The following is a 72089-nucleotide window of genomic DNA, read 5'->3' on the forward strand; positions in this document are numbered from 1 at the left end:
ACTGAATTTTTTGAAGAGGTTACGAGGAAAGTTGACGAGGGTAAAGCAGTGGATGTTGTCTATATGGACTTCAGTAAGGTCTTTGACAAGGTTCCACACAGAAGGTTAGTTAGAAAGGTTCAATCGTTAGGTATTAATATTGAACTAGTAAAATGGATTCAACAGTGGCTGGATGGGAGATGCCAGAGAGTAGTGGTGGATAACTGTTTGTCAGGTTGGAGGCCAGTGACTAGTGTTGTGCCTCAGGGATCTGTACTGGGTCCAATGTTGTTTGTCATATACATTAATGATCTGGATAATGGGGTGGTAAATTGGATTAGTAAGTATGCAGATGATACTAAGGTAAGTGGCGTTGTGGTTAATGAAGTAGGTTTTCAAAGTTTGCAGAGAGATTTAGGCCAGTTAGAAGAGTGGGCTGAGTGATGGCCGATGGAGTTTAATGCTGATAAGTGTGAGGTGCTACATTTTGGTAGGAATAATCCAAATAGGACATACACGGTAAATGGTAGGGCATTGAAGAATGCAGTAGAACAGAGTGATCTAGGAATAATGGTGCATAGTTCCCTGAAGGTGGAATCTCATGTGGATAGGATGGTGAAGAAAGCTTTTGGTATGTTGGCCTTTATAAATCAGAGCATTGAATATAGGAGTTGGGATGTAATGTTAAAATTGTACACGGCTTTGGTAAGGCCGAATTTGAAGTATTGTGTACAGTTCTGGTCACTGAATTATAGGAAAGATGTCAACAAAATACAGAGAAGATTTACTAGAATATTACCTGGGTCTCAGCACCTAAGTTACAGGGAACGGTTGAACAAGTTAGGTCTTTATTCGTTGGAGCGTAGAAGGTTGAGGGGGGACTTGATAGGGGTATTTAAAATTATGAGTGGGATAGATAGAGTTGACGTGGATAGGCTTTTTCCATTGAGAGTAGGGGAGATTCAAGCAAGAAGACATGAGTTGAGACTTGGGGGCAAAAGTTTAAGGGTAACATGAGGGGGAATTTCTTTACTCAGAGAGTGGTAGCTGTGTGGAATGAGCTTCCCGTAGAAGTGGTAGAGGCAGGTTTGGTATTGTCACTTAAAGCAAAATTGGATAGGTATATTGGCAGGAAAGGAATGGAGGGTTATGGGCTGAGTGCGGATCAGTGGGATTAGGTGAGAGTAAGCGTTCGGCACAGACTAGAAGGGCCGAGGTGGCCTGTTTCTGTGCTGTAATTGTTATATGGTTATATGGTAATGTTTTGCCCATAGCAAAGTGCTCCCCAAACTGGGATACACGGACCCCTCGGTTGATTGTAGGGGTCCATGTCATGAAAAAGGTCGGGAACTCCTATCAGTCCAGTATCTTTCTGCAGATCACACTTCAAAGGAAAGTTTTATAGGTGAGCATGACTTAACTTGTTTAGCAAGTACAGTAAAAGCGAAATTTCTGCCACTTTAGATAGACAATGCTTAGCTACTCAGAGACATGCACACATTTGTTATGGCTTGCAATTAAAATAATTGAAATGCTGTACTCCCCAGACATGATCAGCCCACCTGATCTCTTTCTTTCACAACTGATGACAACATGAAGATTAAAATTTTGTTGTTCCAGTATTTTCCTCCCCAGGCATTAGATCATTTGTACGCTCGCCTCAGGCTCCAGCTGTGTTTGAAAGTTGATAGGGTTTTAAGTAGCTAGTTTTGAGGAATGCAAAGTTAATATCCTTAGACCTTGTAGTTTTTATGCAGTCTCTATAATTATAGTGGAGAATGGAGGATGCAGAATAAAGTAAGCCTCTCAAAATTGGCCCAACTAATCTTATAATAGATTGTGATAATTCTGCTCTTTATTACATAAGTTAAAAATATGAAGACCATGCTGACACATAGAATAAAAAGGCATGGTATCATAGTGGTTAGCACACAGTAGAGGTGACTCAGGTTTATACGTTCTCCCATGTGCTCTGGTTTCCTCCCACTGGTAAGTTAATTAGTCATTATAAATTGTTGAGTTGTCGTCATGGCAACCCTACGGAATTGTCATGGCAAGGTACAGAAGTAGATGTAGATTGCTGCCTTTCTTTGTGGACCTTTCTTTGCTGCTGCCCAGTTTGGAACTCAGGACCATCTGCCTTGAAATCCAGTGCTGATGCCATTATATCACTGGCCATCCCATGATTAGACTCCTTTCTTGTTTATTCTATGAACTCAGACTGTAGATACAACACTGAGTCATGTCACCTGCAGAAATTTTCTGATGACTCAGAAATAGTTGGGTGTATAAAGGGAGGGTGGGAGGATGAATACAGGGCCCTGGTGGTGCAAGCTGAATCATCTGCAGCTCAACATCAGTAAGACAAAGGAGATGGTGATGGATTTTAGGAAGACTGAGCCTGCAGTGCTCCCTGTTACTATTGATGGTCAGGATGTGGATGTGGTGAGGACCTACAAGCACCTGAGGTGCACCTAGATGACAAACTTGAGTGGAGCACCAACACAGAGGCTGTGCAAGAAGGGCTATTGGAGGCTGTGGTAGAACAAAGGACCCTATGGAAAATCCTGGCAGGTCTGGATAATGTTTCTCAACGTCTTGCATTTCATCTTGGCTGAACAGAGGAGTACATTCAGCAATAGACCAAAACAACTGCACCACTCCAAAGAGCACAACATGAGGTCATTCTTACCCTCGGCCATTAGGCTCTATAATGAGTCAACCTATAGCTGGGGAAATGATGACCCCTCCTGTTAGGCTGATATTAACCTCTGTTTATCGTGGACTCCCCGTGCATTACTACCATCACTTCTTAACTGGACAGTGTGAATGTACACCCATTACTATATAATATTATAGTAATTCTTGCACTACCATCTTATCAGTGTGAACTTGGAAGTCTTGTAAATCTTGTCATCTTTGACTTGTATGTCTTATTTTTAAGGTAACTTTTTTTAACTGTTCCTTACTTCACTTCTAATATTTGTATATCTGTGCCTTTGTAATGCTACTGTGATACTGTAATTTCCTTTGGGATCAATAAAGATCTACCTGTCTTAAAGCAGGACATTGCTGGAAGGGGTGGCCCAAAGAGCCAGAGGGCCTATTCTAGACTGTATTTCAATAAATAAATTTTAAAAAAGAAAAACAGATTGTTGGAAGTACTCAGTGGATCAAGTAGTATCTATGGACACAATCTTAGTCCTGATGATGAGTCTCAACCCAATACATCGTCTGTTTGCTCTTTTCCGTAGATGCTGCCTAAATTCCTCCAGCATTTTGTGTGCTCACTTTAGATTTCCAGCATTTTCTGATTCTCTGGATGGGCACAAAACATGTTTTGGGTCAACCCCTACATTCAGGAGATTAAGGATTACTAGCATATAGATACATGAAGGTGGTGGGGGGGATTAATGCTGGTAAGCAATATGAGGAACCAGATAGGAAGGACATGATGATCAGATGAAAGGATCAACAAAGACAGAAGAAAACTAGGTGGATAAGTGAGCACATCTGGGAGGAGAACACTAGATATATGAGTTATTTGGCATTGGAAAATATCCAGTTTATAGCACTGGATTGTAAGCAGACCAAGCAAAGTATGAAATGCTCTTCATCCAATTTGCATTTGTCATCTCTGAGTTTCCAGTAGCCTGTCATTTGCAATTTCCTTCCCACTCTCACACTCCCTTGTGCTACTCATTACACCACACCTTCACTGCTACTTAGAACTAACTTGTTCCCTCACTTTGCCAGTTCTGACAACATGCTGACCTCCAATCTCCTGCCGTAGATTGGGTGGCAGGGTGTTGATACGTCTCTACCAAAGATGGAAGGCGCTCCTTCTCTCCACTAGGCTGCAGGTCACCCTTGGGCAAGGAGTCGCACCTGCGTATCCCCCCACCCCACCCAATCGGGATCACATGTAGCCATGGGAGCAGGTGGTGGATGGTCGTATGAGCAGCTGGTGCAGATCACAAATCCTGGTTGTCCAACAACTGACACCAGCAAATAATCGCTAAAGACTATTGATCATGGCCTGGGTTACACATCTTGTAAAGACAGTGGCAAACCACTTCTACAGAATAAACCGCCAAGAACTATCACGGTCAAGAGATCATGATCACATTCATCATACAAGACATAGCAAACAAACAGAAGCTCTCTGATTCATTGAGAGTTTCCCATTTTCATTTTTAATTCTGAATATTGCTTGAGCTTTCAATACCGAAAGTTATAATTTTAATTGTTTATGCATAAACATTACGAACGTGCAAATTATTATCCAAACAATTTTGAGAGGTCAACTGGAATGGTCTCCTATTGTGGGAGAGTCTAAGACCAGAGGACACAGCCTCGGAATCGAGGGACGTCCTTTTAGGATGGAGATGAGGAAAATTTTCTTTAGCCGGAGAGTGGTGAATCTGTGGAATTCATTACTACAGACAGCTGTGAAGTCCAAGCCAATGAGTATATTTAAGACAGAAGTTGATTGATTAGACAGAGTATGAAGGGATATGGGGAAAAGGCAAGAGATTGGAGCTGAGAGGGAAAATGGATCAACAATGAAATGATGGGGCAAACTCAGTTGGCCAATTGGCCTAATTCTGCTCCTATGTTTAATGATCTTTTGGAACCTCAAAGTGTCAGGGACAATTAGCCCATCAGTACTATCTTCCTTGAAAATTCCTAACTGGATACATTTTGTGTTTTCTATGCCAGGACTCTTCCTCAAGGTAAGTAGTGAAAGATGAAAACAATAGAACGTACAAGTATAAAGCAGAAGCAGATATGGAACACCCTGATGATAATACATTATGGAACAGACATGTTGAGAACTGTACAGATGAAGGGAAGTTTTGAAGGTCTTTTACATCAATGAAAGAACAAAACCCAGTGTATTGGCAGTCAGCAAAGCATTGTTCATTAGTAATGGAGTGTGCAGAATGTTTCTGATTGCCTTGCATGCTTTCAACTGATTATTTGTGGTTAGTAAACATTTTTATTACTGCTACACTTAATTCTGTTCCTGACCTGTGAATATGTCATTAATTCTAACCATGCAGGAGATGTATTTTATCTCTCAGTGGAAGTCTAGAATCTTTTTGTAACCAAAAGAGAAGCAATTCAACATTGTTTTTCACCATATAATTATTTAAGACTGGCTAATTTCTCCAGTATGTGAAAAAAGATTAATGGAAGACTGGCAGAAAAAGCTACACAAGATGTTGAGCCTAGGAATCCAGTCTAGTGGTATGTGCTTCTTTATGCGTTACACAATTGGATTGAAATATAAAATGGACCATTAAATATGATCATCACATCCTAGCTTTTGCAGGAGATGATGAAAAGCTGAATTGCCCAGAGGCACACAGCAAAGCGCATTTGATATTATCGCTACAATTTTGAACTGGGGAACAGTGTGGTTTGTCTGTGAAAGCAGGACACTCCTGCACACCCTGATGGATAACTCCGTACTTAGGCCACTGCTGGGAAACTCACTGCATGGAAATCAGTCATTGATTTTTCTCAAAGTTCAAAGCTCCAAGTAAATTTATTATCAAAGTACATATATGTCACCATATACAACCCTGAGATTCATTTTCTTTCAGACAATCACAGAAAATACATGAAACACAATAGAATCAATGAAAGACTACACCCTGCAAGATAGACAACAGCCAATGTTCAATCAAAAAGAAATGATAATAATAATAAACAATAAATATTGGGACATGAGACGAAGAGACCTTGGAGGTGAGTCCATAGGTTATGGATAGTTCGGTAATAAGGCAAGTGAAGTTGCCTGTAGTTGTTCCCTTTGGTTCAAGAGCTTTCTGGTTGAGGGGTAATAACTGTTCCTGAATCTGGTAGTGTAGATCTTGACGCTCCTGTGCCTTCTTCCTGATGACAGCAGCAAGAAAAGAACATGGCCTGGGTGGTGTGGGTCCTTGGTGCTTTCCTGCGACATTGCTCTGTATAGAAGTGCTTACTGGTGAAGAGGGCTTTACCCATGATGGGTTGGGACTGTCATCTACTGTACTCCTATCGACCAAATCATTTAAGAACTGGATGAGCCAGGCTTTCTGAATTTGTGGGACATGTGGTAAAGTTAGATCACTCTGCTTCTGGTTCAAGATGCCCCCATCTGCCACCCACTGTCCATAGAGCATAAAATAAGTAGGGTTCTAATTCCATGTCTGTTCCCCACTCTTACCAAAAGGTGCTTTGAATCCACCTCACCATGTTTCCCTGCAAGACAGCATTTTAGTGCAAATAACTATAGGCACTAATCAAGAACCAACCAACTTCCGCTTTAAATAGACCAAATGGCTTGGCCTCCACAGCTGTCTGTATCAATGAATTCCACAGATTCACCATCCTCCAGCTAATGAAATTCCTCCTCACCTCTGTTCTGTTCTGAGGCGATTCCCTCTGGTCCTAGACTCCATCACTAGAGGAAACACCCTCTTCACATTCACTCTCTCTAGGACTTTCAATATCTGATAAGTTTCAGTGAGACGCATTTAATTTGACATTAACAATGCATTTCACTGTATGTTTCAATGTGCCTGTGAAAAGAGGAAGAAGGAGATAGAATCCAGTGCAGTCCGAACAACAGAAATTGGCATTTGTCTCATTGTTCTGGCAAAGACGAAACAATCTGAATGGACTGAAGTAAGTGAAACAGAAATAAAGAACATACTCATAACATGTCTGATCACCTGACCTGGAAGAGAAAAAGATGAGGGGGGTTGGGGTTTGATGTTTTTGTTGCTGTCTGCATGATTTGTTTTTTGTGTGTGGAGGGGGAGTTTAATGGTCTTGTTGCTATTTGTGCGATTAGTTTTTTTTGGTGCTTGAGAGGGTGTTGATGTTTTTCTTTGAATGGCCCCATGGTGTTACTTTGTTTTGTGACAAGCTGGAGAAGACAAATGTCAGAGCTGTATATTGCACACATTCTGTACTTTGATAATAATGTACTTTGTATCTTGAACCTTAATATGCATGGAAAGATAGAAAAATTATTAGTGTAATGGAGAGGATTGTAATGATGTTGGCACCATGCTTACAGCTCATGTCACGAAAAAATTTTGTAAAATTTGCACTACACTTTCATCTCAACCAAAAATTACAACATGTGTGGAGATATAAGCATCTTAAGAAATTTTTTCTCTTAATTAAGTCCCTTGGACTGTAGACATGAAATATCACATTTTCACTCCTTGAATTTCCTTCGTGACAATACAAGTTTAATGTGTTAATTTCCACCCAATAAACTGTGGTGTCCAGACTGACAAACTACTGTGGCTTATTTATGTACCCAATCAAAATACAATCTGCTCTTGAACTACTAAAGTTCATTTCTGCGAAGAATGAATCTGCGTTGGTAACTGAAGACAGATAACTGTAGTGCAATTCATAAAAGCGACCTTTAACTTGGCATCACGTTAATTTTGTCATTGTAGTCAAAGAAAAGAGAAGAATCTTTTAGATTCTCTGAAACTTTCTAACATTCACCTTCTGTAAAGTACTGTTTTACTCGAATTTATTTCATTTAGAGATACAGTGCAGAATAGGCCCTCCAGGCCCAATGAGCTGCACAGCCCAGCGACCCACAGTCCAATCACGGGACAATTTACAATGACCAATTAACCTACCAACTGGTACGTCTTTGGACTGTGGGTGGAAACTGGAGCACCCGGAGGAAACTCACACGGTCACAGGAAGAACGTACTACAAACTCCTTACAGACAGCACCGAAATTGAATTCCAAACACCCTGAGCTGTAATAATCTTGCACTAATCGCTATGCTACAGGGGCATCCTAGTGCTGGTAATGAAATTGACAAATTTGGTAATTAAGAAATAAAAATAATATTTAGCAATGTACAAATGATGTCTTCTTAAGCATTCCCTGTAGATTTAGGATGGTTTTTTCTACTTCAGTTCTCTGGACTCTGAGGTGATGGATGAGAACAATTTATAGAGTCATGGAGTTATAAACACTACAGCAGTGATGCAGGCCCTTCAGCCCGTCCAGTCCATACTAATCTGCCTCATCCCATTGACCAGCACCCGGATCATAGCTGTCCGTAACCCTATCCTAATTTCTCCTAAATGTTAAAATAGATCCTGCATCCACCGCTTGCACTGGCACCGTGTTCCATATTCTCACAACTCTCTCAGGTTTATTTTATTTGCTTATTTATTTACTGACATGCTGCATGGAACAGGCCCTTCCTGCACTTTGAGCCACGCTGCTCAGCAATCCACCAATTTAATCCAACCCCTATCACAGGACAATCTACAATGCCCAGTTCACCACCAACCAGTAGGTCTTTGGACTGTAGGAGGAACCGGAGCTCCCGGAGGAAATCCACGCAGTTACAGGGAGAACCTACAAACTCCTTGCAGACAGCAGCCCTTAAACAGTTCACCTTTTCCACCCTTAACCCACGCTCTCTCGTTGCAGTCTCAACCAAACTCAGTGGCATTTCACAAGTAAAATTATTTCCCAATTTTATTTTTGTAGTTTTCACTCATCGTTCTGTAGTAATGTTGTGATTAACCTTGTCCCTATTCATCATTTTTCTTCTGGGCTGTATCTATTTTGAATGTTTGACAATTCTTGTATGCCTGATCTCTCACTTTAACATAGAGCAAACACGAGGAAATCTGCAGATGCTGGAAATTCAAGCAACACACACAAAATGCTGGAGGAACACAGCAGGCCAGAGAGCATCTATAGAAAGAAGTACAGTCGACGTTTTGGGTCGAGACCCTTCGTCAGGACTAACTGAAAGAAAAGGTTCCACCAGCATTTTGTGTGTGTTGCTTAACGTATAGCACCTTGTGTGTTAACCCTTTAATTTGCCTGTGTGATTTCAGCCTCCAGATAAATAATGAAGAAAAATTGGCTACTTATGCAGTTTGAATCTGCAACTTCTTTTGAATAGTTCGCCTTGAGCTTGTCAATTAAATTCTTTTAACCTTGCAATTTTCCCTGCCAGATGTATGCCAAGAGCACTTTACATTACATTCAATTGCAGAGCGTTACATCTCTTGAGTGCACATACAATAGATCAGCCATGTATTTTCTCCACTCTCGCAATTGTAATAAGTATTTTCCTGCATCATTTGCCTTTCTTGTCACACATTATGATATACCTGTGACTTGTCTCACAAATGCAGTTTAATGAGCCTAAACACATACCTTTCAATTCTAAGTAATCAAGTATTATTTCTTTAGTGCAAAAATGTGACGGTGACTTTTCCAGTAGCTCACAATTTATGCCACTATAATCAAAAGTTAAAATAAGCACTGTGTTGTTAATTACTGAAATTAACAGTTGTTCTGTCATGGGCAGCAATTATTGATCTTCGCCTTATAAACTTGGACATCTCATAGATGTGTTAGGAATTCACAGATTTCTGCTTAAATTTGTTTAGATTCATGTTTAATATCACTGACATATGTATGTAATGAAATTTGTTGTTTTGCAGCAGCATTACAGTGTACTACATAAAATATACTGTAGAACCATAGAACCATAGAACACTACAGCACAGTAGAGGCCCTTCAGCCCTCCATGTTGTGCCGACCCATATAATCCTTAAAAAAAAGTACTAAACCCACACTACCCCATAACCTTCCATTTTTCTTTCATCCATGTGCCTGTCCAAGAGGCTCTTAAATACTCCTAATGTTTTAGCCTCCACCACCATCCCTGGCAAGTCATTCCAGGCACTCACAACCCTCTGTGTAAAAAACTTACCCCTGATGTCTCCTCTAAACTTCCCTCCCTTAATTTTGTACATATGCCCTCTGGTGTTTGCTGTTGTTGCCCTGGGAAACAGGTACTGACTATCCACCCTATCTATGCCTCTCATAATCTTGTAGACCTCTATCAAGTCCCCTCTCATTCTTCTACGCTCCAAAGAGGAAAGTCCCAGCTCTGCTAACCTTGCTTCATATGACTTGTTCTCCAAACCAGGCAACATCTTGGTAAATTTCCTCTACACCCTCTCCATAGCTTCCACATCTTTCCTATAATGAGGTGACCAGAATTGAACACAATACTCTACGTGCGGTCTCACCAGAGATTTGTAGAGTTGTAACATGACCTCTCTACTCTTGAACTCAATCCCCCTATTAATGAAGCTTAGCATCCCATAGGCCTTCTTAACTACCCTATCAACCTGTGCAGCAACCTTGAGGGATGTATGGATTTGAAACCCAAGGTCTCTTTGTTCATCCACACTCTTAAGTAACTGACCATTAATCCTGTACTCAGTCTTCTAGTTTGTCCTTCCAAAATGCATCACCTCAGACTTGTCTGGATTGAACTCCATCTGCCATTTTTCTGCCCAACTCTGCAGCCTGTCTATATCCTCTTGTAACCTTCGACAACTTAAAGCTCCATCCACAACTCCTCCAATCTTCGTGTCATCCGCAAACTTACTTACCCATCCTTCTGCCTCAACATCCAGGTCATTTACAAAAATCACAAATAGCAGGGGTCCCAGGACAGATCCCTGTGGCACTCCACTAGTCACCGACCTCCAGGCAGAATACTTTCCTTCCACAACTACCCTCTGCTTTCTTCCTTTAAGCCAAGTTTTTATTCAAACAACCAAGGTTCCATTTATCCCATGCCTCATGACTTTCTGGATGAGTCTCTCATGAGGGACCTTGTCAAATGCTTTGCTAAAGTCCATGTAGACCACATCCACTGCCCTACCCTCATTAATTTCTTCTGTTACCTCTTCAAAAAACTCAATCAGGCTCGTGAGGCACAATCTTCCCTTCACAAAGCCATGTTGACTATTCATGAGTAGACTGTACTTCTCCAAATGCTTGTAGATCCTATCCTTAAGATATCCTTTCCAGTAGTTTGCATACCACCGACATAAGACTCACTGGTCTATAATTCCCAGGTTTCTCCCTATTACCTATTTTAAACAAGGAAACTGCATTTGCCATTCTCCAGTCCTCCAACACTTCCCCTGCAGCCAAAGAAGATTCAAAGATCATAGCTAATGCTCCTGCGATCTCTTCTCTCAATTCCCACAACAACCTGGGGTGTATAATATCCAGCCCTGGGGATTTATCAATCTTAATGTTTTTAAGAAGATCCAGCACTTCTTCTTCCTTAATCTCCACATTGTCCAGCGCACAGTTCTGCTCTACTTTGACCTCACCCTGATCAAGATCCTTTTCACTTGTGAATACTGAAGCGAAGTATTCATTTAGGACCTCCCCAACCTCCTCCACTTCCAGGCACATGTTGCCCTCTTTATCGTTTAGCGGTCCCACCTTCGTTCTCATCATCCTCCTATTCTTCACATATGCATAGAATGCCTTGGGGTTCTCCTTAATCCTACCTGCCAAGGCCTTCTCATGCCCCTTTCAAGCTCTGCTAAGTCCTTTCTTTAGCTCCTTCCTGGCTACCCTATATTTCTCATAAGCCCCTCCTACTTCCTGCTTCTTATATCTAACATATGCTTCCTTTTTCCTCTTGACGAGTTGCCTGACATGTTTCGCCAGCCACGGTTCCCTTTTCCTACCATTTTTTCATTACCTCAGTGGGACAAACCTATCCTGCACCTAAACTGCTCCCACATTACTTCTGTGTTTTCCCCTTTGAACATCTGTTTCCAATTTACTCTCACTAGTTCCTGCCTCATCCCTTCAAAGTTAGACCTTCCCCAGTTAAGCACTTTACCATTTCGTCTGACTTTATCCCTTTCCATAGCTATGCTGAAGCTAAGGGAGTTGTGGTCACTCTCACCAAAATGGTCCCCCACCAAGAGGTCTGTCACCTGACCAGGTTCATTACCCAGAACTAGATCCAGTATGGCCTCTCCTCTCATCGGCCGGTCCACATACTGTGTCAGAAATCCTTCTTGAACACACCTGACAAATTCAGCCCCATCTATCCTCCTTTCACTCAGGAGGTGCCAGTCAATATGAGGGAAGTTGAAATCACCTATAACTACTACCCTGTATTTCCTGCACCATTCTAAAATCTGCCTGCTTATCTGCTCCTCAGTGTCCCGAGGGCTATTTGGGAGCCTACAGACTACTCCCAGCACAGTGATTGATCCCTTCCTATTTCTGACTTCCACCCAGACTGACTCTGTGGACACTCCGTCTGCAGTGTCCTCCCTTTCTATAGCCGTGATACTATCCCTGACCAGCAATGCCACTCCCCCCCCCCCTTTTCTACCTCCCATCCTATTCCTTTTAAAACACCTAAACCCCCGGGACCTGCATCGTCCAATCCTGCCCTTCCTCCAACCAAGTTTCCGTAAGGGCCACAACATCGTAGTTTCACGTACTAATCCATGCTCTAAGTTCATCCTCCTTGTTCCTAATACTCCTAGCATTGAAATAGACACACTTCAACCCCTTTAACTGGCTACAATTATGATCTGTCCCCTGCCTGTCCTTCTTCATCAACTCAGAACTCTTAGCATCATGCCCTTGTCCTTCTACCTTAATCCCTGCACTCACATTCTGATTCCCACCCCCCTGCCAAACTAGTTTAAACCCTCCCCAATAGCTCTATCAAACCTGCCCATCAGGATATTGGTCCCCCTGGGATACAAGTGCAACCCATCTTTTTTGTACAGGTCACACCCGCCCCAAAAGAGATCCCAATGATCCAGAAATCTGAATCCCTGCCCCCTGCTCCAATCCCTCAGCCACACATTTATCCTCCATCTCATTCCATTCCTACTCTCACTGTATTTCTATTCCTGTGTTCCTGTATTCCTATTCTCACTGTACTATAAAATGCAATAAGAAATATATATAGAGTCATAGAAAAGTACAACACAGAGGGCCATTTAATCCATGGAGAACCATTGAAACTGCCTATAGTGCGAGCATAGTCATCCATACCCCAAATATCCATGTACCTATCCAAACTTCTCTTAAATATGAAATCGAGCTCGATGCACTACTGATGCTGGCAGCTCTTTCCACACTCCCATAACCCTCTGCGGGAAGAAGTTTCCACTCATATTCTAATAAGCCTTTCACCTTTCACTTTTAACCCATGACCTCTAGTTGTAGTCCCACCCAACTTCAGTGGAAAAAGCCTGCTTGCATTTACCCATCTCATAATTTTGTATACATCTATCAAATCTCCCCTCAGTCTTCTATGTTCCAAGGATAGGGTAAATGCAAGCAGGTTAGGGTCTCTTTAGAGACTCCTGGACAGGTAACGGAGATCAGAAAAATAGAGGTAACCCGGGGTAATATCTCAGGTAAGGATGTGTTCAGCGCAGCTTTGTGGGCCAAAGAGCCTGTATTGTGCTGTAGGTTTTCTATGAATTAAGTCCTAGCCTATTCAATCTTTCATTATAACCCAGGTCCTCCAGTCCCGGCAATATCCTCTGTACTCTTTCAACGTTATTTACATTTTTCCTGTAAGTAGGTGACCAAAGCTGCACACCATACTCCAAATTAGGCCTCACCATCTTATACAACTTTAATATTACATTCTGTACTCAATACATTGATTTATGAAAGTCAACAAGCCAAAAATTGAAGTAAATAAATAGTGCAAACAAAGAGCAAAAACAGTGAGGCAGTTTTCATGGGTTCTTTTGAGTTGGCCATCCCGCTGTGAAGTTGTGTTTAAAATTTTACGTAGGCTCTAATGTGGAGTTGCATTTTCTTATTTGCTGAGCTGATCTTTGTAACTTTGAAGGTTTATGTGCTTTTGATTCATTTTTATATTCATCTCCAAAAGTAAAGAATATGCAAGCACATTCGATTTCTGGAGATTAGATTTTATTTTGAAATTTCTTCAGAATTAATGTTACAATTACTTTTATCTCCCTCAGAAGTGTAGTTCATGAAAATATGCTTTTCATTTGCCGATTCTGTTACCTTTTTCCATTTTTATTGGTCTTTGATCCAATCAGTATCAAAGACCAGACTCCGCATGGAAACAGGCCCTTTGGCCCATCTAGTTCATGTCAAACCATTTAAACTACATCAGCAAAACTAAAATCTTTGTGAATGATACGTTGTTGATTAGTAGAGCAGATTAGATTTCTACTGGCCAATACGGCGCCATCACGTTTCTTGAAGAACGCAGTGTTCATATGAGCTTTCGATAATGCCAAGGGTATTATGGTGTGCATCTGGGGAGCGTTATGATGAAAACCTTAGCATAGAACTTGTCCCAAATGTATATTCTAATGAGAGCAAAGTTAAGAATGCCAATTAGTCCAGAATAATTTGATTTTAATAGCCTTAGATTGCATTGAGTGCACGTTTCCCCTGCAGCTTGCGAAACCAATGACAGTTCTCTATCACTGGAGAATATAGCGTTTGTAAAATACAGAAGATGCTTACAGCAATATTTATACTCACTTTTCCATTAGCTTATGTCATCTCTTTGATGTCCCAACTTTATTCTTTGTGTAACTGTAATGTGGAAGTTGTTTGATCAGCACGAGTTCAAGTAAAAGCTCTGCAAAAAAAAAAAATGTTAAAAGCATTTGAATCCACTGATTGTCTGTCATTTGTAAGTCTATTAGAGGGCAATGACGGATATAATGGGGCAGTGCAATACTATACTGGCTATCATTACACCAAAACAGTGCCATTGTACATCCTTACTGCCTGTTATGCTACTGGCATTTAGGGCAGCAATGAAGGTCTTCCATCTCTGGCAGTGTTCAGGGCTTCCTTCATCATGTCAATTGCTTCCTCTTCATTTTCCTTACTGTCAATCACACAAGTCCCAGGTGGAGACTCTGGAATACCGTCACATTCAGATGTAGAACCATAGAACATTACAGCACAGGAACAGGCTTTTTGGCCTTTCTTGGCTGTGCCAAACCATTTTTCTGCCTGGTCCCACTGACCTGTACCTGGACCATATCCCTCCATACACCTCTCATACATGTACCTGTCCAAGTTTTTCTTAAATGTTAAAAGTGAGCCCGCATTTACCACTTCATCTGGCAGCTCATTCCACACTCCCACCATTCTCTGTGTGAAGAAGCATCCCCTAATGTTCCCTTTAAACTTTCCCCCTCTGGTTTTTTTCTCCCCTAACCTCAGTGGAAAAAGCCTGCTTCCATTCACTCTTTCATTAATTCAGTCTTTTTGATTCATTCATTCATTTGCATTCATTCAGTCTTTCTGAAGAAGGACTGTGTAACAATTTTGTTTGACCAGTCAGGGTTGTTAGCCCTGAGCTGAACCCCCAAACCTGAACCACTCTTAGTCTGGCCTCTACCCTTTGACCTATTTGGCATGGTGACCATACTTAGAGCCAAAGTATAAAGCCCTGACTCCAGCCGCCATTGTTCTCTGGGTCGTTGAGGCATTCAGGCCTCCAAACCCAACAACCAGGCTCAGCACCATAGATCTGGGTTCAATTTCTGCCACTGCCCGTAAGGAATTTTGTGCACCATTTCCCTGACCATGTGACTTTCCTCCCACATTAAATACATGTACAGGATAGTAGCAACCATGAGAATGTCTGAAGATACTGGAAATCCAAAGCAACACACACAAAAAATGCTGGAGGGAATCAACAGTGAAGGCAGTATCTATGGAAAGGAATAAACAGTTAGCATTTCGGGCTGAGATCCCTCCTTCAGGACTGAGAAGCCAGAATAAAAGGGGTGGGGGGAGGGGAAAGAGACTAGCTGGAAAATGATAGGTGAAGCCAGGTGGGTGGGAAAGGTCAAGGGATGGAGAAGAAAGAACCTGAACGGAGAGGAGAGTGGATGATAGGAGAAAGGGAAGGAAGAAGAAATCTAGGGTGAAGTAATAAGAAGTTGAGAAGAAGTAAAAAGACAGAGAGGGAAATACAGGAAGAAATGGGCTGAGGAATTTGTTTACCGAAAGGAGAAATCGATATTCATGCTATCATGCTATGTGGCCTTCAGGTTAAGTTGGTGCTCTTGAATGTGTGCATCAGTTTTCTGGTTGTCAAAAGCTAAGAAAAATAACTAAAAACATAACTAAAAATATTTTTCTGAGGTAAATTATGTTAAATTATCGCTGCAAAGAGTGAAGGGATGGGTGATGGTGAGGCGTTTTGGGGATGAGCCATAATCGTTGCAGATGGAGTTCTAATCCTTGTACAGATGGCCCAGGAGTGCCATTAGATATCTCTGGACTCCAAAAGGAGAAGTTGGGGCCTGGGTGGAGGAGATTTGATGCCTGGACAAATGGCCCTGTGCAAGGTTGGATTGTTCTGGGCACCGAGCTGATTTGAAGAATTTTAGAGAGGCTTCAGGCTGGGCAGCAAGATCTGGGGATGGAGCGAGTAATTGGCCATTGTGGTCTAGGACTCGAGCCTTTCACAGCAGTGGTGCCTGGGTTCTAGCGCGTGGTACAATATGCTGTTCAGACAATTTAAACGTTGGCCCAGATCAGAGGCGAGGGCCAATTTCGCTCTCTCTCTACAATGTTCTCTTGTCTCTCCTGGGTGCTGGGCCATCTCACTGTTCCATCGTTGGTTTGGTCAATTTAAACGCGGGCCAGCTGAACTGAAAAGACAGGGTGTTGGGAACTTGGAGAAAAGCTGATCTCGCTTTCTGTCCGTGATGGTCACTCCTCACTCCATGGCACTGAGGCTATGAAGACTGCCCCAGCTGCTGTATTCCACGCCCGCTAAAATGATGAAATGATAAGCAAAGCTTTGAGCTTACTCCGGGCTGCTCCGGGGTTCATATATGAAGACTCAATTTGGTTTGAAATGTTGTTCGCTTCAAATACTTGTATGACTTGTGTTTTTTTTTCTTTCTCTTGCATATCAACTATTGGTCTTTTATTTCTTATTTGGGTTCTCTCAGGTTTCTTGCTTTGTGGCTGCCTGTGAGCAAACAGATCTCAAGGTTGTTGTTGTTGCACCAAGGACGACACCTCTGACACTGCAACCAGAAATGTTGGAAACTAAATTCTTAAACTTTACCACACATAATGCTCATGAAGCAATGGTACCAACACTCCAGCAGCAGATAGAAAATCTATATCGCACTGATTGTTTGCTTTTTTACCTAGTGCCATTTTAGAAAAGGCGTGTGGTGGGGTGGGCTAAATTTGGGGCCACAATATTATAATATTAGTTCTTCAACCTACCCCCCTTTCTTCCAATTCTGAGACATCAGATTCCGATTCCTTTACTTAACAATCTATAAAGAAACGTACCATGAAATGTGTTGTTTGCATTAACAAGCAACACAACGAAAGGATGTGCTGGAGGAATTGTTACGGTTGGGAACCAAGGAAAAGGTGAGTTGTGGTAATGAATTAGGAATGTGTCTTTGATCATTGATGGAACATTCAGTGATAAACTTTTTCAATAAACAGCCTGACCAGAACAAGTCTGTTTACGTTCCACTCCTCCCATTTTCCTTCCTGCTTTATGGTTGCTAGTGATCTATAGTCATTTTATGTATTGTACTGTACTGCTGCCACAAAAAAACATGTTCTGTGACATATGTGAGTGATGATAAACCTGATTCTGATATGGGTCTCTGTTGTGGACTGAGAGTGGGAAGGGGGCAGGGAGAGGGGAATCATGGTTGGGAAAAGGGGAAAGAGGAAGGAAAGGGAGCAGGAAGCACCAAAGAGACTTTCTGTAATGATCCATAAACTGATTGTTTGTAATCAAATGACTTTGCCTGGTGCCTCAGGGCTGGGCGTGCCTGCACTTGTGCCACCCCTCCCTGGCCCCTGGCACTCCTTCCTACACCAGACCCTCACCCCTCCCGCAGCACTCCAACTTCGCCATTCCCAACGTCCATTGCTCCTGCCAGATTTACAAACTCGCTCCCTGCTCCACGTTGACAAATACAGTGCTGTGCAAAAGTCCCTTTGTGCCTAAGACTCTTGCACTATAACGTACTCTGGCACCAACTCAGTATGCCCACCACATTCAGCCGAACAACTCAAGCAACAGCAGCAACAATACCACAACAAAACAAAACAACAATGTCAGCAAAACAAGCCCATTTCTCACCCTTCCACCAGCCCAATCATCAGGCATTAGTGAGAACAGTGAACTTAGCTGGAACAGCACTGAACGCCACTGCAGCTGTTGAGCTCTGATCAATGTCATTATTATCTCTGAAGTCAGGCACTGGCCTTGGTAATTACTGGGATGCTGTGAGGAGTGAAACCAATGATTTTCAGAGATGCACGATCAGTGAGCAATATTAGTAAATGATAATAATTTCAATAAATGTCTGGAGTATTTGAAATGAAAGGAGATGGAAATGTTATTTTAAAAAGAATTATTTTAAAAAACTGCTGGGAAGACACATTTGTGACAGCCGCTCTATAAAGTAAGCAAGAACAACAAAAAAAGCTGTAAGTGATAATGATACTGTCATTCGAGGTGACTGAAGTCATGAATATCTAGAAACTCAGGCTTTAACTCCATAATGCCCTTCCCTTTGTGGACTATGTAAAGCAAACCGAGTAAGTTCATGGACGGACGTCGCTCTGGACAAAGTTTTTGATCAGAAATCAATCCTGGAAATTCAAATGGTTATGTCATATCATGAATTACATTTTCCCCTCGGTCCTCTCCTCCTTCTCCTTCTCCCATGATCCACTCTCCTCTCCTATCAGATTCCTCCTTCAAAAGCTCTTTACCTTTCCTACCAACCTGGCTTCACCTACCTCTTTCTAACTACCTTCATTCCACCTCCCCCACACCACATCTTTTCACTCTGGCATCTTCCCTTTTCCATTTCAGTCCTGATGAAAAGTCTCGGCCCAAAGTCACCGGTTTATTCCTCTCCATAGATGCCGCCTGACCTGCTGAGTTCCTGCAGCATTTTGTGTGTGTCGCTCCATATTTCCAGCACCTATAGGCTATCTCGTGTTTACACTTCCCCTGCTGGATGCAGAATCAAGTTTATTGTCACAGAAATAAGGCATGAAAAGTGTTGTTTTGTGGCAGCAGAACAGCACAGGCATAACAAATTACTGTAAATTATAATTTTAAAAGAAAGTAACTAGTGTAAAAGCGGAATTGTGAGGTAGGGTTCCTGGACCATTTAGAAATCTCAATGCAGATGGGAAGAAGCTACTCCTAAAATGCTGAGTGTGAGGATGCTGCTGAATTGCTGCTGTGTGTCCAGGAGCACGATAGCATAGTGGTCAGCATAATGCTTTCCATTACAGTTGACTTTCAATTCTCATTGCTCCCTATAAGGGATGTGTACCTTCTCCTTGTGACCATGAGGGTTTCCTTCAGGTGCTCCAGTTTTCTCCTACAGTCCAAAGGCCTGCTGGTTGGTAGGTTAATTGGACATTGTAAACTGTCCCACGATTAGTTTAGGGGATCAGGGGGTTTCTGCGTGACGCAGTTTGATAGTGCTGGAAGGGCATATTCTGCATTGTAAAAATAAATAAATAAATCTCAACTTCCCTCGTTAGTAGTCAGTGTTAACAGAAGTCAGACCAATCAACAGAATACTTCTTAAAGTGCCCTGAAAGTTCAAGTTACTGTGTGACGTTACACACGCATCATTCAACTCAAAGCTTGTATCCTAGTGACATCATTTTACTTCTATTGTCAAGCCATCCATTGTACCTCTTTGTTTGACCCCTCAAAATGGCCTCTGAATGACAAGGGTGAGTTGTCAACCACATGGTTCTTGATTCCAAACTGCAATAGAACAGGGGACAGCAACATGCAAAGGTGAACAAGCAAAGGACAGCAACAAAGGTGAACAATCCACCATGGAAAAGTTAACCAAGAATTCTGCCCCCAGGTCTCAAATTTGAGCTGATCTGTGACCTGCTACAGTACTCCTTTGTTCAGCCCTTGGCCCCAACTACAGTCCTGTACACATGTCCTAGGCATGTATGTATAGCTAGGGTGCCTTACAGTTCTGTATTTGTCAACGTGGACTGGAGAGCAAGGTTGTGAATCTGGCGGGAGCAAATAACATTGGGAATTAGATTAGATTAGATTCAACTTTATTGTCATTGAGCCGAGTACAGACACAATGCCAAATGAAATGCAGTTAGCATCAAACCAGAAATGCAAAGAATAGTGTTATTTACAAAATAACTGCAAATAACAAGTAAGTGCTACAACCCAACTCATCTTCCCTTGGTTCCCAAACATAACAATTCCTAGCTGACCACAATGACACATGCTATGTTTCTGGTTATTGATAATTTTAGGATTGTTGATGGCAGGGAACTTGATGATGGTAGCATCACTAACGGTGGAAGCTCTATAGCATAGCATCAGCAATCTGCATTTCAATTCCACTGTTGTCTGCAAGAAATTTGTACATTCTCCCTATTGGTTTCCTCCAGGTGCCCTGGTTCCCTCCCACTTTCCAAAGACGTATGGGTTAGGGTTAGTAAGTTGTGGGATGCTATGTTGTCACCAGAAGCATGGTGACATTTGCAAGGTGTGTCAGCACTTCCTCAAATGGTGTTGGTCATCACAAACAATGCACGTCAGTGTATTTTTCAATGTTTTAATTACACGTCTTGACTCTGGCACACTGGCCTTCCACAATTACCATTCCTTTGTGCTGACCATGACTCCAAGAAATGGAGTGTTTTCACGTTGATTCCCATTAATTCCTCCCCTTGACCACTTGGGTTTCCTCCAGACCCTCTGGTTTCTTCCCACCTTCCAAAGATGAATGGGTTAGCCTAACCTGAGCACGTGAGTGTTACGCAGTGCTGTGCAAAAGTATGTATATATATATAGATATAGATGGATATAGCTAGGGTGCCTAAGACTTTAGCTCAGTACTGTGTTTGTCAACATAGAGCAGAGAGTGGATTTGTAAATCTGGCATGAGCAAAGGATGTTCTGGTATCTGGTACTTTCTATTCCCTCCCCTCTCCCTTCTGTTTTTCCCAAATACGATTCCCTGCCCCCTTCCCACTCTCCGTCCACAATAGAGACCCATATCAGAATCAGATTTATCATCTTCCACATGTCATGAAATTTGTCTTTTTTTTGTGGCAGCAGTATAGCGCAATAGATAAAATTACTGCAAAACTCTGCAAGAATCTGAGGCAACCTCTGTATATATACAGTGTGTGCCAAAGACTTTTGCACACTACTGTAAATCTACAGCATAGTTTCCTGAATCTTGAACTAAATTCTTTGATTAGTAAAGGCAATCGTGCTGTTTGCTTTCTTTCTCAACCTAACAACTTGGACCCCAATATCTCTCCACACATCACACTGTAAAGAGTCTTGCCATTAAGATTGTGCTATCCCTTTACATTTGCCAGCACTTCACATTTAGAACATAGAACAATACAGCACAGTACAGGCCCTTTGGCCCACAATGTTGTGCCGACCCTTAAACCCTGCCTCCCATATAAACCCCCCACATTAAATTCCTCCATATACCTGTCTATACTCTCTTAAACTTCACTAGTGTATCTGCCTCCACCACTGACTCAGGCAGTGCATTCCACGCACCGACCACTCTCTGAGTAAAAAACCTTCCTCTAATATCCCCCTTGAACTTCCCTCCCCTTACTTTAAAGCCATGTCCTCTTGTACTGAGCAGTGGTGCCCTGGGGAAGAGGCGCTGGCTGTCCACTCTGTCTATTCCTCTTAATATCTTGTTTATCTCTATCATGTTTCCTCTCCCTTAATCTCTGATCATAATGCATACTCTCTAAACCAGGCAGCATCCTGGTAAATCTCCTCTGTACCCTTTCCAATGCTTCCACAACCTTCCTATAGTGAGGCAACCAGAACTGGACACAGTACTCCAAGTGTGGCCGAACCAGAGTTTTATAGAGTTGAATAGAGCTGGCCAGGTTAAACTCCATCTCTCATGTCTCTGCCCGTATCTGCAAATGAACTATAACCCACTGTATTCTTTGTCAGTCTCCTATGGTATCTACAGCACCACCAACCTTTGTATCAGTTGCAAACATATTAACCCACCCATCTGTTTATGTCCAGGCTACTTATATGTATATTTCTCAGTGTGACAGAAGAGAGCCTTGGTACAAATATTGACAAGCAAAGTGCATTTAAAAATTGAGGTGACAGTAACTCAATCCTTCAGGGAGACATGGAGAAAACGGAGTCTATGTTCACTGGAGATGAGTACTTGTCACAAACCTGCAGCCAGTATAAAAGCTGTCAACCACTAACCTCGACCTTTTTACAGGCAGCCCAGTTCTGAATCCAAACGGCCCCATGAATCCCATGAACTTTATATCACTTAGCTACACCAATCCCACGTGCTTTCTTTATTTTCAGAAGCTACCAATCATTGCCTTCAATACTCAGCAATGCGCCACCACTGCACTCTGTGGCAAGCTGTTTCAGTGATCCCCTAACCTCTGAGTATGGAAGTCGCTTCTCACCTGCTGCTTTGGCTGAACTCTTATTCTGAGTTTGTGACTCCTGGCTCTGCATGCCTCAGCCAAGGAGAAGCATTATACTTGTATCTACCCCTTCAAGTTCTTAGTAGGTTTCAATCTCCTCTCACTCTTCTCGTCTCCACTGAACATGAACTTAACTTTCGCCACGTCTCCCTGAAATATTGAATAACTGTCACCTCAACTTTTAAATGCACTTTGCTTGTACGCATTTAGACCAAGGCTCTCTTCTGCCAATCCTAAATGGTTTAAGAAAATATTAGATTTTAAATTGTGCATTATATCATTGTGAGAACATTAACATCATTTTGCAAAATGTCCATCTTTAAGTACCAAATTATAAGAGCTGAGTCAGATATTAGATTTATATTTGAAAAATGTTTTTGTTTTAGTTATCTTTTAATGCCATAAGTGCATATTTGAAGGAAAACATGAATTTAGCAATAAATTATACATTCGAAAGACAAAGATAATTAAGTTTGTCAAAGTATGGCAGCCCAGACAATATAAGGTTCATTAATTATCCCTGTGCAGACAGCTGCAAATCCCATGCATGTTCGAGGGACTTCTTGTTTGCAGACAGGTTTGAAAAGCTTGAGAAAATTATTTCCTTATAGCAACCAATTCATTCACACAGGATACTTTGGAGCAATATATTGATTCACCTTCTTGTATTAGGTGCTCTTTGTGACCTGGTATGAATGAAGTGGTCCTGCGTTGAAAATATATTTTTCTCCTGAAAGAAATGTTTAAATCTGGTTCAGTGCACACGTGGATAGAAGGGATTGAAGGAAAGCAATACTCCAATTCAGCTCTTGTACTGAATGGCCTTGGAGATATAAAGGAAGAAAAGAAATATAATGCTTCATCCAAATTCCCCAAAGCACTTTAAAGACCACGCTGATTAGAAACAGAAGATGGACATCTTTGCAGGTAAAAATGTGTGGTCACAGAGTAAAAGGTTACAAGACAAGAGAGCTTCTGCTGGTGATCTGTCATGAAGTTGCCAAAAACGTGAGATCAGACTGTGAACCCGAGAATTTAAGCACCAAGGTAACATAAACACCATTTCCCTGTGCAGTGATATAATACCAAGCAAAGACTGAACATAATAGTGTTGTTTGAACTACACTATATTGCTATTATGACTTTAAAATCTAACAAGACTCAGCCAGAGATATTGATTAAGCAATTTATTTACTTCATTGAAACAGTAAATTTTCTACGGTCGCCAATTCCTTTCTGAACTAAGGGGGGGTAGGTTCCACATCTAATTAACTAAATTGTCTGCTTTCATGATTCACTGACTGTCAAAAACTTGTGTGGATTTTCTGAAACATCTCTTTGTGAAGTGGAAAAGAAATTGAACCGTGATCAGTGTAAAGAATAGGTTATATGTCCCAGCTTCCTGCTGCAGGGAGGTGATAGAGTCATAAAATAGGATCATATTTAGGGCTTATATTACAGTGGACTATATTATATAGTGGACGTCTATTACAGGTGACTATGTCATCTTTCTGGTAGTTTTCTTAAATATTTGCACGGATTTTTCAAAACCCTCGTTGGTCTTTCAGATTGTTACAGGTGGTGTATAGTTCTGTTTTTATTTTTGACTAAAATATTTTTCTAGTATTGTCATAGAAAAGAACAGCACAGGAACAGGCCCCTCGGCCCATCTAGTCCATGCTAAAACTGCTTAAGCTGCCTAATCCCATCAACCTGCACCAGGTCCATAACCCTCCAAAGCCCTCCATCAATGTACCTCTCCAAACTTTGCGTAATCATTAAAATTGACCTCGCATGCACCTCTTGTGCTGGCAGCTCATTCCGCACTCTCACAGCCCTCTGTGTGAAGAACTTTCCTCTCATGTTCCCCTTAAACTTATCGACTCCTGTTTATTAGTTAATGCAAACTGCTTTTCATGATTAAAAAAATGTATTTATTTAATTACTGATCATCCAACTGGCAGCTCAAAAACTAAGTAAATGACTGTTTTAAAATAAAATTTAAAAAAATGTAATTCACTGCACTTTTTCCACCATTGTGTCAGCCTCATCAAAATTAACAAATTTAAAATGCCGCAGGATGACACCCCAGTAGCTTTGCAATCAATTTGTCATCAATCAGACATGTGAGAAGTGATTACAAGGCACTGACATATCATCTGACGGCTAATTTACGTGCAATATTTCATGAAAAGCTGACAGAAAGCCAGTAATCATTGTAGATGTGTTGTCTGTGTGGCATATTATACTAAATTATTTTTTAACAACAAGGGGTTCTGTGCACTGGCAGCTTGATGAATTTGTTACTATTGTTGCGAGCCATGTGTGGATAAATCCAGGATGAATTATTCAACAAACACTAATTTAATGTTCCCTTGAACTCTCCAAAAATGTTCCTCTATTGACATATAAGTTGATGATAATTATAGAATATTACGCTACAGAAGAGGCTACTTAGTTCATGTCCCTGCGCTAATTTGATGGAACATCTGAGTTCTTCATTCCAGTGACCTCATACCTTTTGTTCCTGCATTGTCAAATATACAGCCACATTCTTTCCAGAAACCATTCTGCTTTCCACAATCAGAACCAGATTTAATATCGCCAGCATCTGTCATGAAATTCGTTGCCTTTGCGTCAGCAGTACATTGCAATACATAATAATAGGGGGAAAAGAGTGAATTACAGCAAATATAAATATTAACATATATACATATATATTTAAATATTAATTAATAGAGATATATTAAATAATTAAATAAGTAGTTCAAGAAATAAACTAAAAGTAAAAAAGGCAGTGAGGTAATGTTCATGGGTTCAATGTCCATCCAAAAATTGGATGGCAGAGGGGAAGAAGCTGTTCCTGAATTAATTGAATGTGTGCCTTCAAGTTCTTGTCCCTCCCTCCCGATGGTAGCATTGAGAACAGGGCATGTCCTGGGTGGTGGATGTCTGTAATGATGGATGCCACCTTTTTGAGGCATCGCACCTTGAAGAGGAGTTCACATTCTGCTTACATTCCTCTTTCTGAAGGTGCAACTTCCTGCATGAAAATATGAAAACTTTTTTTTTTAATTTTCTTTGTATTGCTCCAGTTTCCTGCATCTATAACATGTTATAATTCCAACAGCAGTTTTGTGAAATTATATTTTGAAGAGAGAAATAAAATCTCTCAAAAACTGAGACTATTTACCAGCCTGCTACATCTCTATCAAAAGGCAGAATGGAAACAGTACCCTCTCTCCGACTGTATCAGAACCGACCATTTCTGATGTCAGCCATCCATCAGTGACATTGCTCAGTTTTTTGACTTCATTCATACAGCCTTCTTCTGCAACTTGCTTGTTCCTTTTTGTGTTGCTGTTCTCTGCCAACCTTCGTTCCATAGCTTTTGTTCATTCTCTCTCTCTCTCTCTCTCCCCATCTCTCTCAGTCACTCACTCACTCACTCACTCACTCTCTCTCTCTCTCTCTCACTGACTCTCTCCCTCACCACTCCCATCAACCTATGAACTGGATGATTTCAGAAACAAATCCCCATGGCAACGTTGGCTTCACCCAATCAGAGATCATGCCTTTGTCCTATCCATCCCTCCCCAGCCTCTCTGAAACTTAAAAAATATCAGCTTTCCCTCATAGTTCTGACAAAGTGTCTTGGACATGAAGTGTTCTTTTCTCATTTCCAACAATGCTGCCTAACCTGCTGGGTGTTTAGAGCATTTTCTGTTTTTATACCTTAAACATGCATAAGTTGACAACTTTGTATATGGGTGTTATTCAAATATATTGCTAGTTTCATGGAACTGTGAATGCATCACTTATTTCCAGTAAATGTTACCATTGAATATGACACTTTGTGGTCATTCTCTAGTCATTGAACCCTCCTCTACACAGCTTTTTCCAATTGCTGACTTTCGGTGCATGTACAAGTTCATAATAACTTCATACACTGAAGCACCATACAAATTCAATTGTTACGGAAATCAGAAACATTGGTATTTTATTGTAAAGCCTTTGCCCCCTCGGTTAACTCTATTAATAGGAGCAACCATTTTATTTATTTTATTTTATTTAGTGATACAGCATGTAACAGGACATTCCATCCCAATTAGCTGCACCACCCAGCAATCCACCGATTTAACACTAGCCCGATGACAGGACAGTTGACAAGGACCAATTAACCTACTAACCATTACCTCTTTTGGAGTGTGAGAGGAAGCCAAGGCACCAGGAAGATACCCATGTGTTCACGGGGAGGTTGTACAAACAAAGCCCAAAGGTGACTTGCGACCTTGTGGAGGGAAGGAGCAGCCTATCCCTCCTTTGGTGGTGACGTATCAGCACCCTGCCACCTACAGAATCAATAACGATTCAGAGGTTACTTCATTGACAATTTCTTGTTCGGCTTGCGCTGTTGAGGTCCTTAGAGATGAAAATTTCTGGAAATTTCTGTACTAATGTGATTTCCCACTGTTTTAATTGCAAATGTGGTGAAAAATCCCCTCATTACTTCATGTGTTGCTCTCGTTGCTTAACATGATCGACAGCATAGTTACTTGGCTTTCATCAACCCCATTGTATTTCTTTATTTTCCTGTAAATGCCGGCATGGAAATGAATCACAAGGTAGTACATAGTGGCCTATGTGTAAATTGATAGTAAATTTAATTTGGCTTTGACTTTGATCAACATCAGAAATTCCTTCGGTTTACTCCAGAAATTAACAGATTGAAATCTATGTTGAAGAGATCATTTGTTTTTTTTTGGGAACAATTTCAGTAGAGATTCAGGTTTATCAAATGTACATCAAAACATACAGTGATACGCGCAATTTGCACTAACAACCAGGGCAAACTTCAGTTCAGCGCAAAAGTGAGTTTCTTTACTTTGAGAGTTTATTGGTAAATTATTCGACAGAGTAATAGAATTCTATACTTTCTTGGATATTTTTTCGATGGACGTTGGGTAATCAAACTTGATTTACATCGCTCCAAACGTAACACAGAGTAACCAGCACACTTCAATATTTCACATCATGCGTATCGCCGGATTGATTGGTTCTGAGCATCTTAACCGCACTTGCTCTCTTATTGATTTTGTCACTTTATGAGTGTTCAGCTAAAGCATAGGTGGTCATCAATTTGTCCGACATCCATAACCAAGGTATTCATTAGCAAAAGGAGGTTAATTATGCTCCAAAAGTAATTAAATACCCTCTCATAAATTCCATTGATCTCTCTGAATTCATCGATCAAGTTGAAAACTTTGAGTTGTGGTACATAAGCAGAACCCCCAATCAAGTCAAGAAACATAATAATAACTATATTCTTGTGTTCATAAATAAAAGTGCACTTTGTAAGCAAGAAGCACATTATCAGCGGGCTAACTGCTGAAGTGGTGGAACTGACACAGAGTTGCCAATAGGTTAGGCAGCAGATATACAAATTTTGTATGTGTGACTGGCTGAGTTCTTCCAGTTTTTTGTATGCACCATGGATGCTGCCTGATTTGTTGAGTTGCTCCGACATCTTGTGTGTGCCATCGATGTAGCCTGACCCGTTGAATTCGGAGTCAGGTTTAATATCACACATACGTCTTGCAACTTGTTGCCTTTGCAGCAGCAATATAATGCAATCCATAATAACAGAGAGTAAAACTGAATTACAGTAAGCATGTATATATTGAATAGTTAAATAAGTAGTGCAAAAATAAAATATTTGAAAAAGTGGTGAGGTAGTGTTCATGGGTTCAATGTCATTCAGAGATTGGATGGCAGAGGGGAAGAAGCTGTTCCTGAATCGTTGAGTGTGTGTGTGTTTAGGCTCCTGTACCTCCTTGATGGTAGCAATAAAAACAAAGGCACAGTAGGCTAATAGCTAGCACAATGCTTTATGGTACCAGCGGCCTAGGTTTAATTCCTGCTGCTGCCTGTAAGGAGTTTGTACGCCTCCATCATGTCTGTGTGGGTTTCCAACGAATTCTCTGGTTTCCTCCCACAGTCCAAAGATGTACCAGATGGTAGGTTAGTTGGTCATTGTGAATTTCCTGTGATTAGGCTAGGATTAAATCTGGGGATTGCTGGGTGGTGTGGCTCGATGGGCAGGAAGGGCCGATTCTGCAATAAATAAATAAATAACAGGGCATCAAAATAAATAAGCAGGGCATCAGGGAAACTGGCATCAAATTCCCTGTATGTGTCCTCATACTTGGTGATAATAAAGGATTCTGATTCTGATTCTGGCATGACCTGGGTGGTGGGGGCCCTCCATGGTAGATGCCGCCTTTTTTGAGGCACCACTCCTTGAAAACGACCTGCTGCTACAGAAGTTAGTGCACATAATGGAACATCTAAGTTTACAACTCTCTGCAGTAGCACACACTCACCCCCATTCCAAACCGTGATGCAGTCAGTTAAAATACTCTCCACAGAACATCTGTGGAAATCTGCCAGGGCTTTTGATGACACATCTAGTAAGATTATATATTATAATACGCGGCTAAGGATTTGCTGTAGGAGGGAGGGCATAAGATTTTTGGATCATTGCACTTTCTTCCGGTGAAGTTGGGATCTGTACAGAAGGGACAATTTGCATTTGAACTGGAGGGGGACTAATATTCCAGCAGTAAGGTTTGTTAATACTGCATGGTGGGGTTTAAACTAGAGTCGCAAAGGGATGGGAACCAGAGTTAGTGGAGAGATTGTGGAAGCGTACCTGGGTAAGACCGCAGACTAGGTTAGGAATCAAAGGTTAAGAATGGTGCGACAAAATCGAAAAGGGTGAACATGAATTTAGTGGGAAGTTAGAGGATTGGAAAGCTTTTAAAAACCAACAGAAGGCAACAAAAAAAGTCATTAAGAAGGTAAAGAAGGAGTACAAAAATAAGCTGGTCAATAATATTAAAGAGGACACCAGAAGTTTCTTCAGATATATGAAGTGTAAAAGAGAGATGAGAACAGATATCAGACCAGTGGAAAATGAGGTAGTAATGGTGGATGAACTGAATAAGTATTTTGCATCAGTCTTCACTGTGGAAGACACTAGCAGTGTGGTGGAAGTTCCAGGTGTCAGGGGACATGAAGTGTGTGAAGTTACCACAAGTAGAGAGAAAGTTCTTGGGAAACTGCAAGATTTGAAGGTCGATAAGTCACCTGGACCAGATGGTGATGAACCCAGAGTCCTGAAAGAGGCAGCTGAACAAATTGTGGAGGCTATAGTAACCATCTTTCAAAAATCACTAGATACTGGAATGGTTCCAGAATACTGGAAAATTGCAAATGTCACTCCACTTTTCAAGAAGGGAGAGAGGCAGAAGAAGGGAAACTATAGGCCAGTTAGTCTGATCTCAATGCTTGGGAAGATGTTGGAGTCAATTATTAAGGATGAGGTCTGAGGGTACGTGGAGGCACATGATAAAATAGGCTGTAGCCAGCATGGTTTCCTCAAGGGAAAATCTTGCCTGACAAATCTGAAGAAACTTGCCTGAAGAAAAAAAAACAAACAGGACAGCCAAAGGAGTATTGATTGATTTTGTGTACTTAGATTTTCAGAGTACCTTTGACAAGGTGCCACATAAAAGGCTGTTTAGCAGACAACGAGCCCACAGTACTACAGGGAAGATTCTAGCATGGATAAAGCAGCTGGTTGGCAGGAGGCAAAGAGTGGGATTGAAGGGAGCCTTTTCTGACTGGCTTCTGGTAATTACTGGTGTTCCACATGGGTCTATGTTGGGACCGATTCTTTTTACATTTTATATCAATGATTTGGATGATGGAATTGATGGCTTTGTTGCAAAATTTGCAGATGATATGAAGATAGGTGGAGGGGCATTGTACTGAGAAAGTAGAAAGTAGAAAGAAGGACTTAGACAAATTAGGAGAATGGGTAAGGAAATGGCAGATGGAATAGAGTGTTGGGAATTGTATGGTCATACACTTTGAAAGAAGAAAAGAAAAGGCTGCCTATTTTCTAAATGGAGTGGAAATACAAAACAAACACTGGTGCAAAGGGACTTGTGCATCCTTGTGCACGATTCCCTAAAGATTAATATGCAGGTTGAGTCTGTGGTGAGGAAGGCAAATGCAATGTTAGCATTCATTTCAGGAAGATGAGAAGATAAAAGCAAAGATGTAATGTTGAAACTTTATAAAGCACTGGTGAGGCCTCACTTGGAAAATTGTAAGTAGTTTCGCGTCCCTTATTTTAGTGGGTTCAAAGGGGATTCACAAAACTGATTCCAGGATTAAAGAGCTTGTCATAGGAAGAGCATCTGATGGCTCTGGGCCTCTTCTCACTGGAAATCAGAAGGGATGGCCGCTTTGTAACCTATCGAATGGTGAAAGGCCTTGATAGAGTGGATGTGGAGAAGATGTTTCCTATGGTGGAGAATCTAACACCAGAGTGCATGGCCTCTGAATAGAGGGGCATCCTTTTAGAATGGAGATGAGGAGGAATTTCTTTAGCCAGATGGTGGTGAATCTGTGGAATTCTTTGCCGCAGGCAGCTGTGGAGGTCAAGTTTATATGCATATTTAAGGGAAAGTTTGATAGATTCTTAATTGGTCAGGGCCTAAAGGGATATGAGGAGAAGGCAGGAGATTGGGGCTGAGAGGAAAATTGGATCAGCCATGATGAAATGGCAGTCCAGACATGATGGACCAAATGGCCTAATTCTGCTCCTATATCTTTTGGTCTTATGCTCAATACCAAATCTCCTCAAACTCCTAATGAAATGTAGCCAATGTTGTGCTTTCTTTGTAACTGTATCTATATGCCAGGTTCAGGATAGATCCTCAGAAATGCTGACACCCAGGAAATTGAAATTGATCACTCTTTCTACTTCTGACCCCTCGATGAGGACTGGTGTGTGTTCCCTCATCTTACCCTTTCTGAAGTCTGCAATCAGTTCTTCAGTCTTACTGACGTTGAGTGCAAGGTTGTTGCTACGACACCACTCCACTGATGTATCTGTCTCCTGTATGCCTTCTCGTCACCATCCGAAATTCTGACAATAATAGTTATGTCACCAGCAAATTTATATGATGGCATTTTGTATGTTCCATGAATGATGCTTTGCCTGCTGAGTTCCTGCAGGATTTTGTGTGTGCCATAGATGCTGGCTGACCTGCAAGGTTCCTTTGCATTTTGTGTGTGTTACTCAGGATTTCCAGCATCCGCAGAATCTCTTATGTTTTGATAGATGCCAATCTTTATTAAGTTTCACTAACACAAAGCTGTAATTTTGAAATAAATCCTATCAATACAAAGTCAACTTGTGAGGCAGCTACATCTTATGAATAAGATTAAACATCATAAAATATTCCAAAATGATTCAAAAAGACATATTGCTGTGCAAGCAAATCATCACTTGACTTTTATCTGACTTGATTGCACATTATTATTGAACGGCTCTTGGAAGACATAATGTATTTGCAAAATTCATGGCAGATACGCAGACTTTAAAAGATGCTGTTGCCATTTTTCTTCTTAGCTTACCACAGCACATTTGAAGTAAGCTTGAAATCCATTAAGGTGTACTATACACACAGTCTTGACTAATGCACCAGTTGCAGTCAGAGAGAAACAGCTTTTTAATCATTTCGGTATTTTTGATCTTCACTTTAACTAACATTGGAAACTGCTTCATTGATCAGTTTTTTTTCTCGTACGTTGACATGACTAAATCTCCATTCAGTGGCCACTTTATTAGGTTCAATTGTCCACCAGTTTTTAGTGCAAGTATTTAATCAGCCAATCATGTTGCCACAACTCAGTGCATAAAAGCATGCAGGTGTGTTCAAAGGTTTGGTTGTTGTTCAGACCAAACATCAGAATGGAGAAAAAAATGTGATTTAAGTAACTTTGATTGTGGGAAGATTGTTGCTGGCAATCTAGGTGATTGGAGTATCTCAGAAAGTGCTGATCTCCTGGGATTTTCACACACAACAGTCTCTAAAATTTACAGAGAATGGTGCGCACAATAAAAAAAATCCAGTGAGTGGTAGTTCAGAGGACGAAAACACTTTGTTAATGAGAAAGGTCAGGGGAGAATTGTCATACTGGTTCAAACTTACGAGGAAGGCAGCAGTAATTCAAACAACTATACGTTACAACAGTGGTGTGCAGAAGAGCATCTCTGAACACATTGATGCTTGAAGTGGATGGTCTACAGCAGCAGGGGACCACACAGTGTTCCACTCCCGTGACCACTTTATTGGGTACATTTCCATATCTACTAAAGTAGTACTGTGTGTATGCTCACCTCTGTCCTTTGAAGTCAGCACAAATCTTTCTTTTCTGTATCTGCCATTCAAAAATGGTAAGTTCATAGTTGGTGACGAGACCTTAAGCTGCTGTAATATGACAGATTACACCAGATAATAAATTAATGGAAAGCACTTTGCCAATTAGCTAAATAATCAATATATTTGGATATTTCCAAGTATCTCTGACATTCAAACATTAAAAAATATTAATAAAGAATTAATCTATTAAACATAAAGTTGATGGTGGATAGTAGAGAAGGTTGTAAAGGGTTACAATGGGTACCCTTGGAACCATCCTGGGTACTATCCTACGAAGTTCCCACGACAACTTCAGGGAGCAGTGTGGCAGAAAGGCGGCGTCCATTATTAAGGATCTCCAGCACCCAGGGCATCCCCTTTTCTCACTGTTACCATCACGTAGGAGATACAGAAGCCTGAAGGCACACACTCAGTGATTCAGGAACAGCTTCTTCCTTTCTGCCATCCGATTCCTAAATGGACATTGAACCCTTGAATACTGCCTCAATTTTTAATGTATGTTATTTCTGGATTTTGCATTATTTTTAATCTATTCAAAATACATATACTGTAATTTATTTGATTGTTTGTTTGTTTATTCTTTCTTCTATATTATGTATTACACTGAACTGCTGCTGCTAAGTTAACAAATTTCATGTCACATGCCAGTGATAATAAATCTGCTTCTGATTCTAACAATGAGACATTGATAGGGTGCCAAGCTGGGCTGAGAAGTGGCAGATGGAGTTCAACCTGGAAAAGTGTGAATGGATTCACTTTGGAAAGTTGAATTTGAAGGTAGAATGCAGGGCTAGTGGCAGGATTTTTAGCAGTCTGGACGAACAGAGGGATCCTTGAGCCCACGTCTATAGATCCCTCAAAGTTATGTTGGAAGGAAGGGCTAAGATGATCGTAGAGTAATGAAAGTTTAGCACAACATTGTGAGCTCAAAGCCCTATACTGTGCTGTTATGTTCTATGTTTTATTTGAACTATTTTATCCTAAAAATAACATAAAATGTTTAAAAATAAATAATTACTTTTCAATAAACATTTAGTTCACATATACTATACCTTATGTACAGGCACCTGTGTACCTAGTGTCACTTCATGTATATATAATCAATCTATCTATATAAGCACCACACGCAAAATGCTGGAGGAGCCCAGCAGGTCAGGCAGCATCTATGGAAATGAATAAACAGTTGACATTTCAGGCTGAGACTGGTATAAGCATGTTATGTATTTCTATTTATCATGTGTTTTATCATGGTGTTCTTCATCTCATTTATGTTTTTTGCACCACACAAATATTTAATTTTTGCCCTTTACTTTGTTTATCTATATGTAATTCATTTGTAGATTTAATTCTTACTTTCCTAAGTTATTGTGTGTTATGTGTATTACTGTGTTTTGACAATAAACTTGACTTGACTTGTATTGCACTGGATCCAGAGTAACAATTATCTCATTCTCCTTTTCACTTGTGTCCTGGAATTGACATTAAACAATCTTGAATTTTCAATCTTCAAATAAACCCAACATGGTTAATACTTCCACAAGCAAGAGAAACTCTGCAGATGCTGGAAATCCGAGCAACACACACAAAATGCTGGAAGAACTCAGCAGGCCAGGCAGCATCTATGGAGAAGTGTACAGTCAACGTATTCGACTGAGACCCTTCAGCAGGTCCTCCTGGAGGGTCTTGGCCCAAAAGATCGCCTGTACTATTTTCTATAGGTGTTGCCTGGCCCGCTGAGTTCCTCCAGCATTTTGTGTGTGTTGTATGGGTAACACTTAACTTCTCCACATGGTGGTGCCTCTGCTACTGAAATTAAAGTCTTTGTTTGGAATAGTTAGTGGATCTGCTCTCTAGCTAACTACTCGTAACTTCCAATGTTCTTAATCAATACTTTAAGCCTGATGACTGATTAATCCTATCTTTGAATGTTCAGTTTATTACATCCCTTCAGAAGCGAGAAAGGGCAATTTTCCCTAACTTTCAGCAGATGGAATATTCTCAGGAAATGCTATCTGAAAAAAATGTTCAGAGCTGCCTGAGGTTCTGCCTGGATTACAGAATATGTCTTATGAGAAAAAGGTTGAACGAGCTGGGGCTTTTCTCTTTGGAATGAAGGAGAATGAGAGGCGAGTAAGTACCTCTTCATTGTTGAAATGGAATAAATAAACATGGCAAGAAAACCTGTGGGGATTTGGGGGATGGGTCAAAACGAAGTCAAAATGGATTCAATGAGCCACACTATTGTGTGTTTCTATAAGATGATATTTCAATGGTTTAAAGGTCCCATTTAATATTAGAGAATGTATGCAGTATACAACCTGAAGTTCTTACTCTTTGCAGACATCCACGAAACAGAGAGAAAAATCCCGAAGAATGAATGACAGACAAATGTTAGAACCCCAAAGCCCCTCCCCCGCATGAGCAGTAACAAAGCATCACCCCTCCTCCTTACTCCAGCAGAGAGTATCAGACCCCTACCAGCCTCCATGCAACTAAAACCCCTGAGACCATGATCTATAGACCATCAGCAACAACTACCCACCTCAACACTTGGACATCCCAACAGGAAATGTCTCTCACTAATGAGGGAGAGAGAAGCATCACTCCTGCCACTTTGGGAGGGGAGGCCTGCAGCTCACTGTTTCAATGTCACAGTCTGCGGCGTCGCTTATTTCGAGTTCCCCCGATGTGAGATTCTCCTTCTCCTTCACCATCGAGAGAGAGAGAGGCCTTCGACAGCCATATCCTCTGCCTCAATGTTTCGATCTTCCACAACGCTTCTGCCTGCAACATCAACGAAAAATCGGGTCATACACAGGGCCAGATTAGATTCCTACTTTAGATTTTACTCCTATAGTTTACGCCTCTTTTCTAATTTCTTGATTTGGCAATAGTATTTCATGAAGAACTCGTAGAATGGCTCATACACAACAGTAATAACCATTATCTTCATATTGAGACTTTTAAGCTGCACAGCACAGTTGAAGAACGACAGAACATTCAACAAAATGTTCTTCTGAATGCAATATCAGATCTTGGTTAAAATAATGTTAAAGTATGTTTCATTAAGTTCCATTAAGTCGTTCCCATGATGGGTAACTCAACGTTGAAATTTGAATATTCTCTCCTGATAATTTGTTTGTGGCTCTCTGCTTTTTCCACCGTTTTAAAGTGATGTGCTGACATATCAACAAACATCTACAATTCAAATGCTCACTAATGGACACATGGAAATAATTTCTCTGGGACTCACGATTGTTTTCTGCTCCATTGGCTTCTAACATCTCATATGATATTTTTTTAGATGAGAAGTAATTAACTGTCCATCAACGCAAAGCTTCACTAACTGTGTCTTTGTTCAGTTTCGATTGAAATTTAAAATGGGTGAAAAATTATGATGCATTTAAGGTGCATGAGAAAAAGCAACACACACAAAATGCTGGAGGAACTCAGTAGTTCAGGCAACGTCTATGGGAAAGAATAAACAGTTGACATTTCAGGCCGAGACCCCTTTTCAGGATTGAGAAGGGGAAGATGCCAGAATAAAAAGGTTGGGGGAGGGGGGAGGAGCCTAGCTGGAGCCAGGTAGGTGGGAAAGGTAAAGGGCTGGAGAGGAAGGAAACTGATCAGAGAGGAGAGTGGACTATGGGAGAACAGGAAGGAGGAGGAGATATAGGGGGAAGTAATAGGCAGGTGAGAAGAGTTAAAAGATCAAAGTGGAGGTGGGGGAGTGAGAACTCGAGCTGCCCTTGGAAATTTTCCAGAAAAATAATGATCAAAATAGTTTCCATTTCATAAAATGCATTGCTAGAAGTGTTAAATTGCTCTCAGGAGAGGGCATTTCCTCCAAAAACCTTTTACCAAAGTTAGTATTTGTAAGCTCTCTTATAGAGTGACGTTTTAATATCATAATGTGCTTTCAACCTTTGTTATATGTAGTAATTTCATAAACATATGACTTTGCAGAAATGTTTCATTGTTTAGCCTGCAAATATGGATGTTGACAGATAACCTAGATTGTGACAGTCCCTGGAGAAGCATCTGTCATTGTATAAAGTCAGATATGGGAGATTCCAGTTTCATAAAAATTGCTTTTGTGCAATAAATTTGCTCGTGCTAAACAATTCTCTGCAAGTTTTACAGATATTAAGGACTGCAAAGATTTTTATGTAACTTTCTTACAAATATTTAGATATTTTATCCATTTATGTCTCAGTCTTCGAATGCACTTCAAGTAAATACTTTTAACACTGAGCAGATATAGTAAAGCCCATTATTTACCTTTCTACGGCTGTCTGTAGGAATTTGTCCGTTCTCCGCATGATCGCATGGGTTTCCTCCGTGTGCTCCAGTTTTCTCCCACATTCCAAAGATGTACTGGTTCAATTCAATTCTATTCTAGTTTAACTGCCATTCAACCATACATGAATACCCATAAATACAGCGAAACGAGACAGCGTTACTCCAGTGCCAAGGTGCAAAATGCAGTCCCAGCAGTCACACACAGCACAAAGCACACATAGCCCAAATAAGGTAGCAAGCGGATGTGAAATATCGGCAAAATACAACCAAGTAAGGAGAAAAGTCCAGACTCAGAGTCCATGGATGTCGCGTTATTGGTTAATTGGCCACGTGGGTATAATTGGGCAGCACAGGTTTGCTGGGCCAGAAGGTCTTGACACCATGCTGTATCTCTAAGTAAAATAAAAATAAATAAATGTCATTCTCTCTTCCTCAAACACCTAATCTTTCAGGTCCTGGCCCCAACAGTGTGGACAACAGATGGGTCTTGGGATCAACATCCATTGATGCCTGAAAGTTGCCATGCAAGATGATAGGCGGTTAAGAAAGTGTATATTGAATTCAAAAGTCCTGAGGTAATATTGCATCTCTATAAAACTCTGGTCAAACCACACTTGGAGCGTTGTATTCAGTTCCCTCATTATAGGAATGATGTGGAGGCTTTACAGAGGGACAAGAGGAGATTGACCAAGTTGCTGCCTGGATTAGGAAAAGGCTGTGTGAGCCAGGGCTTTTCTCTCCGGAGCATAGGATGGAGAGATGACAGAGGTGTACAAGATGGTAAGAGGCATTGTTCCCTTTGGAAAGCACTATAGGGCTATCAGAATAAAAAGCTTGTGCCATCTTAAAAAATTCTTCTCACAGGCAGGTGAGAATCAACCACTCTAGTTAGCTCACCTCCTCCCACCTCTACCTATTACTACAGCCAATGCACAGCACTGCAAAAACTTGGGTCCATGTCTTGTAATGCTATTAACATTGCAAATACGTGCTAGTATTTCTGGATTTCATCATCAACATCATTATGTACCATGTCGTATGACATGAGTGATCATGGTCTTTCCATGACCATGATAACTCCTGCGAAACTTTTCTATAGAAGTGGTTTGTCTTTGCCTTCTTCTGGGCAGTGTCTTTACAAGATGGGTGACCCCAGTCATTATCAATACTCTTCAGAAATAGTCTGCCTGGTGTCAGTGGTCACATAACCCTGACGTATGATGTGCACCAGCTGCTCATATTGTTACAAGGAGGCACAGGTGCAGGACACAGACACGGGGAGTATAAACAAAACAATGTTTATTGATATTTACTAGGAAGGCCAGGGAGCGAGGACAAAATGTTAACATGGACGTAAATGTTGGATAACAAACCGGTAAAACCTGGACCTAGATTTGGACTCGGACTCGACTTGGATCTTGACGTGGACTCGGAACTTAACTGTGATTCAGCCTGGACTCAGGATTGGAAAACGAAGCCTGGAACCGGAACACGGAGCCTGGAACTGGAACTGGAACACGGCTTGGAGTCTGGAACTGGAACCGGAACACGGAGCCTGGAACTGGAACTGGAACACGGCTTGGAGTCTGGAACTGGAACACGGCTTGGAGTCTGGAACTGGAACCGGAACACGGCTTGGAGTCTGGAACTGGAACCGGAACACGGAGTCTGGAACTGGAACTGGAACACGGAGTCTGGAACTGGAACACGGCTTGGTCTGGAACTGGAACCGGAACACGGCTTGGAGTCTGGAACTGGAACCGGAACAGGCTTGGAGTCTGGAACTGGAACACGGCTTGGAGTCTGGAACTGGAACACGGCTTGGAGTCTGGAACTGGAACACGGCTTGGAGTCTGGAACTGGAACCGGAACACGGAGCCTGGAACTGGAACTGGAACACGGCTTGGAGTCTGGAACTGGAACACGGCTTGGAGTCTGGAACTGGAACCGGAACACGGAGTCTGGAACTGGAACTGGAACACGGAGTCTGGAACTGGAACACGGCTTGGTCTGGAACTGGAACTGGAACACGGCTTGGAGTCTGGAACTGGAACCGGAACACGGCTTGGAGTCTGGAACTGGAACCGGAACAGGCTTGGAGTCTGGAACTGGAACACGGCTTGGAGTCTGGAACTGGAACACGGCTTGGAGTCTGGAACTGGAACTGGAACACGGCTTGGAGTCTGGAACTGGAACTGGAACACGGAGTCTGGAACTGGAACACGGCTTGGTCTGGAACTGGAACCGGAACAGGGCTTGGAGTCTGGAACTGGAACCGGAACAGGCTTGGAGTCTGGAACTGGAACACGGCTTGGAGTCTGGAACTGGAACACGGCTTGGAGTCTGGAACTGGAACCGGAACACGGAGCCTGGAACTGGAACTGGAACACGGCTTGGAGTCTGGAACTGGAACACGGCTTGGAGTCTGGAACTGGAACCGGAACACGGAGTCTGGAACTGGAACTGGAACACGGAGTCTGGAACTGGAACACGGCTTGGTCTGGAACTGGAACTGGAACACGGCTTGGAGTCTGGAACTGGAACCGGAACACGGCTTGGAGTCTGGAACTGGAACCGGAACAGGCTTGGAGTCTGGAACTGGAACACGGCTTGGAGTCTGGAACTGGAACACGGCTTGGAGTCTGGAACTGGAACTGGAACACGGCTTGGAGTCTGGAACTGGAACCGGAACAGGCTTGGAGTCTGGAACTGGAACACGGCTTGGAGTCTGGAACTGGAACACGACTTGGAGTCTGGAACTGGAACTGGAACACGGAGCCTGGAACTGGAACTGGAACACGGAGTCTGGAACTGGAACACGGCTTGGTCTGGAACTGGAACCGGAACACGGCTTGGAGTCTGGAACTGGAACCGGAACAGGCTTGGAGTCTGGAACTGGAACACGATTTGGAGTCTGGAACTGGAACTGGAACACGGAGCCTGGAACTGGAACTGGAACACGGAGCCTGGAACTGGAACTGGAACACGGCTTGGAGTCTGGAACTGGAACTGGAACACGGCTTGGAGTCTGGAACTGGACACAGACCACGAGTCTAGACTTGGGCATGGACCACAAGCCTGGACTTGAAGGTCTAAGACAACAAGGAGAATACCCAACTCGGAGTAGCAGCAAATGACCGGATCTACTCAGCTGGAAGGACAGCAGGCTCTCGACGCGACCCAGGAACAGCGCACGGCAGGCTCTCGACGCGACCCAGGAACAGCGCACAGCAGGCTCTCGACGCGACCCAGGAACAGCGCACAGCAGGCTCTCGACGCAACCCAGGAACAGCGCACAGCAGGCTCTCGACGCGACCCAGGAACAGCGCACAGCAGGCTCTTGACGCGACCCAGGAACAGCGCACAGCAGGCTCTCGACGTGACCCAGGAACAGCGCACGGCAGGCTCTCGACGCGACCCAGGAACAGCGCACGGCAGGCTCCTGACTCGACCCAGCCTCAGCCGATCATGAAAACGACAGAATTCGTATCTTACTTGGGGCAGCGGCAAAACGGCCGGCAACCCAGCTGGACACGAAAACGACTGAATTCACCAAGCAGCCACAGCACTGAAGCAACTGGAGTCCACGATTCTCGGCGGCCCCGAGACAAGCATAACTGCCTTGCTGAGATGACTGGCTTCCGGTGACGAACTTCTGATGCCGGTCCAGCCCTAAGTAGCTATAACTCGGAGCCTTTTATGCTGCCGGTTCGAAATGAAGATCAGGTGCCTTAATCAAGAGGTCCAATGGAATTGGGGGAAAAGGAAATAACTGGAATGAGGAGTCCACGGACCGGACCGGGACACATATGACCATCCACTTCTTGCTCCCGTGACTTCACATGGTTAAGGTGGCTAAGCAGGTGCTACACCTGTGGTGAACTACATATACCTGTCTGGACACACCCCCTGCTGACTGCTCCTGTGGCTCCTCCCACAGGCCCCGGTATAAAGGCGATTGGAGGCACAGCCCTTTCCTCAGTCTCCAGGATGTAGTATGGTGGTCAACCACTGCTTGTTCCTTCTTCCAGTCAATAAAAGCTGATATCTCGCCTTTACGTCTCAGAGAGAGTTATTGATGGTGCATCAACACCTTGCCCAAAAGTGACCTGCAGGGTAACGGAGGGAAGCAGAGCCTCACACTTTCTATGGTAGAGACATATCTCCACCCGGGCACCCAATATATATTTATGAACATTTTAACCATATAACCATATAACAATTACAGAACGGAAACAGGCCATCTCGGCCCTTCTAGTCCATGCTGAACACTTACTCTCACCTCGTCCCACTGGCCCGCACTCAGCCCATAACCCTCCATTCCTTTCCTATCCATATACCTATCCAATTTTGTTTTTAAATAACAATATCGAACCTGCCTCTACCACTTCTACTGGAAGCTCGTTCCACACAACTACCACTCTGTGGGTAAAGAAATTCCCACTCGTGTTACCCTTAATCTTTTGCCCCCTAACTCTCAACTCATGTCCTCTTGTTTGAATCTCCCCTACTCTCAATGGAAAAAGCCTATCCACATCAACTCTATCTATCCCCCTCATAATTTTAAATACCTCTATCAAGTCTCCCCTCAACCTTCTACGCTCCAAAGAATAAAGACCTAACTTGTTCAACCTTTCTCTGTAACTTAGGTGCTAAAACCCAGGTAACATTCTAGTAAATCTCCTCTGTACCCTCTCTATCTTGTTGACATCTTTCCTATAATTCAGTGGGCAGAACTGTACACAATACACCAAATTTGGCCTCACCAATGCCTTGTACAATTTTAACATTACATCCCAACTCCTATACTCAATGCTCTGATTTATAAAGGCCAACACACCAAAAGCTTTCTTCACCACCCTATCCACATGAGATTCCACCTTCAGGGAACTATGCACCATTATTCCTAGATTGCTTTTATTCCATATCGTACTTTAACCTTTAGCATTAGTTTTATGTAATCCTTTGTTTTTATAATTGTTGAGTCTTGCTGATTTTCTTGCATGTTACACCAACATACCACAGCAAATTCCTAATACATGTAAATGTAAATAGTGAATAAAATTGATCCTTGATCGTTGATAGAGTGGGCAGGTGGCATCTTTTCCCAAGGTGGAAATAGCTAATGCGAGAGGGCATAATTTAAGATGAAAGTTTAGGGGAGATGTCAGAAGTAGGCTTCTGTACACAGAGAGTAGTGGATCACCCTCTGGGGTGGTGGGAGATGTAGATACATTGGGGTATTTAAGACACTTGTGGATATGTCACATGGATGAAAGAAAAAATATTTGGCTATGGCCTTTGTAGGAAGGAAGCTTTAGATTGATCTTGAAGTAGGCTAAAGGCTTGACACAACATTGTGGGCTGAAGGGTCTCTACTGTCCCGTACTGTTCTATGTTCAATATTCTTGATGTCTCAGTTTGTGAATTCCATTGGCATCTTTCTGTTTACCAGGTTCATTGATCAAACCCACCCTACCCACACTGCCAAAATTCTCCCACTTATCCATGACAGCTGGAGTTTGCCAGTTCTCTACATAGGGCACCTAAAAGTAAAAAATATTGGTGGGCGTCTAGAGTTATGTTTAAGTCAATTGGGTTAGGGACAATGTGATGCAATTAGGTTGTAATATCATTTAGCCTGTGCCCTATGGTTATAGACTCCTTCACTATAAAGACCATTCTGTCCGCATCCACTTTATCTGGGCATCTCTGATTTCTGAATTTGCTCCTGTTTAGAAAATAATCCACACTCCTTCTACCCAAGTGCACGACCATGCCCTTCCCCACATTGTGTTCCATCTGCCACTTCCTTCATCTCCTCATCAGTCCAAGTCCTTCTGCAGACCCTCTGCTTCCTCAACACAGCCTGCCCCTCCACCTACCCTTGGATCATCCACAAACGTGGCCACAAAGACATCAATTCTGTCAACCAGGCCATTGACATATAATGCGAAAAACAGCGGACTCAACATTGACCACTGCGAAACACCAACAAGTCACCAGCAGTCAAGGCCCTCCTGCCAGTCAGCTAATCTTCTATCCACCCTATAATACCATGGGCTCTTATCTTGTATAGTAGCCTCATATACGTCAAAGGCCTTCTGAAAATACGTATTGTTAAACTACCTTGCACTGTAAGATGTGAGGCCGAGACTAAGACTCGAAGCAATGGTGTTTTGCAATTTGGCCTCAAGTACTGACAGCTTATGACATATTTTATTTCTTAATATATTAGACTTCTTAATTACTTCAATAATTATGTCTGTCATTCACACAGCGACTTTGGAAAGATATCTCTATCTAAAACTGCAAATGCAGACTTTAAACAAGCCTCTTTGAGTCCTGCTTAGTGTGTTAGTTTAATTCAAAAATCAAAGGAAATAGCATTAGAAGCATACAACAGAGTGTCTGAGGCCTACATTTACAGGGTTGCCCCTGGATATTGTCTAGATACGTAATCTGAGGCAGTACAATATAGAGAGCAAGCTCCTCCGCACCACACATCTGATGAACCCACCAGCAGTATGAACTCAATGATCAGTTTTGAACTGCCTTAGAGACTCCAGCTCAAGATTTTTCCCACAGGATTCACTCCTGAAACGTTCACCATGAGTGCGTATAGCCGCAAGACCGCGGAGGTTTGAGATCGGAGCTTTCCTTTCCCTAGGTAATCTGCCAACCACAGCTGATGAGCCCCACCTACCCGAAGTGACTGGTTTTAAGGTGTCATTAACCTGCCGTGGTCCCTTCTCCAGTCAGGAGAAATGGTTTCTCTGGTCTCAGCAGCCACACCTGAAGGTCAGGATCTGGACTTGGTTGTCAGAGGCTACGAGATTTACACCATTGGGAGCATGTAATAGGTGGTGGGAGCTTGTCCCTCATTACCTTTCCCCCACACCCCCCTCCCCCACCAGCTATAACAACCTTAAAGAACCAACAGTCAGGTTGTATTTGCTGACATGCAGACATATCAATATTTGAAACCCATGTATCAGGGTAAACAGTGGCTTAATTAAATGTTCAGTCTGTACCAAACCTGAGTCCCTACAAAACTAGTATTCTGGAGTCCCCTGCATCGATACCACTCTCAGATCAACACCAACATGTCAGCGGGATCAGAAGCATTTCACTGCAATTTGGAAGGGTTGGATTTTTTGCCATCAACGTCCCAGGTCTGCTAGTTCTCAGATAAGCTTAAACATAAAGACTTACATATATTTGACTGTTAAATGTTTTATATGGAGTCTAGGCAGTGTAAGGCCCTCGGATCCATCAGCCTTTCCCACATGACATAAATCTTATTAATCACAAACGCTTTGCATTACATACACATTTATAAAATGACACCTTCCTATTAGCTAAACATTTCTGGAATTTATAAGGTTGTGTTCTTAGCTTTCTCAGTCAGTTCCTCAGAATAGAAAGTAACTTGTTTCAGTTCCACTTCTCAGAAGCAAAAGATGCCTGAGTGTAAATTCTTTGAACGTGGGGTGACCATTATTTGACAGTGTGAGGTCCTGGCCCAACTGGACGGATTACACAGTCTTCACCTTCGGTCTCCACCCCTTCACAGGGTAGCTACGTGACTGTGGGGCAGCATTCCCCATGGTCCATGAGGAGTATGTAGGTTCTCCCTGTGACCACGTGGGTTTCCTCGGAATGCTCTGGCTCCCTCACAAATTCCCAAGATATATACAGGTGAGCATTATTGAGTTGTGGACGTGCAGTGTTGGCACTGGAAGCATGGCGACACTTCCACAATCCTCAGTGATCTGATTTGATGCAAACGATGCATTTCACTGTATGTTTCAAAGTTCAAAGCCGTTTTATTATCAAATTGCACATAAAACCCCGACAGAAATTTTCTTGCAGGCATTCACAGTAGATCCAATTTCAATGTACTTGTGACAAATAAGGCTAATCTTATCTTAATCCTCTCAGCTGCTGCTCTATAGGAGTCGTGTATTGTGCATTTATCATGGTAACTAGTCACATTAGTGGGTGTGTGGTAAAAGAAAAGTGAATAAGTTTCGTATTCATGCTAATTTTGTGGCGGTTTGTATCTTGGAACCACGGAGGTCATATCTTTGCTGACTGCTGAGATAATGCTCAGTAATGCTTAATTGTATGTTTGCTAATTGCTAATAAAGGATCAAAATAGGGAATTTAACTCTTTGGAACAAACATTAGAGCTGTGGGCATGTCATGCATGTAGAACAACTCTACCTGGAATCACAGGCTGGAGGGAATTGTTTCGTTTGATTTTGGATCAACCTTTTGAACCACTACACATTTCACTTCCTGAAATGTCAATACCACTTCTTCACCACTTTCTTAAACCTGCCTAAAGAACCCTAATTCCACCTTAGACTATATATCCTTAAACTTGCATATTGTCATTACTTTCATTTTGCAATGTAAATTGATAAATTCCTTATAAGTTTCAGAAATGCATTTCTGTTTGCCATATCTGCAATATACTGTGCCAGTGCCAAGAGCTAACTTTCATGTCATTTATTCACACATGGGTATGTATTTATGCCCATGATAGGTTTAAGATTGGAATATCTAAACTTTACCCATAAGGATCAGAAGAGACTGAAGCAAGAGAAGGACTTCTGGTCCCATATCCTGATTTGCCCATTCAATAATATTTTGTTTTACCTCAGCGCTGTTTTCCTATACCAACCTTACCCACCACCCATGGCATGCTCTCCGCTCATAGCTATCATCAAGGAGGATGGACAGAAGCCTGAAGGCACACACTCAACAGTTCTAAAATAGCTTATTCACCTCAGTCATCAGATCTCTGAATGGACGGTGAATCCATGAAAACTTTTATAAATCGGGTGGGAGCAAAGGGTGTTGGGAATGGTGAGAATGGAGAGCCACAGGAGGTGAGTGGGACAGGAGGAAATGAGTGGGAAGGAGCGCCAGAGTGGGTGTTGGCAGAGGTGCAGACACACCCAGCCCAGAGACACCAGGCAAGGTCGTTTTATTCCAAACAATTGGTTTATTGATCATTACAGAATGTCTCTCTGGTGCTTCCTGCTCCCTTCCCCCTTTCCCACCATGATTCCTCTCTCCCTGCTTTCTTCCCACTCTCAGTCCACAATAGAGACCCGGATCAGAATTAGGTTTATCATCACTCACATATGTCAAGAAGTCTGTTTTTGCAGCAGCAGTACAGGTCATACGTAAAATTACTACAGCATTGTGCAAAAGTCTTAGGCACTGTAGCTATATATATATGCACCTAAGACCTTTACACTGTTGTGTAATGTACATTCTGTCTTATAGGATTGCTTTTATATTTATATTTATTGTGTTTTTATGATTACGTATTTTTATGCTGCATCAGATCCCAAGAAACAATCCGTTCATTCTCTTTACACTCCTGTACTGAAGGATGGCAATAACCAGTTTTGAATTTCAAAGCTTGAATATGTAAGTTTTAAGAGGTGAGGGCAGAGGGGTGGAAGCCACTGATGCCCCCTGTTGGTCAGTGTTGTTGCACCCCAGCTGTCTATGTGATACAGCACAACCTGGAGTGCAAGTTGTTGCCCGTGTCGCAGGCTCCTCCTCTCCACACAGTTAATGAATCCAAAGGAACGGCAGACACTAATACAGATCGGCACCAGCGGCATCACAGGAGATGCCAGTCAGCACTGAACTCAATTTGGGTCAGCCTTAGGAAATCCAAGTCTGGACTTTTTCCTCTGAGTTTACTCCCGAAGCCTTCCCCATGACAGGGTATAGCCGCATGACAACAGAAATCCGAGATCGGAGTTCTCCTTCCAGATGATCTGCCGACCAAGGCTGATGAGTCACTTCTGCCCAAAGTGATTGGTTTTAAGGTGCCAGTAACTTGCCTTTGCCTCTTCTCCTGTTGGTAGAAACAGTTCTGCTAGCCTTAGCAGCCACAGGTGAAGGCCAGGAGCTGGACTTGGTTGTCAGAGGCTAGTTGAGACACATGCCATTGGGAGGATTTATTAAGCAGTGGAAGCTTATCTGCACTACCACTCCCAGTGATGACAACAATTAGGAACCTGGAGACCACTACAAAGCAGGAAAAAATACTTTTTCTCCAACCCATAGCCTTTTCCACCTATCAAAGTCCAACCTGTTGCTTCATCCTCCATCCCCACCCACCTGACTTCACCTATCACCTTCTGACTTGTCCTCCTTCCCCTCCCCTCACCTTTTCATTTTGGCATCTTTCCTTTCCAGTCCTGAAAAAGGATCTCCATCCAGAACGTGGACTGTGTATTCATTTCCATCAGTGCTGCTGATTTCCTCCAGCATGTTGCGTGTTTTCTCTGGATTCCAGCATCTGCAGAGTCTCTAGTGTTTACAAAAATCATCCGTTTGTTCATTGCTGATCTCCATAGAACAGAATGTGCATGCATTGTATACTCAAGTCCCAAGTATCTCAGAAGGATCCAAGTTCATTCACTAAGGGAGCTGTTACACAGTCAGAGAGTCCAACAACACTACATACTGTACTACACTACAACTCAGAAACTGCACCTTCGGCCCATCTAATCCACACCTAACTATTACCCTAATGAATCCAATTGACCGACACCTGGACCATACCCGTCCCATCCATGTGCTTATCCAAATTTCTCTTACATGTTGAAATTGAGCCTGCTTTCCCACCACTTCCACTGGCAACTTGTTCCATGCGCTCACCACCCACTGAGTGAACAAGTTCCCCCTCATGTTCCTCTTAAACTTTTCATCTTTCATCCTTAACCCATGACCTCTAGTTCTATTCTCACCCAAAGCCTGCCTGCATTTACCCTATTCATACTGCTCGTAATTTTGTATACCTCTATCAAATCTCCCCTCATCCGTCGACTTCCCAGGGAATAAATCCTAACCTATTCAACCTTTCCCTATAATACAGGTCCTCAATTCCCGGCAACATCTTTGCAAATTTTGCCCACTCTCTTTCGATCTTGACATCTTTTCTGTAGGGATGTAGCAGGAACTGCACACAGTTCTCCAAATTAGGCCTCACCAACGCCTTATACGTACAGAAATGCTGATGCACTTTAAGCAGGTGTGCAGGAATGAAACAGTAACAGGATATCAAATGGGTATGATACATTTTTGCCACGAAAACCTGGCACCGCAGGTACTCCATTTGCTGGTGAGTTTAAGGCGGAGGTTCCCAACTTTTACCTTGGAACAATAAAACTATGCAAGGGCTCTGTGGACCCAAGATTGGGAACCCATGGTTTAAGGTAAGCAAAGACCATAGACACAATAGACCTGCAGTAAGTTATATCCCTTTGATGGCAACAATGATGCTGTGAAATAAAGAAGTCAGTAGAATTTTGATGGAAGGAGATTGCAGAATCAGGGTTCATAGAGTTATGGACCATAAGACATAGGAACAGAATTAGGCCATTCAGCCCATCGAGTCTGCTCTGCCATTCCATCATAGCTGATCCTGGATCCCACTCAACCCCATACACCTGCCTTCTCACCATAACCTTCGATGTCCTGACCAATCAGGAAACTATCAATTTTCGCTTTAAATGTACCCCTGGACTTGGCCTCCACAACTATCTGTTACAGAGCATTCCACAGATTCCCTACCCTCAGGCTAATAAATTTCCTCCATACCTCTGTTCTAAAGTGACGCCCCACAATTTTGAGGCTGTGCTCTCGAGTTCTGAACAGACCACCATAGGGAACATCCTCTTCATATCCACTTTACTTAGTCTTTTCAACGTTCAGAAGTTTTCAATGAGATCCTCATGCATTCATCGAAATTCCAGTGAGTACAGGCCTAAAGCTGCCCAACACACCTCATATCTCAACCCCTTCATTCCTGGTATCATCCTCATGAACCTCCTCTGGAATCTCTCCAAAAACAACACATCCTGTCTGAGATCGGGGCCCAAAACTGTTGACAATAGTCCAAGTGTGGCCTGACCAGTGTCTTATAAAGCCTCAGCATTATCTCCTTGTTTTTATATTCTATTCCCCTTGAAATGAATGCCAACATTGCATTTGCCTTCTTTACCACAGACTCAACCTGTAAATGAATCTTCTGGGAGTCTTAGACGAGGACTCCTAAGTCCCTCTACACCTCTGATGTTTGAACCTTCTCCCCATTTCTGCATTCCATCTGTCACTTCTTTGCCCATTCTTCCAATCGAAGTCCTGCTACAATTGCATTGCTTCCTCAGCACTACCTACCCCCCACATATCCTGTATCATCCGCAAACTTTGCCACAAAGGTATCAATTCTATTACCTAAATCATTGACAAACAAAGTAAAAATTAGAAGTCCCTAAGAAACATCACTGGTCACTGTCAGCCAACCAGAAAAGGCTTCCTTTATTCCCACTCACTGCCTCCTGCCTGTCAGCCATTCCTCTATCCATGTCAGTATCTTTCCTTTCCATGGGATTTTATCTTTGTTAAGCAGCCTCACATGTAGCACCTTAACAAATGCCTTCTGAAAATCTAAGATTTGTCAGACAAGATTTCCCTTAACAGAAACCATGTTAACATTGACTTATTTTATCATTAGTCTTTAAGTACCCCAAAACATCATCCTTAATAATGGACTCCAACTCTTTTCCAACCACTGAGGTTGGGTTAACTGGCCTAAATTTCCATTCTTTTGCCTTCTTCCCATATTAAACAGTGGACTGACATTTGCAATTTTCCAGTCTTCTGGAACTATGCCAGAATCAAGTGATTCTCAAAAGAGCATAACCAATAGATCTGCTTTCTCTTCAACAACCTCCTTCTTGACTCTGGGATGTAGTCCATCTGGTCTAGGTGACTTATCCACCTTAAGACCTTTCAGTTTGCCTAGAAATTTTTCCTTTGTGATAGCAATGGCACTCACTCCTCTCCATGACACTCATGGACCTTTGACTCACTATTAGTGTCTTCAACAGTGAAGATTGATGTAAATTGCTTATTAAGTTCATCCGCCAATTCTTTGTCCCCCATTACTAACTCACCACCATCATTTTCTAGTGTCTAATATCAACTCTCACCTCCCTTTTACTCTTTATATAACTGATAAAATGTTTAGTGCCCTGCTTTATATCATTAACTTGCTTGTCCTCATATTTCATCTTTGCAAACAATGTTGAAAAAACCAGATAGGTTGGATGTGGAGAGGATATTTCCTATGGTGAGGGTATCCAGAACTAGAGGGCACAGCCTCAAAACTGAGGGGCGACCTTTTAGACCAGAGGTAAGGAGGATATTTTTATTTAGCCAGAGAGTAGTAAATCTGTGGAATGCTCTGGCACAGGCTGCAGTGGAGGCCGAGTCTGTCCATATACTTAAGGCAGAAGTTGATCGTTTCCTGATCAGTGAGAGGATCAAAGTATATGGTGAGAAGGCAGGTGTATGAGGTTGAGTGGGATCTGGGATCAGCCACAATGGAATGGCAGGGCAAACTCAATGGACTGAATGGCCTAATTCAGCTCCAATGTCTTATAGTCTTATGGTCTTTTCCATTCTTATGGCCTTTTCATTTGCCTTTTGTTGGATTTTAAAAACTTTCCAATCAGTCAGCTTCCCACTCACTTTTGCTGCCTTATATGCCCTTTCCTTGGCTTGTATACAGTCCTTAACTTCCCTTGTCAGCCATGGTTGCCTATCCCTGCAACTTGAGAACTTCTTCTGGCATATATTTATCCTTCTAAACTATTCCCAGAAACTGCAGCCATCTCGGTGCTGTCATCATCCCTGCCAGTATCCTCCTCCAATCCACCTGGGAAAGCTCCTCTCTCATGCTTCTGGAATTCACTTTATTTCATTGCCATACAGATATATGGGCGTTATGCTTCTTCCTCTCAAATTGCAGTATGCATCCAATCATATTATGATCACTGCCTCCTCAGTGATCCTTTAACTTAAGCTCCCTAATAAAATCTGGATTATTACACAACCCCAGCCTAAGATAACCTTTCCCCAAGTAGGCTCAAGCACAAACTGCTCTAAAAAGCCATGTCTTAGGCATTCAACAAATCCCCATTCTTGCAATATGACACCAACCTAATTTTCCCTAACTCCCTGCATATTGAAGTGTCCCATTACAATTATGGCATTACTCTTATTACATGCCATTTACAGCCCCTTTTGCAATCTCAACAATTCATCTTGCTACTATCTGGAGGCTGATATATGATTGCTGTGATGGGTTCTTTTATCCTATTGTTTTCTTAACTCCACCCACAAAGATTCAACATTCTCTCACCCTATATCTAATGGCACCACATGTTCATCCACTTCGTTCTAAATACTACATGCATTTAAATACAGCACCTTCAGTTCTGCATTCTTCACCCTTTTGAATTTTGCCTCTGGTACAATTTAAATCTTTGCTCTGTCTGCATTTGCAGCCAATCATTGGGTTCTCCTTTCTTACATTCATGTTACACCCATTATCTACTTGTAAACCTGCTGGCTCATCCTCAGCTCTATCAAACCTGTTCCCATCCCCCTGCCATATTAGTTTAAACCACTCCAACAGCTCATGTAAACCTGCCCGCAAAGATATTGGTCCCCCTCGGATTAAAATGCAACCCATCCCTTTTGTACAGGTCACACCTACCCCAGAAGAGGTCCCAATGACCCAGAAATCTGAATTCCTGCCACCCTGCATCTATTCTTCAGCCACACATTTATCTGCAACCTCATTCGATTCCTATCCTCACCGTTGCATGGCACGGGCAGTAATATCAAGATTACTACCCTTGAAGTCCTGCTTCTCAACTTCCTTCCTAACTCCTTGTACTCTGTATTCAGGAGCTCTTTCCCTTTTCTGCCTATGTCATCGGTACGAATATGTACCATGACTTCTGGCTGCTCACCCTCCCTTTCCAGAATATTGTGGATGCACTCAGAAAAATTGCGGACCCTGGCAGCTGAAAACCAAACTACCATTGGTGTTGCTTTTTTGCGCCTTTTATCTGTCCCCCTAACTATGGTGTCCTCTATTACCGCTGCCACCCTCCTCTTTTCCCTACTCGTCTGATCCACAGAGCCAGACACAGTGTGGTGAACTACATATATACCTGTCTGGACACGCCCTCTGCTGACTGCTCCTGTGGCTCCTCCCACAGACCCCTGTATAAAGGCGATTGAGGTCTGAGCCCGGCCTCTCAGTCTCCAGGATGTAGTATGGTGGTCACTCACTGCTTGCTCCTTCTTCCAGTCAATAAAAGCCGATACCTCGCCTTACGTCTCAGAGTGAGTTATTGATGGTGCATCACACAGCGCCAGAGGCACGGCCTCTGTTGCTTCCCCCAGGTCGGTTGTGATCCCCCCCGCCCCCAACAGTACTCAAAATGGAGTACTTATTGTTGAGGGGGACAGCCACAGGAGTGCTCTCCACTATCAGATGTTTTCCCTTCCCTCATGGAAATGCTTCTACTACATCAGCCCCACTGTCCAATCAAAGACTCCCACTGAAAACTGGCTGCTTTTTCAAGCTCTGCCCCAGAGCTGCATGGGTGTGCTTCTCCTGCATCTGCACTGCTGTCCCGTGTACCACTGGATGTGCTGACATTGGACAGGGTTCAAAGGAGGTACACAAAACTGATTTCAGGATTAATAGGCTTGTCATATGAGGAACATTTGATGGCTGTAATCCTGTATTCACTCGAATTCAGAACAATAAGGGGGGGACCTTAATGAATCTTAACAAATGTTGATAGAGTGGATGTGGAGTGGATGGTTATTATGGTGGGAGAGTCTAAGACCAGAGGAGATAGTCTCGGAATAGAGGGATGTCCTTTTAGAATGGAGGTGAGGAGGAAGTTCTTTAGCCAGAGAGTGGTGAATCTGTGGAATTTGTTGCCAAAGGTGGCTGTGGAGACCAAGTCATTGGGTGTTTTTTATGGCAGAGGTTGATAGATTCTTTGATTACTTGAAAGGTAGATACTTTATAGATCCCAAAGGAAATGACACCATTGCAGTAGCATTTCAAGTGCACAGATATACAAATATACTAATATTGGAAGAGAAGTAAGAAAAAATAAAAAAAATAAGTTACATCAAACAGTCTAACAGGAGAATGTCATCACTTGCCCCTATAGGTTGACTCATTATAGAGCCTAATGGCTGAGGGTGAGAATGATCTCACATAGTCCTCTTTGGAGCAGCACTGTTGTCTTAATCTGTTACTAAAAGTGGTCCTCCATTCGGCCAAGGTGGCATGCAGAAGGTGAGAAACATTGTCCAGAAGTCCCAGGATTTTCTTTGTTCTACCACAGCCTCCAGTGTGTCCAATTTGACTCCTATAACAAAGCCAACCTTTCTAATCAGTTTACTGAGCTTGTTGACATCACCCGTGTTGATGCCATTGCCCAAGCCAAGTATGTATGCATTTTTAAGGCAGAGTTTGATAGATTCTTAATTAGTCAGTGCATGAATGGATATTGGAAGAAGGCAGGAGATTGGAGTTGAGAAGCAGATAGATCAGCAATGTTGAAATGGCAGAGGAGACTCAATGGGCAAAATGGCTTAATTCTGCTCCTATATCTCATACTCTGATGGTCTAGTTAGAGATCCAGATCTCAGTTAATTTTACTGTTAAAGCACATGGTGAAGATAGAGCAGCAGGTGAGTGGTGAGATTTCATTGCCATAGACAGCTGTGGTGGACAATTCATTGGGTGTATTCAAGGCAGGAGAGCGGAGTTGAAAGGGAAAATAAATCAACCATGTTCGAATGATAAGCAGACTTGATGGGCTGAATGGACTAACTCTGCTCCAACATCTTATGATCTTATGGAATATATAGGAGGTGAGAGTCAATGTATTGCTGGTGGTTGCCCAGGGTGAAGTTTGATTCTGGTCCTGCTGGCAGGCTCCAGGAAGCCCCAGTGACAGGAAATTCACTTTCTGACTCACAATGCTCTTTCATTTTGTGCTTTTGGGGGAAAGAAACCTAACAACTACTCTTCCACTGAATTTGCCCCAAGCTTAGAATGTTTCAGCATCAAAGCCAAGCGGGTACTGAAATAGCAGGCAAATATACTTTTTAACAACCAGACATCAGGATAGTCCTGTCTGCCAGTGACAACCATCTGCTCTCATCTGCAGATGACCAAAAGACACGGGAAGTTTTCCAGTAATGAAGAGAAAATCTTTAACAAAAATATTGTGATCATTTTAGAGAAAAACAGTTGGCCTTTTTCTGTTCTTTATTCCTTTTCCTCAACGAAGGCAAATTCCATGGAACCTGCCTCCAGATTTCTGCTGGCACCACTGAGTAATCATTGTGGAGAATTGGACAAACAGACTGATCATTTGTCTGGTCTCTGAACCTAGTCTCCACTCCCAAGTGTATGCTTCCTTCTCACCCCGTCATCCTCTAACAGTTGGAATTTGACATGAGAGAATTGTAGGGATGACCTGAGACTACAGACCTAAGTTGGGATGGTTAGGACTCAAGTGCTGGAATATCTGAGACTAGAATCCAGACACAATATGAGACTGAAACGAGAACAGGGTTTGAAACTAGACTCTAGACGAGAATCCAAAGTAGAGCTGATAATTGATCACTGAACCTGAGTTCAGCTGCTCTTTATATATTAAAATCCTGGTGCCATAATATGGCTGCCAATTTTCAGGCTGGCCTGAGTCTTCAAAGGGGCCACGCCAGCTATCGATATTCCAGAGAGTCAGAGCATCTGAACCCTGGAAGATGGCACTCTTGGGTACATATCCAAACATAGCCTTTATACTACATTCTCCTTTTCTAAACATTAATGCAACTGCATGATAAACTAGTAAATCACCCAATGGGGCAGCATGGTAGCGTTTTGGCTAACACAACATTTTACGGTACCAGCAACCCAGGTTCAATTCCCGCCATTGCGTGTAGGGAGTTAGTACGTTCTCCCCCTGACCATGTGGATTTCCTCCCATATTCCAAAGAAGTGCCAGTTGGTAGGTTGGTTGGTCATTGTAAGTTGTCCTGTAATTATCCTCGGATTAAATTGGGCGATGCTGGGCGGCACACCCTGAAGGGTAAGAGGTGTCTGTTCCATGCTGGATCTCAATAAAATAAAAAATTTATAACAACCATCCCTTCCTGCTGAGGGTTGCTTTATTGTACTCCAATAGTGAAACAGGCACAATCACCTCAGATTCTCTCATTTATCACTTTATAAGATTGCACATTCATTGAAATACCACATAAGCTTTTACGCGATTAATCATAACAGTAAAAAGACAATATTGACATGAAAGTTGCTGACCAAACTGAACTGCAGCAGACCCTTTACAGCTGCATTTATGATCAAATGGGTCAAAATGCATTCCGTATCACAGTCAGATTGACTGGAAGCCAAAGGAATTGCGAAAGGCCAGGTAATCTTGTTCCCTTAGGGGTTGCCAAAAGCCTGATGTGACCTCATTTATTGCACGGACCAGCACAATCAGGGCGAAAGGGCAACATTTATGGCCAAGCTTCTCAAAGACTTCATATTTCACAAAAACGTATTTAACAGGCTCTTGCCACAACCAGTCACTTTTAATCTGTTTTGTTTTCCCCTTTTGTATCCTTCAGAATTAAAATAGAGTATGGGTAGTCTTACAGATAATTAATACTTTGTAGCTTTTTTAAAAACTTTTACACTTCATCATCAGATCAAAGTTATTTTTCAAAATGTATGCTTTTAATATTTATAATTTATTATTATTATTATTAGAAACAGTTTATTATTGCTACATATACCGAGACACAATGAAAAGCTTGTTCACGTGAGGAAATCTGCAGATGCTGGAAATTCAAGCAACGCACACAAAATGCTGGTGGAACGCAGCAGGCCAGGCAGCATCTATAGGAAGAAGTACAATCAATGTTTCGGGCTGAGACTCTTCGTCAGGACTAACTGATAGGAAAGATAGTAAGAGATTTGAAAGTTGGAGGGAAAAATGTGACATGATAGTAGGGGGGTGGGATGAAGCTGAGAGCTGGAAAGGTGATTGGCAAAAGGAATACAGAGCTAGAGAAGGGAAAAGATCATGGGACAGGAGGCCTCGGGAGAAAGAAAGGGAGAGGGGAGCACCAGAGGGAGATGGAGAACAGGCAGAGAGTTGGGCAGAGAGAGAAAGAAAAACAGAGGGGGAAAAAACTAAATATAACAGGGATAACTGGGTGCAGCCTCCAACCTGATGGCATGAACATTGACTTCTCTAACTTCCGTTAACACCCCTCCTCCCCTTCTTACCCCATCCCTGTAAGATTTAGTTTTTTATCCCTCCTCACCTTTTTTCTTTCTCATCACTCTGCCTGTTCTCCATCTCCCACTGGTGCTCCCCTCCCCCTTTCTTTCTCCCTAGGCCTCCCGTCCCAGGATCCTTTGCCTTCTCTAGCTCTGTATCACTTTTGCCAATCACCTTTCTGGCTCTCAGCTTCATCCCACTCCCTCTGGTCTTCTCCTATCATTTTGCATTTTCCCCTCCCCCTCCTACTTTCAAATCTCTTACTATCTTTCCCTTCAGTTAGTCCTGACAAAGGGTCTCGGCCAGAAACGTCGACAGCACTTCTCCCTGTAGGTGCTGCCTGGCCTGCTGTGTTCCACCAGCATTTTGTGTGAAAAGCTTGTTCATGCAGATTAAATTGTTATTAAGGTGGTACAAGGTAAAACAATAACAGAATGCAGAATCAAGTGTAACAGCTACAGAGAAAGTGTAGTGCAGGTACAGGATCATGATGAGGTGGATTCTTATCTCAAGGATCCATCTTATGGTATTAGGGAACAACCTATAACAGCAGAGTAGAACCTCTGCTTGTGTCAAGTGGTACGTGTTTTCTGGTTTTTGTATCTTCTGCTCGATGGAGTGGGGAAAAGAGAGAAGCTCCAGGGTGGGTGGGGTCATTGATTGTGCTGACTACTGTACTGAGGCAGTAAGAGGTATAGACAAGAGTCCACAGAGAGGAGGCTGATTTCCATGATGTGTTGAGCTCCAAAACTCTGCACTTTCTTACAGTCATGAGCAAGCAGTTGCCATAGCAAGCCACGATGAGTGAGACAGGACATTTTCTTATCTCAAGATGGAGTTTGAGGTGATTTTCTTCATACTTCTTTGAGTTTGTCTTTAATATGCCTTAACCATAGTAGAAGTAATATTCATCTTTGATGGTATCTCAAGATGGGAACTAAAGACTCACCAACTTGTTTTACACACTGAGTGGCTTTTTATTTCATTTGATCTGGTGGCTAATTGTGAAAATTAAGGTTATGGCTCTACATGGAAATAGTCATGGAATTCACACTGGAATGTGATTCTACAGCAGACAATCTTCTCCCAATTCTTACAAAGTTGCAGCTTGTGGCATGCCATCCATCAGGGACAATTCTCAGGACCGCTGCATTCACAGGGCCCTTTATATTATCAAGAATCTTACCATCCATCTAGCATCCTCTTTGACTTCCTACCATCAGGCAGGAGACTCCAATTCATAAAAACAAGAACGTTCAGGATGGAAAACAGCTTCTTTCTTCAGACTTCTAGGCTTCTAAACTTCCTGCGGCGTTGCATTCAAAGTGTCACTGGTTAATCCGGCCTGTGCTGACAATATTTAAATTATGCACTTTGTTTATTTATACATCGTTCAACTGTAGATTTTATCCTTACTTTCCGAAGTTATTGTATGTTTGTGGTTATGTGCACTACTGTGCTTTACACCTGGGTCTATAGAAATGTTGTCTCATTTGACAGCATACATATATATAGTTAAATGACAATAAACTTGACCTGACTTGACAATTGCACGAGACAAATTTGCTGAGAACGTAAAGGGAAATTGGGCTGGGTAAATTGATAAATTCCCTCTTTCGTGTTGCTCCTCTTCTTTGAGCAGAAGGAGAAGGTAAAGAATGTGAAAGAAAATGGAAGCCAGAGACTTGTAACACCATTTACTCAGTCAAACCTGAGTTCCTACGTATCTGTGTCATCAGATTTAGCAGCATGAAACTGGGCTCTCTACAGTAGCTCTGTTTGAAGACCACTGCATTTTCTACCTGGTACTATGACAAAGAAACAGCAGCTGTTAGAACTTATCTTGCAGCCTTTTTCTGTCAGGAGAACAGCCTTGTCTGTAGCTCTGAAAATGACAACAGCACTTAATTTCAATGCGTCTGAATGCTTCCAAATGCCCTGTGGTGCCATGAGGCACATCAGTCAATCAGTAATTCCTGCAACATTGGACACATTCACGGACACCCTGTTCAAGCACTTCTCTTTTATTCAGTTATGTGTGAATTCAGCAAAGAGAGGGAGACTGAGAGAGACAAAGAGAGGGAAGAGAGAGACCAAGAGAAACAAAGAGGAGAGAGAAAAAAGTCATCAACTTTTCCAACTGTTTGGATTCCTGTCATTGGAGACATCATAGGTATCACTTCAAAGGTACAATAAATCCACCAAAAAATCTGAAATTGATGTCCTATACAGGAGCAAACACTCAGTGGCCACTTCTTTAGGTACAACTGTACAGCTGTACATTTATACAAATATCTAAAAGCACACAGAAATGGTCACGAGGATCAGTTGTTGTTCAGACTAAACATCAGAATGGGGAAGTAATGAGATCTAAGTGACGTTGACCATGGAATGATTGTTGGTGCCAGATGGGGCGGTTTGAGTATCTCAGAAACTGCTGATCTCCTGGGATCTTCACACACAACAGTCTCAAGTGTTTATAGAGAGTGGTGTGAGAAACGAAAGAACATCCAGCGTTCTGTGGGTAAAAACACCTTGTTAATGAGTGAGGTAGAGGAGAATGGCTAGAATTGTTCAGGCCAACAGGAAGGCAACGGTACCTCAAATAACCATGCATTACAACAACGGAGTGAAGAACACACAGTGCATCAGACCTTGAAGTGGATGAAGCATATATTCAGTGGCCACTTTATTAGATGCATGAGATACACAGACTGTATTTTTCACTAACATTCCAGCTGTTCAGAAATGCAGCTATATCAACATGAAACTCAGTATTTTGTTACCAGAAGAGTAAACATGATTTGTTTGATCAGTGAGTCTGCTTCAGACTTGGCAGATTAGACCTTCCAGGAATCCAAGGACAAAATCATCTGTAAAACATTATGAAAGCTATCAGTGTCGATGTGCAATGAACCACTTGAAGCCCTGAGCTCGGGTTTCAAGCTCTCTACAGGTACAACTATTACCAATACACGAAGTGACAACTATCTCCTGTCATGACGTCTTAAGATTGCTTTGGATTGCTGAAATCCTCATATGATTCTTCTGTCAATTCTTCCACCATCTGCACCTCATGTCTCCCACCCCTACATTTTCAGGTGACTTTCTGTCTGCAAATCATGGAATTTAAACACCAGTTCTCAACAATATATTCCTTACACTCTTCAACCAAAGGCAGTATCATTGCTGTATTGTGCACTGGTAACTGCATTTCCCTTTCCCTGCCATTCTATCAGTAGTGTTTTGTGGTTCACTTCTGGCACCCTTCTATCTCAGTTGCACCTGCATCCTGAGAGAGTGAAATCTGGGCCTACACCTGTACTATAGTGATGAGTTCAATCTGGTGGTGGAAGTGCGCCACAGTAATGTAGCAGTTAGCGCAAAGGTTTACAGCGCCCGTGATCAGCAATCAGGGTTCAATTCCCGCCACCATCAGTAGGTTCTTCCACGACAGTACAGATTTCTTCGGGTGCGCTGGTTTCCTCAACCATTCCAAAGATGTACGGGTTAGGGTTAGTAAGTTGTGAGCATGCTACGTTGGTGCTGGAAGCATAGTGACACCTGCGGACTGCCCCTAGCTGTGTTAGTCATTGTCGCAAGTGGGTTTCAATGTTTTGATATACGTGAGACAAATAAAGCTAAACTTTAAAGAATCTCTCTGGAGGTTCAAAGGTCAAAGTAAATTTATTGTCAAAATACCTACTTGTCACTGTATACAACCCTAAGATACTTTTCTTGCAGACATACTTAATAAATCAAATAACTATAATAGAATCAATGGAAGACCACACCAACAGGGCGGACGAAAACCAATGAGCAAAAAAAAAAGCAAATTGTACAAATACAGAAAGAAGGAGAGAAAAATGAATAAATAAATATCAAGAACATGAGATGAAGAGTCCTTGCAGGTGAGTCCACTGATTCGTGGGAACAGTTCAGTGATGGGCCAAGTGAAGTTGAGTAAAGTTATCCCCTCTGGTTCAAGAGCTTGGTGGTTGAGGGGTAATAACTATTTCTGAACCTGGTGTTGTGAGTACTGAGTCTCCTGTACCTCCTTCCTGATGGCAGAAGCAAGAAGAGAGCTGGATGGTGGTGTCTTTGGTGACGGAAGTTGCTTTCCTGCAACAGAGCTCCATGTGCTCAGTGGTTGGGAGGACTTTACAAGCAACGGACTGGGCTGTGCTCACTACTTTTTGGACGCTTTTCTGGATAAGAGCGTTGGTGCAACCAGTCAATATACTCCTTGCTACACATCTATGGATTTCTCATGCCGAATCTTCACAAGCTTCTAAGAAAGTAAAGGCTCTGTCATGCTTTCTTCATCATAGCACCTAGGTACCGGACCCGGGACAGATTCTCTGAAATGATAACACCAAAGAATTTGAGGTCGCTGACCCTCTCCACCTCTAATCTCCCGATGAGGACTGGCTCATGGACCTTTGTTTTCCTCCTCCTGAAGTCAATAATCATCTCTTTGACCTTGCTGACATTGAGTGAGAGTTGTTGTCATGGTAACACTCGGGCAGATTTTCAATCTCCGTCTTATAGGCTAATACATCACCACTTTTGACTTCACCAATGGCATTGGTGTTGGTGGCAAACTTAAATATGGTATTGGAGCTGTGCTTGTCCTCACGGTAATAAGTTTAGAGCAAGTAAAGCAGGGGGTAAGCACACAGACTCGTGGTGCACCTGTGCTGATGGAGATTGTGGAGGAAATATTGTTACCAGTCCTGCAAGTGAGGAAATCAAAGATCCAGTTGAACAAAGAAGTATTGAAGTCTAGGACTTGAAGTGTATTGATCAGTTTCGAGTGGATATTAATGTTGAATGCCAAGCTGTAGTCAGCAAAGAGCATCTTGATGTATGTACCTTTGCTGTCCAGGTATTCCAGGATTGAGTGATGAGCCAAGGAAGTGGTACCAGTTATTGGCCTGTTGTGATGGTAAGCAAATTGGAGTGGATCCAAGTCACTTCTCAAGCAGGAGTTAACATCTCAAAGCACTTCATAACAGGGGATATAAATGCTACTGGACAATAGTCATTGAGGCAGATTATAATGTTCTTCTTAGGCAATGGTATAACTGAAGCCTGCTTAAAGCAGATTGATACCTCAGACTGCCAAAGTGAGATATTGGTAAACATTCCAGCCAGGTTAGCTAAGATGTTTAGTACACGGCCAGGTACCCTGTCTTGGCCAGATGCTTTCTGTCAGCTCACCCTCCTGAAGGATGCTCTCACATCAGCCTCAGAGATTGAACTCACAGAGTCATTACAAGCTGTGAGAGTTTGTGAAGGGGCCTCCACTTTTTGGACGGTCAAAGCAAGCATAAAAGGCATTGAGCTCATCCGGGACCGAATCCTTATTGTCACCTATGTTGTTTGGTTTCACTTTGTAGGAGGTGACAGCATCCAAGCCCTGCCACAGCTGTCGAGCATCCTTCAGTGATTCAAATTTGGTCAGGAATTGCCACTTCTCATGTGAGATGGCTTCCTGGAGATCGTACCTGGACTTCTTGTATTTAACTTGGTTGCCAGACCAGAATGCCGCTGATCTGGCCCACCGCAGACTGCAGATCTCATGGTTAATCCAAGCCTTTTGGTTGGGACAACTCTGAATGATTTTGTGGCGACATGCTCATTTATAACTGTTTTTATGAAGTCTGGAACATCTGTGTATTTATTCAATTCCTCTGAGTCCTTGAACATGGCCCAGTTTGATGTAATCCTATAGCCTCCTGTTACCACCTCTTTGTTGTCCTAATTCCTAGAGCCTTGTTCTTTAGCTTCTGCCTGTATGCAGGTAGAAGGGGCATAACTAAGAGATCAGTTTCAGGAAATGCAGTCTAGATATGTTACAGTAGGCATTCCTAATTGTAGTGTAATAGTGGTCGAGTGTTTGAGATTCCTGGTGGTATGTTGATGATAATAGGACAGAGATTTCTTCGAACAAGCTTGATTGAAGTCCCTGATTATGAGTTGAAAGGTTCAGGGTAAGCTTTTCTCTTGTTTGCTAATCATGGCATTCAATACATCGAGTTCTCTTTAAACATCTGCCTTTGGCAGTATGTAAACTGGTACCACTGGACTTATGAAATGATACTTTTTATCATATCTAATGTCAGTTAACAAGCTTAGAAAAGAATCAATCATTGTCTGCTTACACATGCAGAAGCTTTCTGCCCCATTATCAACCTAAGACGACTTTCACAGGCTCTAAGTACACTGATCCAAGATTTGCATAGCTTCCCAAAAAACCATCACCTGACAGTTGCATCCATTGCTTTGAATGTGCACATGTTGCCCTCTTGTAAAGGCTGAGTTCTCTTTGGAAGGAGTGCCAGGGGCAGGTGGCTTGGGTGCAGACACACACAATCCTGAGACACCAGGCAAGGTCATTTGATTCCTAATGATGCAATCATCATTTTGTAATGACATTTATTGAACATTATGGAATGTCTCTCTGGTGCTTCCCACTCCTTCCCCATTCCCTTCCCCTTTTTCCCAACCATGGAGTCACACAAAAGTACAACACAGAAACAAGCCCTTTGGTCCATCTAGTCCATGCCAAGCCTACTCCATCAACATGCATCCTGACCATAATACAACATAGCCCTACCATCCATTTACCGCTCTTAAATGTTGAAGTCGAGCTCACGTGCACCACTTGCATTGGCAGCTCATTCCACACTCTCACGACCCTCTGAGTGAAGAAGATTCCCCTCATGTTCCTCTTAAACTTTTCAGCTTTTTACCCTTAACCCATGATCTCTGGTTGCACGCCTAGCCAACCTCAATGGAAAAGTCTGCTTGCATTTACCCTATCTACACCCTATAATTCGGGGGAAGAAGCCAAAGCAAGAAGGTTGGGAAGGGGAAAAAGTGATATGTGATCTACACACACAAAATACTGGTGGAACTCAGCAGGTCAGGCAGCACACTTGGACAGAAATAAACAGTTGATATTTCAAGCCAAGGGTGTACATCAGGACTGGAAAGGAAGGGGGAAGAGACCAAAGTAATAATATGGTGGGGAGGGAGAGGAGGACAAGCCAGAAAGTAACACACACAGAATACTGGAGAAACTCAGCAGGCCAAGCAGCATGCATGGATAAGAGTAAAAAGGACTTACGATTTTCCGTAGAGGCTGCCTGACCTGCTGAGTTCCTCCAGCATTTTGTGTGCATTGTGTTGCTTTGGATCTCCAGCATCTGCGGATTTTCTTGTGTTTGGCAAGCGAAGAAGTGATAGCTGGAGTCAGGTGGGTAGACATGATAGGTGGTAGAGGTAGAGGCCTGAAGAAAAGACTGTCCGTAGAACTTGAGATGTGGCCTCACATGTGCTTTGTAAGACTCTTTCCTATTTTTGTACTCCAGCTTTCTGCAATAAAGACCATCAGTCTACTTGCTGTCCCAGTAACTTAGTGTATCTGCATGCCAGCTCTGTCGGAACCCTAAACCCTTTTTTGCATTGCAGCTTCCTGCAGTTTTTCTCCATTGAAGTAATAATCTCTTTCATCATTCCTCCTTCCAAAATGAACAACTCCACATTTTCCCACACGATGCTCTATTTGCCAATTTTTTTGCCCACTCACTTAGTCTATTAATATCTCTCTGTAAACTGTCTGTGCCCTTCTCAGAAGCTTTCATTCCCACCTATTTATCTACATCTGCTAATTTGGATACAGTACACATGCTTCTTTCCTTTAAATCATGAAAATGTATTGCGAGCAGTTGACTGAGCACTGACCCCTGTGACACCCCACCTGTTACAGGTTGCCCACCTAAAGATGAACACCTGACTTCCTCCTATCAGTTAGCCAATCCTCTATCCATGATAATATATTGACGCCCACATCAAAAAGCCTTATCTTGTGCATCCACTTTTATGTGGGACCCTGCTGTGTGCCTTTGGAAAACCCCAGTAATTACATCTGTGATTTCCCTTCTGTCCGCTCTGACTAATACTACTTCAGTCTGTAGGCATGAGTTCCCTTTTATGTGACACACTCACACTGCTTGATCATACGATAACTTTACAAATGTCCTGCTATGTTCCCATTCATAATTAATTCTAACATTATTCCAATAACAGGCATTAAGCTAACCAACCGAAAATTGCCTGTTTGTTTTGCCTCCCATCATTTTTGAGCAAGTATATTTCTCTGGCAGATTTCTAGTTGTCTAGTATTTCTCCAGGATCGGAGAATTTTGAAAAATTACTACCAGGATTTTGTAGCCATTTCTTTCAGAATCCTAGCATGCAAACCAACAGAACATGTTACCATCTACTTACACCATCAGTTTTAAGCTGCATCAGTTTGCATAATCGTAATGCTCCAGATAGTGTTCAAATCCTCCCCTGTATTTTTAGTGTTAATGAGATGTCCCCAGCAGCTTTCACCATAATCATGGAATTTCTTTTAATAGTCACAGAAAGATATAGCAGAGAAAAAGGCCCTTTGGCCCACCTAGTCCATGCCAAACCATTTGAACTGCCCACTCCCATCGCTCGGCACCGGGACCATAGCCTTTGATGCCCCTTCCATCCATATACCCATCCAAACTTCACTTAAGTAATGAAATCGAGCTCACATGCACCACTTGTGCTGGCTGCTTGGCCCACACTCTCACCACCCTCTGAGTGAAAATGATTCATCCCGTGTTCTCCTTTAACTGTTTGTGGTGAACTATGTGCCTGTCTGGACACGCCCCTGCTGACTGCTCCTGTGGCTCCTCCCACAGGCCCCTGTATAAAGGAGATCTGAGGCCTGACGCTCGGCCTCAGTCTCCAGGACATGGTATGATGGACACTCACTCCTGGTTCCTTCTTCCAGTCAATAAAAGCCGATATCTCGCCTTACGTCTCAGTGTGAGTTATTGATGGTGCATCACAGTTCACCATTCACCCTGAACCTATGAGCTCTAGTAGCAGTCCCACACAAGCCCAGTGGGAAAAGCCTGCTAGTATTTACCCTCCATAATTTTGTATAGCTCTATTAAATCTCCTCTCAATCTTCTACATTCCAAGAAAGAAAATCCTAACCTATTTGATCTCTACTTTTAACTCGCGTCCTCCAGTCCCGACGACATTCTTGTAAATTTTCTCCACACTCTTTCAAACTTATACACATATTTCGAGTAGGAAGGGTGACCAAAACTATTCACAATACTCCAAATTAGGCCTCATTAATGTCTTATGCATCTTCAATTAAGTTATTACTTAGTTCACAGGAATTGCTGCATCCCAGCTCTCTAGTTAGTCAATGACCACTTTGACCTCTTTATTCTTCTTTATGTACATACTTCTTACTCAACACACACACACAAAATGCTGGACGAACTCAGCCAAACAGGCAACATCTATGTAGGGGAATAAACAGTCAATATTCCAGGCTGAGAACTGCACTAGGATAGGGTCATGGCCCAAAATATCGACAGTTCATTCCCTACATAGATGCTGCCTCACTTGCTGAGTTCTTCCAGCATTCTGTGTGCATTGCTCGCAATTTCCAGCATCTGCAGAATCTCTTGTGTTTAAGGTATTCTTATGATTGTCTTTCTGACTCGCCCTCATGAGTTATTTTCTGCTTCCCGATCCTATTTTTATCCTTCTTTACTCAATTCTGGAAGTCCCCAACTTCTCAGCTTTCTGCTAACTTTTGTTTCCTAATAGATTTTACTTTTTAAACTGAATATCCTTTTTACCTTCCTATCCTAGACATAGTTTAGCTCAGCACCAGCCTGCCTATTAAGGATCTTTTCTCATTGGGACATTTTTTCTGTCATAAATTTTCTCCTTAAAGCTTTGCTATTGCTTGTGCATTGTCATATCTGCTAATCTATTTCATCATCATTATGTGCCATAGATGCACGTGGTCATATGATGCAGGTGATCAAGATCCACTGACCATGATTGTTCTTGGCAAATGTTTCAACAGAAGTGGTTTGCCATTGCCTTCTTCTGGGCCGTGCCTTTACAATACGAATCACCCAGTCGTTATCAAAACTCTTCAGAGATTGTCTGCCTGGCGTCAGGTATCGCATAACCAGGAACTGTGATTTGCACCAGTTGTTCATATGATCATCCGCTACCTGCTCCCATGGCATCACATGATCCTTATCGGGGACTAAGCAGGTACTACACCTTGCCCAAGGGTAATCTGCAGGCTAGTGAAGGGAAGAAGTGTCTTACACCTTCTTTGCCAGAGACATATCTCAATCCTATCGCCCAGCTAATCTATTTATCCAGTTTAATTTTGCCAACTTTATTCTCATTCCTTCCAATTTCCCTCACTTAAGTTTAACACAGTTGCATCACTTTTAAGATGATTGCCAAATTCTTTCATGCTGTGATCATTAATTCCTTGAGAATCTTTTATTCTGAGATCATTTATTAAACCTGTCTCATTACACATTACCAAATCCAAAACAGCTTGTTTCTTGGTAGGCTCCTTCACTTACTGCCTCTGGCCAAATATTGTGTATGCTCTCCATTAATTAATTCCAGAGATTACTAGTTCCAATTTGATTGACCTAATCTACATGAAGGTTAAAATCACTGAAGATAAATACATTTCTCATCCTCATTATTTCTGGATTTGTAATCTTTCCAACAGTCTGATCATTAATTGAATTGAATTGACTTTATTTCTTACATCCTTCCATACATGAGGAGTAAAAATCTTTACATTACGTCTCCATCTAAATCTGCAATGTGCAATCATAGTAATTTATAATAATTTATGATAAATAGAATAGTCAATTTAATATTGAGTACACTCATGTCAGCGTGAGTTTATCAGTCTGATGGCCTAGTGGAAGAAGCTGTCCCGGAGCCTATTGGTCCTGACTTTTTTGCTGTGGTACAGTTTCCCGGATGGTAGCAGCTGGATTAGATTGTGATTAGGGTAACTCAGGTCCCCAATGATCCTTTGGGCTCCTTTTACACACCTGACCTTGGAAATGTCCTGAATCATGGAAACTTTACAACTGCAGGTGCGTTGGGCTGTCCACACCACTCTCTGCAGAGTCCTGCGATTGAGGGAGGTACAGTTCCCACAGCAGGCAGTGATGCAGCCAGTCAGGGTGCTCTCCACTGTGCCTCTGTAGAAAGTTCTTAGGATTTGGGGGTCCATACCAACCTTCCTTAACTGTCTGAGGTGAAAGAGTGAAAGAGGCACTGCTGTGCCTTTTTCACCACACAGCTGGTGTTTACACACCACGTGAGATCCCCAGTGATGTGGATGCCTAGGAACTTGAAGCTGTTTAACCTCTTAACCCCAGATCCATTGATTTGGAGACCTTTACATACACGACCACTACTATCACCATTTTCCTTTTGTATATTCACTAAGATAAACTCTTATGATCCTGGATTGTCTTTCCCGACAGTACCTCCATCAAATCTTTTTTCAGAACTACTATATAAACTTTTCTGTCCTGTAAAAATAGCAAATGTCCCTGAAAATTGAGTTGCAACAGAGATATTCTTGAAACCATTATTGCTATCAGAATCAGGTTTAATTATCAACGGAATATGTTGTAAAATTTGCTCTTTTGTGGCAGGAGTATAATGCAATACATTCATACTCAACAATCCCCTTTCTTTCCTACTGCCATCAGATTTCTGAATGGACATTGAACACTAATTTAATATTTAATTTATCATTTATATATATATAATTCTTACTGTAATTCACTGTTTTTATTATTATGTATTGCAATATAGTTCTGCCATAAAACAACAAATTTCATGCATATGCTGGTGATATTAGATCTGATTTGGATTCTGATAAGTGATAATGAAAGGAAAACTATAAATTACTGTAAGAAATATATATAAAATAAATAATAGTGCAAAAGAAAAATTAATAGTGAGATAGTGTTCGCGGGCTCATTGTGCATTCAGAAATTGGATGACAGAATGGAAGAAACTGGCCTAAACCATTGGCTGTATGTCTTCAGGCTCCTGTGTCTCCTCCTTAAAGGTAGCAATGAGAAGGGAGCATGTCCTAAGGGTAGGGATCCTTAATGATGGATACCACACTTTTGAGGCATCGACTTTTGAAGATGAGGTCACACTTGTCATCTTTCCATCTGTGCAGTCAGTTCATTGAATTTGCTTGGAACACTAAATGCATTTGTATATACACTCAGTAGCCTGTACACCAGCTCACTGATGCAACTATCCAGTTAGACAATCATATGGCAGCATCTTATAGCATAAAATATACAGGCATAGTCAAGAGGTGTAGTTGTTGTTTAGGCCGAACATCAAAGTGGGGAAGAAATTTTATCTAAGTGACTTTGACCATGGAATGATTGTTGGTGCCAGACAGGGTGGTTTGAGTATCTCAGAAACTGCTAATCTCCTGGGATTTTCATGCACTACAGTCTCTAGAGTTTACAGAGAATGGTGTGAAAAATAGAAACATTCAGTGAGTGGCAGTTCTGTGGGCAAAAGCGCTTTGTTAATGAGAGAGGTCAGAGGAGAATGGTCAGACTGGTTCATCCTGATAGGAGACAGCAGTAATTCAAATAACCACGTGTTACAACAGTGGTGTGCAGAAGAGCATCTCTGAACACACAATACGTCAAATATTGAAGTGGATGGCCTACAACAGCAGAAGACCACAACTGTGCACTCAGTGGCCACTTTATCAGGTATAGGTTTGTTTGTTGTGTGCCATGTCATAGCACGTGGGCAATCATAGTCCTTCTATGATCATGATTGTTCTTGGGAAATTTTTTTACAGAAGTGGTTTGCCATTGCCTTCTTCTGAACAGTGTCTTTACTACATGGGTAATACCAACCATTATCAATACTCTTCAGAGATCATCTGCCTGGCATCAGTAATCAGGTAACCAGGACTTGAGATGTGCATCAGTTAATCATACGACCATCCACCACCTACTCCCATGGCTTCATGTGACCCTAATGAAGTTTATCTTTATTAGGAATCTTATAATATCATTCCTATGATGCTCCTTCTTCTTCATCACTCTACCCAAAGAGCAAAGAATTTTCATCAGCCCAAAGTAAACACATGACCTTACTGTTGACTGTCTCAATTAAATATTGTAAAAGGGTACCAGTGTTGAATACATCAGTTGGGAATCTGAGGAAGGAAGATTGGGATTAATCAAGATTGGGATTGTACACTGCAGCATTTTAGGAAGCACATACCTGGAGCTCCATTCTAATTTCCATTAGATCATAAGATATAGGGGCAGAATAAGGCCATTTGGCCCATCGAGACTCCTCCGCCATTTCGTCATGACTGGCCCATTTCCCTCTCAGCACCAGGCTCCTGCCTTCTCCCCATTTCCCTTCATGCCCTAACTGATCAAAAATCTATCAACCTTTACCTTAAACATACATAAAGACTTGGCCTCCACAGCTGCTTGTGGCAATGAATTCCATAGGTTCGCCACTCTCTGGCTAAAGAAAATCCTCCTCATCCCTGTTTCTAAAAGGATGCCCCTTTATTCCAAAGCTGTGATTTCTGGTCTTAGACACCCATCAAAGGAAACATCATCCACATCCACACTTTTAAGGCCTTTCACCATTCGATAGGTTTCAATGAGGTCACCCCTCATTCTTCTGAATTCCAATGAATACAAGCCTTAAGCCATCAAATGGCCTTCATATGACAAGCCATTTAATCCTGGAAGCATTTTCATGAACCTCCTTTGAACCTTCTTCAATTGCAACACATCCTTTCTAAGCTTATAACATATCAAGACCCTGCTGCCTCCCTCACTGGACCCCCTGCAGTTTGCGTACCGTCCCAATCGCTCAACAGACGACACCATTGCCACCACCCTCCACCTGGCCCTAACCCACCTGGACAAAAAAGACACAAATGTTCGGATGCTGTTCATGGACTTCAGTTCAGCATTCAACACAATCATCCCTCAGAAACTGACTGGAAAGCTGAGCATACTGGGCCTGAACACCTCTCTCTGCAACTGGATCCTAGACTTCCTGACTGGGAGACCTCAGTCAGTCTGGATCGGGAGCAGCATCTCCAACAACATCACACTGAGCACGGGAGCTCCCCAGGGCTGTGTGCTCAGTCCACTGCTGTTCACTCTGCTGACCCACGACTGTGCTGCAACACACAGCTCGAACCATATCATCAAGTTCACCTAAATCATGACCGTGGTGGGTTTCATCAGCAAGAACGATGAGTCAGCTTACAGAGAGGAGGTGCAGCGGCTAACGGACTGGTGCAGAGCCAACAACCTGTCTCTTAATGTAAACAAAACAAAAGAGATGGTTGTTGACTTCAGGAGGGCATGGAGCGACCACTCCCCGCTGAACATCGACAGCTCCTTGGTAGAGATCGTAAAGAGCACCAAATTTCTTGGTGTTCACCTGGCGGAGAATCTCACCTGGTCTCTTGACACCAGCTCCATAGCAAAGAAAGCCCAGCAGCATCTCTACTTTCTGCTAAGGCTGAGGAAAGTCCATCTCCCACCCTCCATCCTCATCACATTCTACAGGGGTTGTATTGAGAGCATCCTGAGCAGCTGCATCACTGCCTGGTTCAGAAATTGTCCCATCTCGGATCGCAAGACCCTGTAGCGGATAGTGAGGTCAGCTGAGAAGATCATTGGGGTCTCTCTTCCCGCCTTCACAGTCATTTACACTACATGCTGCATCCGCAAAGGAAACTGCATTTTGAAGGACCCCATGTACCCCTCGTACAATCTCTTCTCCCTCCTGCCGTCAGGGAAAAGGCTCCGAAGCATTCGGGCTCTTACAACCAGACTATATAACAGTTTCTTCCCCCAAGCTATCAGACTCCTCAATACCCGAAGCCTGGACTGACACCTTGCCCTACTGTCCTGTTTATTATTTACTGTAATGCCGGTACTGTTTTTGTGCACTTTATGCAGTCCAGTGTAGGTCTGTAGTCTAGTATAGCTTTCTCTGTGTTTTTTTATATATTACGTAGTTCAGTCTAGTTTTTGTACTGTGTCATGTAAACCATGGTCCTGAAAAACGCTGTCTCATTTTTACTATGCACTGTACCAGCAGTTATGGTCGAAATGACAATAAAAGTTGACTTGATTTGACTTGACTTATGGACCCAAAACTGCACACGATACTCCAAGTGAGGCCTCACCGGTGTTTTATAAAATCTCAACATCACATGTTCTAGTCCTCTTGAAATGAATGCTAACATTGCATTTGCCTTTCTCACCATAGCCTCAACCTACAAATTAAACTTTAGGGAATCCAGCAAAAGGACTCCCAAATTCCCTTGCACTTCAGTTTTTCATATTTTCTCTCCATTTAGAAATAATTGACCATTTCATTGCTTCAACCAAAATGCATCACATACACTTCCCAACACTGCCATTGTCCTAATCTGTTGAAGTCCTTCTCTAGCCTCTCTATTTCCTCAAAACTATCTGCCCTTCTACCCATTTTCAAATCATTTGCAAACTTAGCAGCAAAACCATCAATTCCATCATCCAAATTATTGAACTATAATGTAAAGAGAATCAGTCCCAACACGGACTCCTGTGGAAAACCACTGGTCACTGGAAGCCAGCCAGAAAAGGCTCCCTTTATTTCCACTCTGTGCCTCCTGCCAATCAGACACTGCTTCATCCATGCTCAAATCTCTTCTGTAATCCCATAGGTTCGTAGCTTGTTAAGCAGCCTCATATGTGGTACCTTTTCAAGGGTCTTCTGAAACTCCCAATACACAACATCAACCAAATCTCTTTTGTCTATCCTGCTTGTTATTTCTTCAAGGAATTCCAACAGATTTGTCAAGTAAGATTTTCCCTTGAGGAAACCATGCTGACCATGGCCTATTTTATCATGTACCATCAAACACTTTGAAATCACATCCTTAACAATCGT

At 42.3% G+C, this 72089-nt stretch overlaps 1 long non-coding RNA gene across 2 annotated transcripts; it reads right to left on the reverse strand.

Annotated features, from left to right (window-relative positions):
* Positions 1-25186: 25186 nt before the first annotated feature.
* On the reverse strand, positions 25187-37723 carry LOC132400252 (uncharacterized). Of its 2 annotated transcripts, none has more exons than XR_009514195.1 (3): positions 36952-37723; positions 35213-35454; positions 25187-25412 (listed from the first exon to the last, which is right to left on the reverse strand). It is a non-coding gene; the product is annotated as an uncharacterized LOC132400252 (long non-coding RNA). The 2 variants fall into 2 exon arrangements; XR_009514194.1 differs by lacking the exon at positions 25187-25412 and adding an exon at positions 31569-32718.
* Between the last annotated feature and the right edge of the window lie 34366 nt (positions 37724-72089).

This window comes from Hypanus sabinus, chromosome 10 (assembly GCF_030144855.1).
Source record: "Hypanus sabinus isolate sHypSab1 chromosome 10, sHypSab1.hap1, whole genome shotgun sequence".
Taxonomy (NCBI): domain Eukaryota; kingdom Metazoa; phylum Chordata; class Chondrichthyes; order Myliobatiformes; family Dasyatidae; genus Hypanus; species Hypanus sabinus.